Source organism: Prionailurus bengalensis, chromosome E2 (genome assembly GCF_016509475.1).
Source record: "Prionailurus bengalensis isolate Pbe53 chromosome E2, Fcat_Pben_1.1_paternal_pri, whole genome shotgun sequence".
NCBI lineage: Eukaryota > Metazoa > Chordata > Mammalia > Carnivora > Felidae > Prionailurus > Prionailurus bengalensis.
The window spans coordinates 29,452,204-29,522,673 of record NC_057352.1 but is presented as its reverse complement, the minus strand read 5'-3'; the positions used below and the strand labels follow the sequence as shown (position 1 = coordinate 29,522,673).

Sequence of the window (70,470 nt, the reverse complement as noted above, 5' to 3'; positions counted from 1 at the left end):
GCGGAGGAGAACCCACTTTGGGCGGGGGCGGGACAAAACGGCCGCCACCGATTTCATTCCGATGCCTGCCTTCCGTTCATTCTAGAAACTTAATTACTTCTCTGACCTGCAGTCGGCTGAGCTCTTGGGATCGTAAACAAGGCAAGGAGGGCCCGCCTGGGCTCTCTGAAGCCCAGTTATCTGCCAGTTTTTTGTAAAATTCGAGTTCTGCTTTCTAGATGGGCTACGGAGTTTAGGGGTTCACTCTAAGTGTGCGGGAGAAGAGGGGTCCGAGGTGCTCCCCGTCTCTGCCTGCAGCCTGCCTTTCTTAAAGACGATGCGAGCCTCCTCCTAGGGCTTTTTCTCCGGCGCTCAGGAGTCTCTGGGGTGAGCAGTTAAGCCTTTTGATACAGCTGGTAATCCCAGCTCTGGCCATTATCTGTGCATTTTCCAACTGTCCCTGGGTAATTGTCCAAGCGACTTAGACAAGTCGGACCAGCCAAAGGCACCACGAAGGTCAAACCGCAATAGAGCATGCCCTGATTTTATCCAGGAGATTGATGCGCAAATCACCTTGATTTCGATTTGGCACGGGGGTTATAAAACGCACTTGCAATCACCGATAACACGTAAGATCAGGCCCAAGCGTGGGACACTGTATTTTATACCCTCTGTGGAGTTTTCCCTAATGCAACCATAAATCAGCCCGCAAAGCAGGGCGTTTGATCCATGCTAATAGAGACAATAGCGAGAGACCCAGGGTGCGTGGGGGAGGGAGACATTTTTGGAACTTGGGATGAGCTTGAAATCCTTAGCGTGCATAAGGGCTACCCACCTGTAAACTTCAAGGGGGACAGGGAACAGAAGGGGCCTCAGGGGAAGCCACAGAGGAAATCGGGGTCACCCAGCAAGACGTGCGTGCACAAGTCCACTGTGCGTGGGTCGATTTATATCTCCGAGCACTGGAGCAGAGATTCAAAATTTTGAGGCAGGAAAAAAAAAAGGAATGAAAGAGAAGGCAAAAATCTTTCTAATGCACGCATGCGAGTGTGGAAAGGAGAATAAAGTATTCTAAGCAGAAAAAAAAAAAAAAGCAGTCCAGAGCAGAAAACCACACAGATTGTGATAACGTTCAGCAATAACTACCAAATCCTGCCTCTGGTATCTTTCCTGCCCGCCTCCATGAAAGGCTAGCATCAAATTAATTAAAAAAAAAAAAAAAAAAGGGCACAGATTCTGCTTTTTAAAAACTTACCAGCACCCGTCACTGTAGTTTATATAACCATATTATAAAGCATCCTGACTGGGAGATTTCACTGGTCTTGAGATGTTGAACTCAGTATCAGAGAAAGAAAGAAGTAACTTGTCCTCCAGACCCACCTCTCCCTTGGCATCGTGGCTAAAGTTCAGCCCCCCCCCCCCAATCTGCCTATAGGAATTGCTCTGCTCCCCAAGTCTGCCTCCCCTCCCTGATCCCCATCCCCTCCCCGCATTCACCTGTGGGCGTCCAGGCCAGCAGATACCTGGCCTCGCTCTGTGCAGGGCATGGGGGGTGACGAGGAATGGCGGGGGGGGGACGTCGCAAGGTCTACCATGTCTGAGGGGGAGCTATATAGAAAGAAAGAGAAAAATCCAGATTGGAAAAAAGACACAGAGATGTAATTACTTGCATTATTTTTTTTTCTGACATTTTTATGCTTCTTGAGCTTCAAGACATCTCCCTCCGCGTAAAGCGAGTTAAGAATACCTCTAGTGAAAACGATTCCTCTGCTTGGGGTTCCATAGTCAGGGCTTCCCCTCAAGTGAAAGAAAAAGCAGCAGACTGAATTTGCGGGGAAGATGGACTCCACTTAACACAACTAAAATTCCCTTAAATTCGAAGCAATGCTCCTTCCAATCCTGCACATATTTAAGCCTTTTGTAAAGTTTCACATTTGTATTCCTGAACTGTTTACGAGTGAACACGATTAGGGGTGGAAATTGAAGATACTAGAGAAACCCAGAGCCCTTGTACACTTGCAAATAACCCGGAGGGTGGCACTGGCCGAGCAGGAAGCCTATTTTTCAGCAGACGATCATTCCACGTTTTACCTTTTCTTTTAATTAAAGTGGAAAACACACACACACACACACACACACACACACACACACCCATACACACACAGGCGCGTGTGCACGCTGTTTCTTTTTCATCCATCCTTTCTCTAGTGATATCCTATCAAGGAAGGAAAATAAGTTACCAAACGAAAAATTTGTACTGAGGTTAGAAAGGGGAAGAATCCTACAAATTCTTTTTTTTTTTAATTTTTTTTTAACGTTTTATTTATTTTTGAGACAGAGAGAGACAGAGCATGAACGGGGGAGGGGCAGAGAGAGAGGGAGACACAGAATCGGAAACAGGCTCCAGGCTCTGAGCCATCAGCCCAGAGCCTGACGCGGGGCTCGAACTCACGGACCGCGAGATCGTGACCTGGCTGAAGTCGGACGCTTAACCGACTGCACCACCCAGGCGCCCCAATCCTACAAATTCTTAAAACCCCGAGGCTTGAAGGTAATTTCTGTGTCTGATACCTGGCTTCATCGTCCCCAAATGAAACTCTCCTGGTTTTGTACAGATTAAAACAATGCAAAACAAAACAAAAAGATAAGAATGAAAAAGGAAGCTCCCTGCTGCACTTTGCCCAAGGTCACCATGTCAACCCTAAATAACCAAAGAAAGAAAGAAAGAAAAGGGAAGAAGGGAGGAAGAAAGTTAGAGAAAGAAAGAAGGAGAAAAGGAGAAGAGAAGAGAAAAAAGAAAAGGAAAGGAAAGAAAAGAAGAAGAGAAAGAAGAGAAGAGAGAAGATAGGAAGGAAGGGGTCATATTCTCCTTCCAGGAGGCAGAGGCTGTGCTCAGTGATTACAGAAAAATCCAAACCCCTTTCGTGCACAGGGACTCTCCTTTCTCCCTGCCACTCTCCTGCACAAGGGGGAACCGTTTAGGGACATCTGCCCACCTGTGGGCAGGCTGGACCACCCCAAACCCACAGCCTTCTTACCGAGGGGTCCCTCCCCGACCCAGCCAAGTGGGCGCACAAAAAATTCTTCCTTCTGCTTCCAGACAGCAGGGATCTCTCCGGATGGTGCCGCCCAGAGAATACAGGCCGAATCCTGACAAGCACAGGGGGAGAAGGCCCACTGGCCCCGTGCTCCTGCCCTCGGCCCCCTGGGAACCCGGGCAGCCACGTGATCCCCCCCGCTGAGGGCCGGGAGGCTGACCTGCTTGTAAAACGTGTCAGCTACGGCTGGAGAAGGTGACAAGGGAAGGCAGGGGTGTACACCCTTCGAGGTGGTGGGTGGTGGGTATGAGGCAGGTTTAGGGCCAGCGGATGTGTGAGAAAGACCCTGGAGACCCCCTAATGCAGGACGGGATGTATTGTGCGACCCCCATCTTCTCATCAACGTCTCCTCGGGGGTGTTGGGGGGCCCGCTCTAACCTACTCTGGTCCACTTACCGTGAGCCGTGAGGCCTTGGGAGTTAACGTGTCCGGGCCTCAGTTTCCTTGCTAGGAAAGGGGGTGTTGACCCTGTACTTAACAGTGCAATGCTGATGACCCGCCTGGACATCCTGGGGGCTCGGCCACCTGCGGGCTCTGTGCCAGGGAGGCGCGGACGGCACCTCCGCCCGCAAACAAGGGTACAAATAGGTCCTTTTGGCACCACTGAGATTAGGCCGGCTGGCTGAGACCCTGCCTGTAGGACACAGCTCAGCGCCTGGCACGCAACAAAGCCCAAGAGAGACAAGATTGTTCGCATGCGTTTGCCTCCAAAAGTATTGTCCTTAAGAAAAGGCGGGCGGGGACTCAGCCTACTGGAGGGAGGGCCACAAAGACGTTCCTCCTGTGAGGGTCCCGCTACTGCAGTCAGGAGGCACATCAACCCCCAAGGGCCTTAGTCAATGTCAGTTGCGTGCTTGTAAAGGTCACCAGATCAAAGGGGTGGGGGGTGGGGGGTGGGGGCCAGGGCGGGCGAAGGAGCAAGAAAACACACACAGACTCTCTGGGGATGAGGCCTCACAAAAGCAGGTATGGGGGGGGGGAGGCGGTCAGAGAAAAGGCAACTCTTGAGGAGGGCTCATTAGCCGAGCGACTCACCAATGGCCAGGGGGCCCTTGAGGCTTGCCTTCAACGGCCGGCGACAGAGTCACACACAGATTCCAGAAGTTCTACAGCGGAAACTGCATCAAGAGGAGGGCCCGGGAAGGAGCATTCAGTTCAGAGACGGTGACGACCCTGGTGATGACGCAAGTGGCATTTCTAACCCCATACGTTACAACCCAGACCGTCTTACCGTCCCAGCCGAGCTGAATAGAGGAGGCACCGTAAGGGGGCCTTAGAAACTTCCATCCTCCCGATGAAGAGTCAATACGGTCTCTTTAGGGATATTGTACTGAGGCTCTTGGATTTTTATTAGTAATTCAGAGGACTGGTGTGGGCGGGCGAGGACCTGGGGGAATTAAAGAAATGCACGCGGTGACTCGCGTGGATAGACACACGGATGTCAGTGCTGCACAGAATAAGCGAGAAGCTCCCACTCCCGCTGCTTCCGTGCTGCCCACGGAGGCAGGCCTGCCCGCCGGGACCGGAGGGCCCGGACGTTCCAGATGCTTCCAGCTCTCCGTGCGAGCAGATGCTTGCTCCCATGCACGCTTCCTCTGCATCCATCAGGATGCGCGTGTGTCCTTCTCTCTGGCACCTTCCCGCCCCTCCTCTGTCTCTCTCTGGCCCCAGGATGCCCCACCTCCCACGGACACCATTCCTGATAATTATAGTTTATTGATTCTCCTGGTGTTTGTCGCCCCTGGCGTCGTGTTCTTCATCCGGCCGGGCCCCTTCTCGTCCATCACAGCCTGCATTTCTCGGGAGGCAAAGTGCTCAAGGTTCCAGTCCGGAGAGAGATTGCTGCTGCATCGACCAAGGCCGGGAACCTCTCAGAGGTGGGCCTGACCACCTCCCCAGCCCTCCACTCCCCTGCCCAGGCCCTGGGGGCTGAGTCGAGGGGGGCCGTCGACATAAGAATCATAGCAGTAAACACGTATTGACACTTACCGCGTGCCAGGCGGGTCGCCACTGCTGTGCACGGGCACAGTCTCCCCCTCCTCCCAAATCCCTCCTGTTCATCACCACGCATGACGCCGGCCCAGAGAGGTTCAGGGCTTGTCCCGAGTCACACAGCTGCTAAGCGGCACAGCTGGGATCTGTACCCCGAGCCTGTGCCCACAGATCCCCAGCTGCCCCCCACCCCCCCAGCAAAGCAGCAGGACCAATAATGTGGGTGAAGCAGATGGTGTGAGGTGAAGGGAAAACATCCCAAGATGCCAGTAAATAAAAAACAATGCCCCCTGAGGCTAGCGTGACTGGCAGATTCCCGCCCGTTGCCACCCAGAAAGAGAAGGTCCCCAGCCAGCTTGAGCCAGTGCCCCAGCTGCCGTCAGAGACAACCTGGCTCCCGAGCTGTTTACTTCTCGGCCATAAACAGGAAGGCCATAAAAGGGGCCCCTTTTGGTCAACCACTCAGGGGCTCCTCTCCCTCCTCCTCTTCCTTTTCCTCCTCCCCAGTACATGTCCCCAGGCAGAGGGAGTGTTTCCTTTCGACTGCTGCTACCTCCCAAGCGCCTTGAAGTGCCTTGAAGTGCCCCCCGTGGGCTGGAAATTCCCTCTGTGAAAGTCACTCCTGAGTGGAGAACGGGGGAGACGCAGTGCAAGCCCAGAGTGCCCAGGGACAGGCGGTTCAGTGACAGATCGGCGGTGGCGTCCCCCCGGTCTCCACCGGTCCCCCCTGATCTTCTAAACTAACGGATGCCTAGGAATGACCCATTTCCTGGAAAGAGAAAACTGCAATTCTTAAAGAAACCTGAAAGAAAGAGGCAAGGATATCCAGAGGTGAGGAGAGAAGCCACAAACGAGAAATCAGACAGCGGGTCTCAAAAGAATGTTCTCCATGACATACTTTGCTAAGAGGTTCTGGAAAAAAAAAAAAAAAGATTCCATGACAAGGCAGAGGGTGCATGTTGCCCTCGGAGATGCCCAGCGCTCGTGGGATATTAAAGGTCTGAGAAGTCCTGCAGCGAAGGGGTTTAGACTTTGCTACTCAATTTTCCAACTGTCTTTGATCACAAGATTCTATTTCCATAGATGGCCCATTTATTCTTTTTTTTAAAAATTTTTTAAGTAACCTCTATGCCCAATGTGGGGCTCGAATTCGCGATCCCGCGATCAAGTTCCCATGCTCTGCTGACTGAGCCAGCCAGGTGCCCCCAGCCCATTTATTCTCATGGCATTTCGTGTTCCCCTCTATGCTTTGGGAACCTCTGGGTTAACGCAGGAGGTCAGATGCTCTCGGACACGTGCGAGTCTCATCTGACCATGACTTTCCTTGTCAGAGCCTTAGTCTTAGGAATTATGGGTACAGGACCTTCTTATTCTCCACTGTCCCCCTCCCCAGGAGTAAGCTGAGCCCCATAGAAAAAGCTGAAGAAGAGACAAGTCGGATGTCAATCCCTTGGCCTCATCAGGGAGCGGCCAGTTTGGGGTCCGAGCCGATCTCCAGTTTCTGGAAAGACTTGCTCCGTGATAGCCCCTTGTCTCTCTGGCTGGGTGACAACCCACCACATCCTGCTTCACCCCCGATGTTCACAGTGACAGTCAAGCTTCCAGATACTCATCATATGGAACAATTAGTGTTTCCTCAAGGACTATTAGCATGTGAGGATGGCAGGCTCATAGAAAAATTTGAGTAACTCTGACGTTTTCTGTGTGGTTGGATCCCTGAAAACGTATGTTAGTCTCTCTACACCAGGAACACCCTTAACCCTCATCATCTTGCTACACGAGACCTCTCTTCTCCAGGCTGCATCTGAATGCAGTCATTCATGGCAGGTGCTATGTGGCCTTGAAGCACTCCGGGACTGCTGTGTCTGTTATAGCCCTATCATGTGGCACATACCTGTTACCAGCGTGAATTCCCAGTTGTCTTTCTTTGTTTGTTTCTTTCAAAAAAAATTTTTTTTGATGTTTATTTTTGAGAGAGAGACAGAGCATGAACAGGGGAGGAGCAGAGAGATAGGGAGACACAGGATCCGAAGTGGGCTCCAGGCTCCGAGCCGTCAGCCCAGAGCCTGACGTGGGGCTCGAACTCACAAACCGCGAGATCGTGACCTGAGCCGAAGTTGGATGCTTAACCGACTGAGCCACCCAGGCGCCCCTGTTTGTTTGTTTCCTAATGAGAGGTTGGATGTCATAAGATCTCAAACTGGTGAACCAAATCAAGGTCACTGATGCCTTGACCTCACATTGTTAAAAACAAAAACAAAAACAAAAACAAAACAGACTTCAACAAGTTGCCTGTCTATAATAATTAGGATTTCACATGGAAACTCTGGGTTGACAGCCTTTCTTTTAAAAGATCTGGCAACGGGGCACCTGGGTGGCTCAGAGGGTTGAGTGTCTGACTCTTGGTTTTGGCTCAGGACATGATCTTACGGTTCATGAGATCAAGCTCCGTACCGGGCTCTGTGCTGATAGTGTGGAGCCTGCTTGGGAGTCTCTCTCTGCTCCTGAGTAGCTACTCTCTGCTGAGTAGCAGCCTCTAGATGAGACCAATATCTTCAGTTAATAAAGCCCCCACCCTTCCCTGGTGTCACTGGGAGACCAGGACACTTCATCCCAAGTCAACCACTAACCAGCTGTGTGATCATGAGCAAGTTACTAAACCTCTCTGTTCCTCAATTTGTCATCTAGAAAACGGGAACAATGATAGTACCCTATCTATAGCAGTTAGGTGATGTCAGGTTTGCTGTGGTTAAAAAAAAAACTAATCTCCAAAATCTTGGTCAATTAATACAACAAAAACTCATTTCTCACTGAACGCTCTGTGTTCACTGCGGGTTGACGCGGGGCAGGGTAGACACGGGGAGATGCTCCAGTCATTGTAATGATTCGGAGTCCCCCGGGCAGAGGCAATTCTTTCCTGTCACAGGCTTCCACCATCAGTGCAGGACCGTGAACAGGAGGAGAGGGGAGAGGAGTCGGGAATCACACACCGAGGGTAAAAACTTCCTCTTGGAAGTGACACAAAGGAAGCTCATTCACATTCGGTTGACCAGTGTGAGTCAGGCGGCCTTGCTGACTTCACAGGGGGCAGGAATAGGCAAAGCTAACATGTGCCAAGGAGAAAGAGGGAAACCAAGGCAGATTTACTATAACGCTTCAGAACCCCTCTCTTCCTTGGGCTCCTTCCAAGACCCTCTACCTAATTTTATATTCGTAACTTTTTTTTCCCCCCTTCCAAAGGACCTGCAAGATTGTATAAGCTTCAGAGCCTACAAAACCTCGACCTCCCTCTGGGCAGAAACATGTTTAGGAACCCGGATGGCTTCTCCAGGGTCTCGTGCGCTCACTGTTAGAAGTGAGTTAACCGGCAGACTTTGAAGACAGTGTCCAGCCCTGGGTCTGCACTGTATCAGGGTTGGACTTTATTATTATTAGGACAATAGTAAACACATAGTTCTGACTCATGCTGGACACACGCACACTAAATGTGCTTGGTAAGGAGCTCTACTCCATCAGGAAGTGATCAGTAACCAACATGGAGAGTTGCCATGATATTACAGCTAAGTAGAGAATGTGTGTGTGTGTGTGTGTGTGTGTGTGTGCGTGTTGGAAATAGAAACTCAGGGTCCACTGGCGCCCATGAGGGGTGGTCCCAGATGACTTGTGTGCTCCATGATGCTAAGCCAGGGACCCCTTAGAGGGGTGCGGCTGCCTAGGTAGGAACTAGAGACACAGAAGGCAAACTAATTATGCGGGCAGTCCCACCTCTGCAAACCGCCCATCTGGGAGGTCAGCCGGCAAACTTTGTTCCTCTTGGTATTCTAGGCCTGTGTGTCTTTGCTCTCAGTCACCCAAATAAAGCTTCCCAGCAGTCCGCTTCCGGCGGCCTCCACACCCTGCCCCCACACATTGTCACTGGCTCACAGCTGTGAGCCCTTTTTCCTAACAAGCTTTTCTGGTCAGACACAAGCGATGAAGAAAGGGCCTCTCTCACCAAGCCTCGGAATTCTTTGCCCGGTGTGTCCTTCTATGATTTTTTTTTGCACCCTCCTTTCCAAGCTCCTTCTTGCAAGGCAATGCTCGCGTTTGTCCCATTTGAAAGCAAGAGAGAGTAAAGGAAACTTCCCCACCCTAAGTCACAGGAAAAGCCCCATCCAAGCTGCCTTGTCTCCAATTACTGGCTGAGTGTCCTGGGCAGGCCCCTCGGTCTCCCCGAGTCTGCTTCCTCACCTGCCCTGCCCATACCTGATTAAAGTGCTTGCTACGGGTAAAACACTTCATAAACGTCACAGGGTAAGGACAAAGGTACCACAATTATTTCTGCTTGGATTTCTCTGCACCAACAGTCACGGGTTTTTTTTTTTTTAACATTTTATTTTGTTTTATTTTCTGTTATTTTTAAAGTTCATTTATTTTGAGAGAGGAAGTGCAAGCAGGGGAGAAGCAGAAAGCGCGCGAGAGAAATCCAAGCAGGTTCTGTGCTGTTAGCACGGAGCTCTATGTGGGGCTTGATCTCACAAAGTGTGAGATCACGACCTGAGCCCAAATCAAGAGTCAGACACTTAATCGACTGAGCCACCTGGGCGCCCCCACAATTATGGATTTCTTATTGCTGTACAACGAATTAGCACAAATCTAGTGGCTTGAAAGAACAGGCACTTAAAAAAAAATTTTTTTAATGTTTATTTATTGTTTAGACAGAGAGAGACAGAGCATGAACGGGGGAGGGGCAGAGAGAGAGAGAGACACAGAATCCGAAGCAGGCTCCAGGCTCCGAGCTGTCAGCACAGAGCCCGACGCGGGGCTCGAACCCGCAAACTGTGAGATCCATGACCTAGGCTGAAGTCAGACGCTTAACCGACTGAGCCACCCAGGCGCCCCCAAGAGCAGGCATTTTTTATCTCATGGCTCTGTGGGTCGGAAATCGGGCGGGCTCACCTGTGTTCCCTATGCAGGATCTCACAAGGCCCAAAGCAAGGCGTCAGCCAACCTGGACTCTTCTCTGCAGGCTCTGGAGGGATCTGCCTCCGAAGTCCTGCGGGTCGTTGGCACAATTCCGTGGCTGGTAATTGTGGGTGTGGGATCGAGTCCCACTTTGCACGCTGCCAGCCAGTGTTGTTCTCTGCTTCCCTGCACTGTTCACATTCCCTCCCGCGTGGTCCCCTTCACCCTCAAAGCTGGCAAGGGGACTTCAGATCCTTCTGACTCTTTCAATCAAGGGCTCAACTGATGGAGTGAGACCCACCCAGAGAACGTCCCCATTGCGAGGTCAAAGGCACTTGGGACTTTAATTCCACCTGCAGAATCTCTTCCCAAGAGTACCTGCATTCGGGTTTGCTTGAATAATCTGAAGAAGAGAACGTGGAAAAGGGGCAAGGGGTATTTTTCGAACTCTGCTGGCCCCAGGGTGCTTCTTAAACTGCATTTCACGATGGCGAAATGATGACAGACATTCCACCAAGAAAGGAATTCATAGTCCAATCAGCGTGGAAAACACGAAGTTAAACAGTGAAATCAGTGCCATTGGTGTTGTTTTAAGTTTATTTAGTTGGCGTCCACACCCCTTCCTCCAAGAGTGAGGTCCACGGAACTGGGTACCTCAATCACCCTCACTGCCTCGGAGGCGTTGCCCCTGAACTCAGTTTGCCCTGGGTTCAATGTGGAAAGTGAGAGTGAGATCCACACTTACAAAGACCAGAGGGAAGAGACATTGAGGGTAGCAATCCACTGAAACCAGGCATCTATCTGTCCATTGCCCTTCCCAGCTGGGCTTCTCCCGAAGCAGAGAGGAATGCTTCTTCTTGGAAGGTGGATGTCCCTGGCAGGCAGCCCCGCCCCCTGCTGCCCCTTGTCCCCTCCCCTGGCACTCCCTTCACGACTGTCCCAGGGCCGTTAGACCAGGGACGGTTTAAGCCAGACCTATGGCCACTCTATCTCTTAACCCTGTGCCTCTGGGAGCAAATTTTATATTACATCCCCTGACATCAACTCCAAAATAATTTTGGTTTTCAACCCCATTCATTGGTAGCTATATGCCTGAATTCAAATTATGGTCCTTATTTTCCCTCTAAGGATCCCCTGGCCATCTTTTGGGTGGACAGCAAGTATGTTCCGGGCACTCTAATAAATCACAACTTCAGGTGGAAGGTTGTTCTTGCTGGAGGCAAGTGATTAAGCATCTTAATAGTGCAGCAAACTTATCAACAGACTCACCAAAAAAAAAAAAAAAAAAAAAAAAGGAAGCGATTCTATTCTCCCAGCTTGTGTTTCAGGGTATTTTACTACCTGCTTGCTGTCAAATGTCTGTCAAAGATTTTTGAAGCCCAAATTTGACTTTGAACAACCTCAAACGGTTTCTGTAATGCACCCTGCATCACGCCCTATAAACGGCCAAGGAGTCTGCCTGCACGATCTAACTATCCAGTTCAATATCACCATGGCGCCTAAAAGGTTTTTAACATAGATATTAAATATATCCATATCATCGCTTCGGCGAGAGCGTGAGCTGTGCATTTTCCTCTGGGATCTTCCGGGCTATTTGCTGCTGACATACACTATTAAAAATAAACCTACCCCGAGGAACTAGTCATTTTACACGGTATTAGGACTAATGTTATCATTTAAGTAGCTGTGGAGATTTGCCAACTACAGAGGCCCCAGATAACGATGGAAACATGATCGTGTGAGATAATCTTCTGTGCGGAAATGACTTTCATCGTCTGTAATATGTCGTTTAGACGCTTATTTAAGACTTATACTATTGAACAAATATTGATGCCTTCAACAGAATAAGAAACATCAATGCCATGGTTAGATAAAGCATCAGTTTCACTTCTGGGGCCTGGGACCAGACTGGGTATGAAATGTCCTGGAATCTGTGTAGTGAGGAGGGGAAGGAGGGTGGAGGGGAGTGGAGGGGAGGGGAGGGAGGGAGGAGATTCACTTCAGTCCAGCCACCTTCCTTTTAGACACATGCCAGGCACTGACGTGTGCAAGTTTAAGGAGCCTGCACAGTGATATTATAAAGAAGGCAGTATTTTTATCCCCATTGTACAGATGAAGGCAAAGCGATGGTCAGCAGGTTTTCCTAAACCGAAGTTCAAGCACAGTCACCGCTAGGATGCGGCAGAACCGCGATCTGAATGTGGTTCTGACCCCAAAGTCCACACGCACCATACCAGCACTGTCCCCGCCACCGGCCGAGGGGCCAAGACTCTGACAGCATTCTCGCCGCCCCCCATGGGGCAGAGAAGTCAGCTCATGGTGTAGTTCAGCAGCCAATCAATATTTTTTGAGCGTCTACGACGAACTAGGCACTGTGTTAGGCACAGAGCGTACAGAAGTGAAAAAGGCCTGAGCCCTGTCCCCCAACCCAAAAGTCAGATGTCGCAGTTTGGTAGAAGCAGTTGGATGCCCATGTTGAATGCCTGCACGGCTTGGAAAAAGTCAGTGCCCGTGCTCTGTGCCTGCACGGCTTTCTGGCGCTTTTGATGGACTGGATGGACCTCTTCAACGCCTATCAGACTCAGAGCTTCACAAGCGAGGCTCTCCCCATCACAACAGGCTCGGGGCTCCCAGAACACATTCATCCTCCACACGTACAACTAGTTTCTGTCGTTTTCTGTTATGCGAAACCACGTCACCCATCCACTGTCTATGTGACCCTCCCAGGAAAGTAGGTGATATTCGCCCATTTTACAGATGGAGACACTGAGGCTGGGGAGAGGTAAAGTGACTTATCCCTGAGCACGCAGACGGAGGGACACAGTGGAGAGTACACTGCCTTCATCCCGCCACGAACCCACGGTAGAGGATCACATTAGCTGAGGCTTACGGCTTCCCAGGCCCTTTGAGGCAGGTGGTATTATTTTGCCCATTTTAGGGCGACGAACCCAAGGCCCAGAGAGGTAAGTCACCGGACCTCCAGGCCCTCCTAACGAGGTGAGCCTTTTTGAAACAGGCAGCTCGGGTTCAGCAATGATTGGCCAGGTCCCCTTTGGTCCGGTCGCCACCGCTCTGGGGACAGGAGCCTTCTTAAAGGCCAAACAGGGAAGAGAGCTAGCTCTCTTCTTGTCCCTCTCTTCCTCACTTTCTCTGGGATGCGGGGATCCCTGCGGCCTCATAGGAGCTGGAGCGATCTATTTTTATGTGGACAGGACACAGAATTTGCAGGAGGGGTCCAGGCCGGGGGAGACAGAGGGATGATAGGAGACACCTGAGCTGGTTCTGGGGCGGCCACGGGCCTGATGGTGTCGCCGCTGGTTAACCTGCACCGCCGGCCTGACGGGATTTGGCAAAGTCAAGCCCTGTCTCACTGCTAGTCATTTCTACCTGCTGCATTTGCATATACATATGATATCCGTTATCCTAATTATATCTATTTTCCCAGGTATGGAGAGACATACCCCAGAGTTGGGGTGCCCATTAGCAGATCACACGGGCCTCTGCAGCTGTGTTTTGATCAGCGGAAAAGGTTCCCTGGCATCGGAGAACTGAAATCACCTTTTAGGGTGTGACAAGTGCAGCCAAGCGTCTCGCAAGTGAAAAATCAGAGGTTTCTCCGAGGAAGGAGTGAGAACGACCACAAAGAATTAAAAGGAGAATACCCTTTAATGGTTTCCACTGTGAAAGCTCAGTCACGCTTAAGGCCTGCCATCCATCAGGCGGCGTGGCACTGGAGTGCCTCAGAAGCCCCCATACTCGCTTCTGGAAGGAGGGGGCGGCCGCGGGAGCCCCCAGGGGAAGCCCAACCCGCCATTTTTCCAGGCTGGGCTCCAGCAGGGAGGCGGCGAAGGTGAAGGGGCCAAGCATGGTTGCCAGAGTATTATGGACCCTGATGTATTCCCATCTGCCTCCAATGACTTGCAAAGGCTCTGCAAATCCTTATGTAAATCAGCAAAGCCGTCTTTTAGACCCTGAGGCTCAGGGACTCTTCACAAGACCACTGGTAGTATTTTCACGTCTGCGGGCTCCCGCCATGGACTTGTGTGCCCACGCTCCGGAGGCTTCCTTGGGGGTCTTGTGTCTCTGTGTCGCCCATGCGGCTTATGGGTCAATACCTCAGGTGGGAAGCTTGTGAGTCCTTCGTAATACGCGGCATGTTCCTAAGCTCTCTCCTATCTCACTCTTGACGACTCTTATAAGCAGGTTTGTGACCCCAACTGCCTTGGGCCTAAAGGCACTCAGAGACCTGCCCAAGGTCAAATGGCCAGGCCGGACTGAACTCTGTGTGTAACCCTTGTGCCCTAACTTCGAGTCTGGTGCTACTCCCTCTATATTTTCCTGGTTCAGATATTGCATTCGAAGAATGGTGGAGGACAGGGGAAGCCAGGAATCGGGACAGGGGATTCTCCATATCATCCCCAAAGGACCACACCGCAGAGGGGGAGCGGGGCTTTGTGGATTGAAGATGCTCCCCGGGTGATCATGAGGTGTTCCACCAGGTCCGTCGGATTGAAAGGTATTAATCCATTCCTTCCTTCGACAAATATTTACTGAAGACCTACTATATGCCAGGCATCGTTCCACACAGCTTACCTTCAACGGGAGGCAGACAGGTATCAGCTGTGTTAAGGGCTCTACCAAAAAGGAAACAGACTGGCCAGGGCAGTCTCCCTGAGGAAGAGCACCTAAGTCACGGATCCTTCTAGAGCACGAACAAGTCCTGTGAGAGCCGCAGGGAGAGGCTCCCGGCAGGAGTGCAACATGGCAGAGGTTCAGGAGCTTCTAGAAAGGGCTGAGTTTGAGAAGCAGAAAGGAGGCGGGCTGGCTAGAGCAAGGTTGTCAGGGGCAGATAGTACGAGATGAACTCGGAAAGGGAAGCAGGTGGGAGCCCACACAGAGCCTCAGACGGTTTTTTAGGTAGCCTTTAGACTACCCCCAAACTTGTAGCTTAAAAATAAGGTGTTTTTTTCCCAGGGCGCCTGGGTGGCTCAGTCGGTTAAGCGTCTGACTCTCGGTTTCAGCTCAGGTCATGATTTCCTAGTTCATCAGTTCAAGCCCCACGTCGGGCTCTGCGCAGACAGCCTGGAGCCTGCTTGGGATTCTCTCTCTCCCTCTCTTTCTCTGCCCTTCCCCCACTCATTCCCCCCTCTCAAAATAAATAAACTTTTAAAAAATAAAGTTTTTTTTCATTAATAGATTAGAATAGCATAGTATATTATATGACAATGCAGTGGTTCTCAAGCTTTAGAATGTATCAGAATCACATGGAAGTCTTGGTAACGCTCCAAGAACCCCCCATAGAGCCTATGTGGGGTGTGGCCTGGGAGTCCTCCTCTCCAACAAGATCCCGGGCAACACCTGCTGCTGGTTCGGGCCCACTCTCTGAGCATCACGATGCTAAGACTGTTCCACCTCTATTCTGGGCAAGTTCTGGCTTTTGAAACCCTTGTTTCAGTGATGTGCGTGTCCACGTGTCCCAGATCCTGCTATAAAATGTGTTCTTTTAAGAGCGGGTCATACTTTCAGAAGCGGAAAGCCCCTAGATGAGAAATTGAGGACCTTTCTTTAGAAATCCTCATCCTTCGAGGGTCCCGTGAACCCTGCTGGGAAACCGTGGCTTCCCTGAAAGTAAACAAACCAGCAAAATACCTGAATGAAAACCAAAAATAAATGAAAGAAAATCTATGTGGAATAGGAAATAGGGTTCATACATAGCCTCACCTTGGCCTTGATTTGTCCTACCAAACCTTCTAAAATATTTGGATATAAAGCCCAGGTTCATGCTTGTCCCTTATAGCCCTGGCTCCTGACTTCAGTTCCCCGGGGGCGGGGGTTTTGAGGGGGGGGCACTCTGGCTGCTGGGATCATGTTTTGCTGTCCTGGGGCCATCCCCACAGTGTCGCCATTCTGCAGAAGGCCCACCAGGGTTCAGTCCTTCAGAAGCAAACCCGCTCACCTGGTTCACCCTGCGGCTCAGGTGGTTTTCCACACCCACCTTGACTGGTTCCTCTGTCATCCAGCCCTCCTTCTCCTATAAGCTTCACTGGTTCCAGGTCCCCACGGGAAACTGGGGCTCAGTCCCAACTTCTTGCTCCTGGCCAGTTCTGACACCAGTTATAAAAGCATGTCTCATCCCCATTCAGGAGCAGGCCAGCCTCGGGGGGGGGGGAACTTGAGGGCCTCTCTCTGAAAGCCCAGCGGAAAGGCAGCCGCCTCTGCCATCTTCGCTGTCTGGGTCGGTCCAGCCTGCCGTGACAAAGTGCCACAGACTGGTACCCATCGTGAAGATGAGTAGGACTGGCTGGTTGGAAATACCCAGAGCACCCGGAAGGCGCGGCATATACCGGCAGATGTTGGATCTTAGGGACAACTCGGGTTTGATCGCTGTGATTCACATAGCGTTCTGGGGAGTACGCTGGGTTGTCAGAGCCCAGGCCGGGGACAGAAACAACGAGAAGCCTGCAGAGCCGTTCAGGAGGAGCTGACCTCCCACCTCACCTCCTCTCAGTGGCCATTTTTTCCCATCTATTGGCCCCTTGTGGCACAGCTTGGTGCGGGCCACATCTGTGATGGCCTCCCCAGTCCCAGGCTCCCCTCTCACAGGCAGCCGGCTTGCACCTCTCTCTGGCAATTCTGATTCCGCCTTGAATGGGGGGGCGGGGGTGGGTATTCATCCCATCACTTACCTGCCACGGCGGCACAGAGCCAAGTCCGGGACGTGGCAGAGATTCTGCAGAAGCCCCCCGCGCAGGAAACTGCCATGACGCCTGGTGAGTGTCACAGCTGACGTCCCCAGGAGTCCCGGTGAAGGCTCCGAAGTTGTGTGCGCACCGTCTCCCTGACCCGTCTCTAGTCTCCTTGAGGGCGGGGACTGTGCTGTGTCCATTTGTCCAGCTCTGTCAACCACCATTTCCTGAGGGATCCCGCAGCTTCCAGAGAATCCTCCAGAGGAAGAGGTGAGATGAGAGAGAACTTGAGTCTCCTTGGGAAATTCCAGGCAGAGCCAAAGTCCCCAGACTCACAAAGGAAGTTCCCTTCCCCCCACCCTCCCCTCAATGCCACTAAGATAGTTGTGATGGAATCCATGGGACCCAGAACTGCCCCACTCCCCACTGGGAATCACTTTGTAAGTACTGCATGACTCCTGACCATAGGTGACTGGCCAGGGATTGGCACTGAGCCACACTGGACCACAGACAGCCCTTTCAGGGATCCTTGAAATGAAAACTGAAAAAGGGGCAACTGGGTGGCTCAGTCAGTTGCGCGTCTGACTCTTGATTTTTGTCTCAGGTTGGGGTTTTCTCCTTCTCTCTCTCTCTCTCTCTTAAAAAAACAAAAAAAGCATCTACTATCTTGGAATAAGGCAGAGAGCGTTCCAGGCAGCCGCATTTCTGTCCATGAGGGTATGTCAGAAGTGGAGGAAGCCGGTCTAGTGGACAGGAAGGACAGTGAGAAGCAGAACGAGAGGGGAGGGGCGCCTGGGTGGCGCAGTCGGTTGAGCGTCCGACTTCAGCCAGGTCACGATCTCGCGGTCCCTGAGTTCGAGCCCCGCGTCGGGCTCTGGGCTGATGGCTCGGAGCCTGGAGCCTGTTTCCGATTCTGTGTCTCCCTCTCTCTCTGCCCCTCCCCCGTTCATGCTCTGTCTCTCTCTGTCCCAAAAATAAATAAAAACGTTGAAAAAAAAATTAAAAAAAAAAAAAAAGAACGAGAGGGGAATGTGTGGGGGGGCCTCGTGAGCCCCTCGTGTCATTGGTTCCTGAAGTCTGCCTGCACCTTTGCCGAGGTACTCCAGCCCCTACTCAGTCCCTCTCCTCCTTACACAGGGTCCACCTGGACCTTTGTCACTTGCAACCCACAGCACCCCGACGAACGGCGCAATCCCGCCCTGAGAAGTCTCTCCACCGGGGAGATGTCATGCCTTCGGCGAAGTTTCTTCTCTGCCCTACCTTCCCCCTTCCTCCAAACCACCCTTCCTCATGGATGGCACCAGTGACTGCACTGGGAGGCAAGCTGTGTTTTAAAACGACGTTGACAAATAAAACAAGCCTGTAAAGGCAGCGAGAGGTGGCTAGGAGAGCTCCAGGGCGGGGTGTCTGTGAGAGAATGTGCGAGCCATAGACTAGTCGGATTCTAAAGTCCGGGCTGGAAAGAACAATGAACAAATAATGTATCTTCGTTCTTTTTATACCGCTGCTGTGTAGCGAAAGCATTTATTAACTAGAGAAGGAGATAAACCTGATCACAGGTATCAGTATGGGAAATCTAGTCACCAGCCTGGGTCCTCGTTATAAATAATGGATATTTAAATGCATTGCTATTCCCTTTAGTGGACCATGGGCAACTCCCTAATATCTGTATCCCTCCTCCGTCATCTGGGAAAGGCCATGCGGTTTGGGGTTTGCTGCCACCTCCAGGGACAGGTCTGAGGTTAATCACACCTAGCATGTGTTTTAGTAGTGCTCATGTGACCCAGTTCTGGCCAGTGAGACTCCAGGAGAGGTTTGCCAGAGGCTTCTGAGAAAGTTCTTTCACGTACTTGAGAGAGAGAGAGAGAGAGGAGAGGACAGCCTACTCTCACTTTTCCCAGTGGGACATGAACGAGGGAGCAAGGAGCCTTGAGGCCCGTGACTGTCACCCTGTAGCCACAAGGGGACCCAGCCTTACAATGAGACTGGCACGGGTCCCTGATGTCATGACTGAGGCTCTGGATTAACCCACTCTGAGAAGGGGAGCTACTAAATTTCCTTACTCTCAGGTCACTTGGAGTAGACCATCGTGTGACGGTCAGCCCTGAGCTCATCCTCATCGATGGAAGGAAGTCCCTAACGGGAGGCAGACCGCTCAGTGGTTAGCAGCTTAGTGTCTGGAGGAGGAGAATTCTGAGGGCCAATCCCAGCTCTGCCATTGGATGCCCGTGGAAACTGGGCAATTTGCCCAACCCTTTGAGCCTCAGTTTATTCATCTGTACAACGGGGCCATCAATGTTCCTGTGGTGGTTATTTGCCACATTGGGCTATGGAGAATCCAGCCCTCCCCGCCACCAACCGACATTCAAAACTCCTTTTGGGGACTCCCCAGTGGGCATTATTGGTGCTTGAAAGGCAAGATCTTTTGTTCCTCCCCTGGCCCGGCCAAATGGCAAGTCTTTTTTTTTTTTTTTTTTTTTATTTAGTAAACTCTACTAGAACCCAATATGGACCTTGAACTCACAACCCCAGGATCAAGAGTCATATGCTCTATTGACTGAGCCAGCCAGGCCCCCCAAATGGCAGGTCTTGATGTAAGCCCAGCATATCCTGATCGAGTGGACTCGGAGGAGATTGGTCAGCAGAGCCGGCACACGGAACAGCCTTCCCCTGCTGCCTGGTCCTCTGGGATCCACCGCGCCCCTGCCCCTTGCTGCAGCCTTGTGTTTCAGCCCTCCAACCACTCTGGAAGCCCCAGTGTCCTTCCCATAAACTCCGTCCTTCTGGAATAGCAGGTTGGCTTCGGTTGATTGCAGCCAAGAACGCTGCCATATAAAAGGGCCTTCTTTGTAAGGCTGCTGCAAAGCCTATAACTGAGATTGTACTTGTAAAGCGTTTCAGTGAATGCCTGGCTCAGCACATGTAGCCATTGAGATTATTACGGACTCAGATGGCCCCATGAAGGGATGATCTGAGTTAAACACAAGGTTTTAATTGACCAAAAAAGGGTACACAGAATCCTAGTTGCCGAATTGGCAACCTTCCCTCCACACGCAGGCTCTGGCTGCTTGGGGTCTCCCGCCTGCCATATTCACCATGAATTGGCAACACTCGGTGAACACAACAGAATGAAGGCACAGACCATCCAAAGGCCAAAATACCACGCAAACAAGAATGCTGAGTGACGACTTCGGCGACCAGTGTCCTTTACCCAGAGTTTGCTAGCCGTAAGTGAAAACCACGTTACAGCCTCGGGGCCCCACGGCCAACAGACCGCCTGAGGAAGCCAGGGCAGCGAAGGACAGGGCTCTAGGGCAGGGGTCAAGACCAGATCTGGAGTTCAAACAATCATCCCACCGCGGGCGCGTTCTGCGACCGCTCTGCCTGGCCTCCTGGCCGCCAAGCACGCTTTAAAGTAGAAGAGGCTGCTTCTTACCTGACATGGGGTAGTAGGAGTCAGGTGAGGGCATGTGACTTTACTTTGTAATCTGGTATCTCCCAGGCATCAAGTGATCCCTTGCCACCAACAGCAACGTCATCAACGGCATCGTCGTCTCCCGCCTGACATTCATAGAGCCATCGCTAAACCCCAGGGACGGGCTACACGTTTTATACACATTAGTCCAATAGATCCTTCCAACAACCTACGAGGCCAGGTACTATTATGGTCATTAATAGACTGAGACTTGCAGAAACTGAGGCGCTTGACCTGGCCCTTAGCCACGCAGCTGTACAGCCCGATCGCCAGGAAGGCCCCTCTCCCCATCACCCCACTCACCCCTCCTGACTCATTTCAGGCAGCCTTATCCTCCACAGACCTTTCTCTCTCTGCAGGCTGAACAGCCACAGACAGAACTTTTGCTAAAGTGCCTTCACGTTTTTACTTGGAAGATGGGTTTTATGCCCCGGTTGCGGCCGATGGCAGATCCTGTCTCTTCTACATTATTAACTCTCATGTACATGCCGTAAACATGTCCCCTCGGGGCTGATGGCAATATATTGATCCAGACTGTTTAATCCCACACGCCAAGTCAGAGGAGCGGGTACGCGCTCTCCCCCGTGAGTGTGGCCTGTGGGCTCCAGGCGTGTAAATCTCCCCGCACACCCCACGGCTGGGGGGACCCAGAAAATAAAGGATTATTTATGAATGGGACCCTCAGGTGTTCCGCCCCAGATGAATGGCTTTCGGGCCCAGCGAATCAAGGGTGGAAAAAGGAATCACGGCCACACCACTTTGATGAGGAAAACAAATCAGGAGACGCATGCATCTTTCTGAAAGGTCACTGTGTCTGCAGACCTGGCTTGAATCTGTGGGGGCACAGCATGGCGATCGGAGGGAGGAAGCCGTAAGGACCATCATGTATACTGTCACCATGGGGGGGGGGCAGCCGCAGCCCCCAGTACCACACTGGGGGGGCTGTACTGCAGCCCCTGAGTTTTTCCCTTCTCTCCCCTTCCTCCAGGGAGGTGGGACACAGCCGATCAATAAGCTGCACGGATGGAAGCGCCTGCAGCACGGTCGTTTCTCAAGTCAGACCCAGATGGCACCTATCACTCGCCGTAAAAGGCTGCCAGAGACAGAATCAAGGCTCATCCCGTCGTGGGGCCCGCCCGTCTCTCCCTCTGTGATAAACGTCTTCTGCCTCCCGCGCGAGCTTGCAGCAAAGAAACCATTTCCAGGATGCAACACGCCGCCTGCCTGGCACCTGCCCGCCACCTGCCCGCTGACGTTTCCTTGTGCTGTGAAACAGCTTTCCCCGGGGGTCCCTGGCGCTGGCCGGGCCATCCCCAAGGGTTTCCCCCCACCGCCCCATTTTATTCCTTCGCGTTGGCAGGAGAGCAGAGCCCCCAGAGCCTGCTGCCAGAGGGGTTCGGGGCAGCTTCCCGCTGGAGGGACCCACGTGCTGCCGAGAGGCATTCCAAATTCAATTACTCCAGGGAGGCCACACCTCATTAGGCGTGCCTCGGCTTTTGGAGAGGAAAAGGTGTTTTTCTGCCAAACGAGTTGTCTAGCGTGCGTTCTTCTTCTTCTGTCTTGGGGGAGGGGGGGAGGGGGGGCGGGGGGGTGGGAGCCAAGTCTGGCTGTTGCAGCCAAGGTGGCTCTAAGCACTTTGCTTCCTCCTGCTGATCCAAGCCAGAGAGAGACGGGCAGTGGCCAAAGCGCTCAGGGCCTAGGTCTGAAATAGACGGCACAGGCACACACCCAGCGGGGCTCTTGGCTCCCTTCCTCCCTCCACGTGTTGGACGGGAAAACCAAAATCCCACCTCCCCCCCACCCCCGACCCACAACACCCTCACTGTACCCGCAGAGGGGTAAGGTGCGGGGATGGCCGGCAGCTCGCTCCCACCGGCCTTGGTTTGAACCCACGGCCCCAAGAGGCTATTGGCCTCGAAAGTCAGAAAAATAACACACGGACCGGGCACCTGGGCGGCTCAGTTGGTTACGCGTCCGACTTCCGGTCAGGTCGTGATCTCGCGGTTCCCGGGTTCGAGCCCCGCCTCGGGGGTCTGTGAGCCCGCTGCCCCTCCCCCGCTCATGCTCCGTCTCTCGCTCTCTCAAAAATAAATAAACATTAAAAAAGAAAGAAAAATAACGTGAGATTTTTTTTTTTTTCTTCTCCCACTCTGCAGTCAGCCGAGAAGCCTACGCAAAAGCATTCTCTGGAGGAGGCGCCCTCTGCACCAGGGTTTCTTCAACCTCAGCGCTATGACGTCTTCGGCCCGGTGACTATAGTGGGGACCGTCCCAGGCGTTGTTCGGCAGCATCTGCGTCTCCACTCCACTATGTGCCAGGAACACACCCCAGCCACGACGACCCAAAATGTTCCCACCGGCTGCCAAATGTCCCCGAGGGTGGAGATTGCCCCCAGGAGAAACCCCTGCCTCCAGCAAAGGGGCAGAGGTGGGAATAAAGCCCGGGTGTCCGGGATCTGGGGTAAACATTCCAGAGCCCACACAGCTGATACCCACGTCATTGCCAAGAGAACGGACTCAGGAGATGTGAAAGGGTCTCATAAAACAATCAGCAGCAGCCACCTTTGCTGGAATGGCAACAGGACGTGTCAAGGGCGGACCAGCCGCTCAACACACACCATGTCTAACAAGTATTAGAGGTTATTAATGCTGGTGCCACGCGCTGGTGACTCAGAGTCACGGGCAGCCAGAGCCACATTTTCACCAAATATGGCAAACGCAAGCTACCGTGGCCAGGCCACCCTCGATGCTGCAGGAGCACACGGGAATGAGCTTCTGGCTCTTTCACAGGTGCGGTGCCGGAGCAGGGACATTTCTGGACGCTGGACGAGCTGGACCTCTGAGCCACGCTCCTGTTGGAAGATCTCGTCTCGGTCACCCCATCCCTACCACGCTTGGTGTTAACATTTGCCGGCCGCTCACTGAACACCCTCACTACGCAGGGCGGTCCGGGGCCCCGGAGGCACCTGTATCGCCTGGGAGCTTGTTAGAACATCTGGAACCCCAGGCCCCACTGCCGACCTCCCACTGCATTCCAACAAGATCCCCAGGTTGTTTTTCTTTTCTTTTTATTTTTAACTTCTAAAAATGTTTTTATTTATTTTGGAGAGAGAGAGAGAGAGAGAGCACGAGGAGGGGAGGGGCGGAGAGAGAGGGAGACGCAGAATCCGAAGCAGCCTCCAGGCTCCCGGCTGCCAGCACAGAGCCCGACGCGGGGCTCGAGCTCCCGAACCGGGAGATCATGACCTGAGCCGAAGACGGACGCTTCCCCGACTGCCCACCCAGGTGTCCCCCTCCCACCGCGGGTTATTTCTGAGAGCACCGAAGGCTGAGACACTACTCTCTCTCGTAACGGTACGGGGCTGCTAACATCCGTCAGCATTTTAGAGCGTGCACAGATGCCCTTCACCAGCCTGTCTCTCCCCAGATCCACTCATTCAACAAATATCTACCAAGCACCTGCCATGTGTCCCGCCCTTGGGGAGCCAACAGTCGGGCACCCTCGCCAACACCCCCAGACAGGTGACTATACAGAGGAAGTCACTTGATTTACATAGACAATGACGCTCCACCAGCTCACCTACGAGCCTGGGGGTAAGATCCTGCTGCCAGTAACCAGAGCGGAAGGGTTTCAACTCCAACACCCTTTTCCTCAACTCTATAGCTCTTTCTTCTACACCCGTACTGCTCTTGAACTACAGCCATCAGGGCAAAAAGAAGAAACAGAAGTTTCTGCCTGTCTTAACTACTCAGTCGTACCGAGGGCAGGGTTGGGGGCTGGGGTGGGGGGGCACTTGGCTCGATTGCCAGCTTGCGTCATGAGCTCATCTAGAGGGGCGCCTGGGTGGCTCAGGCGTCTGAGCGTCTGACTTTGGCTCAGGTCATGATCTCACGGTTCGTGGGATCGAACCCCACATCGGGCTCTGCACTGACCGTGTGGATCCTGCTTGGGATTCTCTCTCCCTCTCCCTCTCCCTCTCCTTCTCTCTCTCTCTCTCTCTCAAAATAAATAAATAAACTTTTAAAAAAAGGAACTCATCTAGAATCAGAGACAGTTTAATTCATGGGGGTAGATTTACTTAAAGCTCTCCAGCAGCTGCACAGTTCTAAATCAAAGGCATTTAAAGACCATGCATAAAAAAAAAAAAAAATACAAAGCAACCACAGCTCTGTTATCTTAAATCAAAACAGAGGTCCAGATTGTGCCCACGCCACGGACTCCAAACTCCTGTCCCAAGTCCCCTCCTCACCTGGGCTTCCTAAAACTCGAGGACGTTTTTTTGTTATCACTTTGTTTCATTTGGTTTCGTTTACTTTTGTCCTCTCATAAAGATGTCATGAGACCTGGCGTGAGGCACCCAGTGGCTCCAAACCCCTGTGATGCCAGGGCAATTACTCAAGTGCCTCGGTTTTCTCATCTGTAAAATGGGAAACATGGGAACTGTTTCACAGAGTTCCTGGGGGGATTCAGGAAGCTAATTAACATGAGTACGGCGCTCAGCCCCAAGCCTGAGTCCTGGCAAGGATGCGGCTGTGGCGGTTATCTTGTCCCTCCCTTTTTTCCCCGAGAACATTCCAGCAGGTGGCTGAGGGCCGATGGATGGTGCTGAGGAGTCTTTCTGAGGGATCCTCCAACATGCTGGGTTGAGCTGGACGGGGTATGACAAAGGCAGAGCCCCATTCAGATGCAGAGGATGGAACTCAACTGAAGGGCTGTTGCTGGGGCGTCTGGGTGGCTCAGTCGGTGGGGCGTCCGACTTGGGCTCGGGTCATGATCTCGTGGTTCACGAGTTCGAGCCCCACGCTGGGCTCTGTGCTGACAGCTCGGAGCCTGGAGCCGGCTTCGGATTCTGTGCCCCACCTCTGCTTGCGTTCTGTCTCTCTCTCTCTCAAAAATAAATAAACACGAGAAGGGCTGTTGCTGCCCTAGATGCCTGAAGTAAAGCTTGCGGCCATCCCCAGCATGTGTTCTGGGGACCTTCTATGATGTTCAGGAAAATAAAAAGATTGCGGCGAACGTCTCAGGTGCAGGATGGGGCCGTACAAGTCATAAAGACACCTGACATTCTTCTGGTTCTCAAAGCTCAGGGAACTCCCCACTACATGAGCCTTAGATCCCCCTGAGACAGAAGCGGAACATGCCAGGCATCTATTCCCCTAGGCTCCCTTGCAGCTATGCAGCAGCCCCCAAATGCCCTGCCGAAGACTTTGACTCCGGACCCAAGGCCTGTAGGGAATCCAGTCTGCTGAAGACGTCACAGGAGTGGGAACTACAGCCAACGCCCAGAAGCTTCTATGGCACCCAGCTTCTGCAGGGTCAGCATTGGGACAGCTTCCATTGGTGAGAGTGAGATCTCCTCAGGAGCTCTTCTGGAGACCAGATCTAGACAGGCTGAGCCTGATTCTCTTCCCCTCTTAAGGAATCTATGAGCACCCCCCGAGCCCCTTAAAAAGTGATTTGACTGTTGAAATTAAAGGGTCTTTTGCTGAAGCTAAGAACACAGAGGGAAGCACCCGCCAGCTTAATTTCTGGTCCTCGATTTAGCTTGTAGAGGGTCGCAAGGACACGCTGATCGAGAAAGCCCCACCGCCGACCCACCTGCCCTGTCTGCGTGAGCGCGTCCCAAAATGGGAACTCTGGGACACCCACGTCAAAGTCAACTACAGTGTAACTAGGGTGTTGATGAAAAGGCAGAGCCCTGGTCCTCACTGTGTACATACTGAATTAGAATCTTTGCAGCCGCAGTCCAGAACGATTTTGAGGTGGTACAACTTCGAGCTTACATTTTGTGTGACTCTGTTTTCTGTTGCGTGTTTCTTCTTCATCATGTTTTTCTCGTAACATGGTTACGAGGTTGGAAAGAGAAACCTCGTTCTTCACCCGAGATGGTCCTTCCTGACAACTGCGTCGCGGCGTCTCGAGCTAATCCTCCCGTCAGCAAACTACAAGTCAGCGTGAATAGTGTCCGTCCAGCTTCAGATTCTGACCTGGCATTCAAAGGGCTTTTTGTTTCTGGGTAGAATCACAGAAAAAAAGTCACGACGACTCCAAAACACCAGGAAAACTTTATGCTTTTTCCAGGGTCAAGGTAGGTGGCTGAGTGCCAACCCCGGTCCCAGAACTACCCAAGCAAATACTTGTTCCCAGATCAAACGTGACCAAGCCCCGAAGACCTTAGAGGGGTCGAGTGTTTACATACGACAGTGGCGACTTCCATTTAAATGTCTTTTTAGGGGCGCCTGGGTGGCGCAGTCGGTTAAGCGTCCGACTTCAGCCAGGTCACGATCTCGCGGTCCGGGAGTTCGAGCCCCGCGTCGGGCTCTGGGCTGATGGCTCAGAGTCTGGAGCCCGTTTCCGATTCTGTGTCTCCCTCTCTCTCTGCCCCTGCCCCGTTCATGCTCTGTCTCGCTCTGTCCCAAAAATAAATAAACGTTGGGAAAAAAAATAAATAAATGTCTTTTTAAATTCCTTATCTCTACCATGCATTTCCAACATGTTCCAAAATGAGAAACCTCGTTTTTCATCGTTGTGGAGATACGACTGAAGCCAACCGAGCCGCGCGTGTGTGAGGTGTACAATCTGATCCGTTTTGAAATGTGTGTGTAACTGTGTGACCGCGAGGACAATCAAGAACACGAACATATCTATTACCCCCCCAAGTTTCCCTGGACTCCTCGACAGTCTCTCCTTCCCTCCCCCTCTGTCCCCAGGCAACCATTCAACCGCTAATTTGCTTTCTGTCCCCATAGATTGGTTTGCATTGTCTAGAATTTTATAGAAGTGGAATGATGCCCTGTGTACTCGTTCGGTTCTGGCTTCTTCTCCTTCCTCCTTTTTTTTTTTTTTTAAGTTTATTTATTTTGAGAAAGAGAGGGTGAGCAGGGGGCAGAGAGAGAGGGAGAGAGAGAATCCCAAGCAGGCTCTGCACCGTCAGTGCAGAGCCCGACGCGGGGCTCGAACTCACGCTGCCTCGAGATCACGACCTGGGCCGAAAACCAAAAGTTGGACGCTTAACTGACTGAGCCAGCCAGGCGCTCCTATTCATTTATTTTTTAATATTTATTTTTTTTTTTGAGAGAGAGAAAGAGAGAGAGAGGGGCAGGGAGGTGGACAGAGGGTCCAAATGTCTCTGCGCTGACAGCAGCGAGCCCAATGCGAGCCTCGAACCCACCAACCGGGAGATCATGACCTGAGCCAAAGTGGGTCGCTTAACCAACTGAGCCACCCAGGCGCCCCTGGTTTATTTATTTATCTTCAGAGAGAGAGGGCATGAGCAGGGTAGGGGCAGGGAGCCAGGGGAGAGAGAGAATCCTCTCTCTCCGGGCTGCAGTGCCTGACTCAGTGCTGAAACTCACGATCCGTGAGATCGTGACCTGAACCGAAATCAAGAGTCGGACGCCTAACTGACTGAGCCACCCAGGCGCCCCCAACCTTCTCTTGTCTTTCCACAAGTCTACCCTTCATGCCTAAAGTACTAACCGGCATAGGTAGGTGCCCAATAACGTTGGTTCACTGAATGAGTGAATCGGTGAATTGATGGGAAGGTTGAGTTGTGCTTTTGCAACGTTTTAAGGCCTTTCTCGTTTCGAAAAATCTCAGAACTCCTTGATACAGCAGTGACTTTTGGGAGGCCACCCACCAATGCTGGGAGCTACTCATAGATCAACTCAGAGGCCTGGAGGAGAACGGAAGGAGCAGCCGAGACATGGAGACCCATTTAATGCACCGGCGAGAAACCCAGCCTGGGCTATCCCCACCGCACTGGCTGGCTCTAACTCTCCTACAAATCATCCGAAATGCTAAATCATGTTGAAACCCCTCTGACGGTGACCACCGGGAACTATGAAGGACACTCACGCATAATTTACATACTGCCAAGCTCCTGAGAGCCTCTAAATAAAGCCCCTGAGGGCCCCCGGGCACTATTTTTGAGGAGAAGGACATCCAGTGACAGATTAAATCGAGTCTGTTCCTTCAACACCAGAGGAAAAAAGAAACCTCGCCGTCCCCGCGCTGACATCTGTGAATGTCTTAAGCTGCCTTTGCTGTCAGACGCTTCCCGAAGAAGCCGCGATTCCCCGGAAAACGTACACGTGGGTTACGGTCTCCCATTTTACAGAAGACGCCGCCACCACTCACGGGTATTTTCTGCTCAGACTTTCATTCTTGCGCTACATCTTAACCGTACAAAGTGTTTTCGTCGCGAGGCAGAGGGGAGGGGAGTTCACAAGAGCGCTTTGCGTTCCGACAGTAGATGTGAAATTACCTTTGATCACAACAGGGTTCTCATACTGATAACGAGGTGGGGGCCGCAGCCGTAGAGGGTCGGCATCCAGACCCAAAAGACACACACCTGGCGGGGAAGGACGACAGGGACAGGCCGATAGGAGGATTTCCCGCCCCGACCATTAGCTTTGGCTACAGAATGCTCTGTCATTACAACCATGCTCAATTTTTATAATCCGACAAAAAACGGAAAGCCAGAAAAGCCAGCAACACGAGGCCTGAGTCAACACTGCGCGCGGTTTATACCTTGCAAGGGGCCCAAAGAAAAACACCTGTTTTATTGTTTTGTTTTGTTTTGTGCCCGATTCAGAGGAGTCCGCACAATCAAAACACAAATGTGGGAGCCAAATAAAACAACGCAGTGGATACAGGCAGCGACCTAAGCGACAGGCCGCATGCACGTCACTAGTGCTCAGGAACCTTCCAGAAGCAGGCGGATGATCTGTCCCTGGCCCACATGAACAGTTCAGCTTGGGCTCATGCACAACCTGCTCTAGTTTCAACTTTCGGTATTAGTTGCGAAATGGGAGACATGCCCTGAAACCCAGCACTGTTTTTACCCTTGCTCCTATGCCGTTCCATTCCCCTCCCCAACACTGAGCCAGGCAATAACACCCTCCCCGGAAACAAACACTGTGACTAACTGCCCTTAAGCAAGGGAGGGATTAACAATGTTTCTGTGGTCTCCCCCATGCCTGGCATGTTACCCTGCAGAGTAAATGAATAAAGGAATAGATGGGTGGATGGGTGAACGGGGAATGATCTTTTAACCATCCCGTAGCATCCGATCCTAACAACGTGTAGGGGAATAACAATAATAGTTAACGCTTGTATTTATGCTAATTATATGCCAGCCACTATTCTAAATTCCTCATACATATTAACTCTTTTAACCCTCAAGAGCTCTATGAAATAAGGACTATTATTATCTCCATTAAACAGATGAAGAAACTGCTGGAGGTATTTGGAGGTCGCGCGGCTCAAAGCAGGCAGAGCTGACTCCTTGCTGGATGCTTTGAATGAGGCACCATGCTTCCTCTCCATCAGCTACATTTGATGAAGCAGGAGACAGGAGGGTCGTGATCCTCCCTGGACCAAGCGTATGTACCCACTGTGTCCTCAGGACACGGTTAAATGACAGCCAGGATGTGAACCCCACCAGCCTGACTCCGATGCCCAGGTAGGCCGCGTGAATAAAGCCGGCCAGGGGCAGTTACTGGAGATCAAGCAGTTAAGACACTGTCGAGGAGCCTGGGATAAAAGGCCAGTTTTCTTAGCGCTGTTCTCCCAAACTGGAGGTGCTGTGGGGTCCAGGAAAGAAAGAGAAAATAAAAACAAATCTGGAAAGTGGAGGCTGCCCCCCGACTCTCCCGAAACCATTTTGTTTGGGTTGGAGGAGAGGCTCGCTGGCGTCTTCCCGTCTTCAGTCCCCGGGGCGAAAGGCCACAGCAAGACCTAAGCAAAGGTTACATCCATTCCGGCCTGAGCACAGTTCTGAGCAGGGCTTCTCAGGGACTGGAGTTTAGTACAAAACAGGTCAGAGAGTCTGGGGTGGGGAGGGGACGCTCAGGATGAAAGAGTGGAGGCCAGGCCAGAAAGAGAAAGAAATGACAGTGCGATCATTAAGAAACTTCACTGAGCTGGAAAAGGGGAGAGAAGAAGAGGTGGGTGGGCTATCCATCGCCCCCCCCCCCTTTTTACTCATCACACATAGGGGGCCAGAAAGGATGCAGGTGTTAGCAGCGCGATGGAATTGAAGTTGCTTGTGGGCACGGGGTGCGGAGGGGGGGGAGTCAAAACGCTGACAAGCAGCGCCCTCCAAGCAGAAGCACGTCTCTCCCTCACGGAGTAGAGAGAAAGCCAGAGAAATATCTCCCCATGAAAGTCAGAGCGCAGCTGAGATCGGTAGGGTTTGTAAATTCCCAATAATGTGAGAGACAGGCCTGGCTCACAAGGCTGCTGGGCAGACAAGAGCCAGGACCCCAGGACAGTCCTGAAACCAGAGTTGGCCATCCAGATTTCTACCAAACAGAAACCAAAAGGTGCCTTGCCCCCCCACCCCCCATAAACGCTGACCATCCCCAGGCACATGAGCTTTTTTGTAAAATCAAATGCACATCTCTTTGGAAATTGTTGATCTATTCTTGAAAGGGGCACATTGTGCTACAGGAAGTGGCAGCCGATAATTTTTTTTTTAAGTTTGTTATGGGAGATTGGCTACATTAGTTTATCTAGGAGTTCCCACTGGGACTTCTTTTGAGAGGATCTCCTGTATGAAGGAAAAAGAGTTTCCTGGCAGACCCCCATCACACCCCCGAAAAGCACAGAGTCAAGGGCTCCACAGATCTCACACCTATTCCCAGCAGATGACACAAGATCTCACCATTTTTCACTGGATCCAAAGGTCCTACGACCTCTAGGTTCCAGGAATTAGCTACACTCTATTCATTGCAGGAGGATGATTTTTTTTTTTCACTTTGAGAAAACCTCAATGGGATTTTAACCGAAGGGAAGCAAAGGTTTTCTTTTTATAAATTCGATTAGTCTTTCCCACTTTCTGTACCTCGAGACATTTCCTTTGGGAAGAATTTTATACCCAGAGACCCCCTTAGCGAGGCACTGTTGCATGCGGGGCGCGGTGAATTTCAGCGCAAGACGCTGCATGTGGACGGAAAGCAAAAACCGCGGGCACTTGCAGTCGCCAGCAAAGTCAGTTCGTGAATGCTGCCGTGGGGATGGCCCTGCCAGAGAAGGAAGATGAAGTTTGCCGCGGGCAGGCTGTGTGGGACGGGACCTCTGGCTGGGATGCGTGCGGGTGGTTACCAAGCCCGCCCTTCGCTCGCCACGGCTGACTTTCCCGCCGGAGCCGGCGCCGGGACGCCTGGTCCCCGCGCTGCACCCGGCGCCGGTCTGGAGATAGCCCTTGGCTGTGGGCGGCGGGAGTCCCCCTGAAAGTGCGCCTTTTCGCCGCCGGGACTTAGCTGCTGGGGAGCGAGCGCGCCGAGTGCGCACTGCGTCGGTCGACTCCGCCCGGACCGGGGGTACCCACCCGAGCCTGCTCCCCGAGGCCTCGGGTTCGAAGCCTCTCCCGTGGCGGAGGAGAGGTTGGGATTTGAGCAGCAGCCGTTCGGTTAAGGAAGGAGTTTCTGAAACTCTCGGGAAAGCGAAGTCCCGGGGCGTGGAAAATAATCGAGCCGACGGTGGGTTTTCCAAACTTGATCTTTGCTCTGGGACATTTTCTCTGCCCTCTCCCCCAGTGCTCTAGCCCCCACCCGGGGCAAGAGTTCTAAGGGCTAGGGTAACTAACTGCATCAGTCCTTTCTCTCTCTGCCCATCGCCCCCCAAAACTTTCAGACCAGAAAAATACAAATAACCCCTAGGAGTGGTTCCTGCGGGCGCGTTCAGGCGTCCCCATCCCAACACACACACACACACACACACACACACACACACACACACACACCACCATCACCACCACCACCACCACCACCACCACCACCACCACCACCACTCCGTCCCTCCCACCTCCTGGTAGAGGAGGGACTGGGAACCTGATCTCCGGGCTCCTGCCCCAAACGTTTCCCCATCAATAATGCTGATACCATCGATGTGCCTCCACCCCCGCCCCCCGAGCACCGCTGCCGCCTTTTCGCCGCTTTTTGCTTGACAGAAGAAAACGAAACCTCCCGTAGTGCCCTCCTACCCTTGGCCAGGGGCCCGCGGGGACTGGGGCCTGGGGCAGAGCAAGCCGGGGCACCCGTAGGGTGAGGGGAGAGGGGGGCGTCCTTCAGTTCTGGGGTGCTCAACCAGCGCCGGCGGAAAGAGAAGGAGGGTCCCGGGCGCAGGCCAGGCCTCATTCCAGGCTCCATCCCAAACCTGGGGTCAGACTGGGCCGGCATAAGATATTTTTGCGAGTGGGAGAACCAGGCCTCGGAAAGGGGAGGCTCGACACCCTCTCCCCTGCCAGAATCGGGATGACGCGGGGCGGTTCGGCCAAACCCCTTGTTTGGGAACTCAGCGGTGGCCCGTGGCCTTGGGGCACAGCCCTTCGGTCCACCAACCCACCAAGGCGTTCTAGGTCTTGGGAAAACCGAGGAGACGCATTAGTAGAAACATGGCCATAGAGCCCCCAAAACGTGAGTTCGCCCACCTCGCCGAGCGCCTCCCCCGGGTGCGGTTCTTGTTGGCCCGCAAGGTCACGACCCTGGCGCAGCAGCAGCCACACTTCGGGCCACCCCCCATTCCCTAGCGTGGATCAGCCCCTAAGTGCTAAGTCCTCTGGTGGAAAGGGCAAGTCCGAGCCCCGTCGGCCCGATTCGCCCAGCAGCTGCCCCACCTTAGGCTGGGGCGGCGCGACCCCCTATACAGCGCGCAGGTCACTAGGGTGAGCAAGGCGTGGGGACAGGCTCCAGCTGTGGCACCTCACTTGCACTCGCTGCCTTCTCTCCACCGGCTCAAAAATAAAAATCAACCCCCACTCTGTCTCCGTTTTCATTAATTTAATTATTTCTTTGCCTCGCGGCACGCGAAGCTTCACCCGCGCCCTGACATCGCAGCGCCCGCGTCAGCGAACCACGGAACTTGGGCCCCAGACAATGGCCCGTAATTGATGTATTGCCATCAACAATAAAGACCAATTCTCTCCCCGCCATCCCGACCATCCCCCCTCCTCCCATCCCCCCCCCCCCCCACCTCCCCTCTCAGCTCTCCCGGCCACAGAGGGAAAGAAAACAAACAAGAAATTAGCGGGGGACGCTGCGCACAGAGCGAGACGCCCGCCTCTACGCCGTCGAGGACGCAAAAGAACGAAAAAAGTTATTAAAGTTTGGATCCCCCCAATTAATTCGTCTCTGCTCGCCCATTTTTAATTAAACATCGCGAAGCTGCTTTGGCGTGCGCGTTTCGTTTGGTTGTTTGTTTTGGTGTTGGGGGGGAGGGAAGGCTCTCCCCCCCCCCTTAATCTTAAAACACAGAGCAAGTAACGAACACGTGTGAAGCTATTCCGGGAGCTTCCCGTGGCGCACGCGGCGCGCACGGGGAAGTAGGGTTTGCGGGATCGCCAGCTCGGCTCGGTTCCTGGCAGCACGCGGTGACCCGGAGGCCCGGACTTTCAAGAAGCCAAGAGTGTTAGAGACGGATGCGGCGGCTCCAAACGCGGGCATATTCGGAGAAACGAGTGTGCAAGTGCACATGTACGGACACATTAGTGTACCTGGGATACTGAGGGCTGGTGTGTGCGAAGACCGCCGTTTTGCAAGGGTGGGGGGTGCGGGATTTGCACGTGCTCCGGTACACTTTCCCGGGGGTCTGGGGAAAGCGAGCGGCTCGCACCCCAGGAGCACGCAGATCCATCTTTGCCGAGGGATCTCTTTAAATATTCAGTGAGAAATAATGGCATTTGAAGCACCACCTATGGAAACATTATTATCTTCATTCTTCAACATCAGCCCCACTGATAGCTTCGTTTGTCTTTTTATCAAAATCTACTGTAACCAACAGGACCTGGGGAGGAAAGGAGAGCGAGTGGAAAGGGAGTGTAGCCTGTGTGTGTGTGTGTGTGTGTGTTGTGTGTGGTGTTTCAGGGACCGAGTGAGGGCAGAAGAGAGGAAAAATAAGAGAAAAGGTGAAGAAAGGGCGAACGGGAATAAGAAAGAAGGGAGAAGTTACACCAAGGGGGTGGGGGGAAGGTCGCCAGGAGGAAAACAGAAACATTCACATTCACCGGCACACAAAAGATTTAGAATTAAAAAAAAAAAAAAAAAAAGACCAAAGACCAAAGACCAACGTAACTAAGAAGAGTCATTTGGGGGAGAGCGGTGAGGGTCCAGAGCACCCGAAACTCCACTCGAAAGATTGGTGCCCACTTCGCGCGAACCGACTGTGGTGCTCTCCGGACTCCAGGGCGCTCTCGAATTGGGGCGTCCTTATGAGCCCTCTCCTCTCCTGATAGCGAGATAGGGCAGGGATTGTGTATCTGCACCCCCCTCCTCCCCCATTACTCAAACGAAGTTTGAGTTTGTCCTTCGGGCGCAGGACTTCGGAAACCTGGGAGCGAGGAGACCCTGAGGCGCAAGGGGAAAGAGCTAGGCTGAGCCGAGGACTGAGCCTCAGGTTCGCGGGCGCCCGAGCCCAGCGGAAGGAGTGCGGGACCCGGGTCCCGATTCCGGACCCCGGGGTGCGGGTAGGGAGGCTGCATCCCAGCCTGGGGAGATGGAGCTGGTGCGAAAAGTTTTGGGTGCCGCGCTCGGCAAGTGCCGGAGAGATGGAGACGAGCTTCTGCCGGGCCAGACAGCTGCGGACACCCTCGCAACCCCCCCCCCCCACCACTACCACCACGCGCGCCGCCACCATTCCCGGCTCAGCACGGCCACCTGGTTGCCAGGAGCCTGGGGCGCGGCCCCCTCCCCAGGGCGGAGAGCCTAGGGGTCCTGGGGACAGGCTCTGCCCAAGGCCCGGCCGGCCTGGGCCGCGCCTCCCGAGGCCAGGGGCGGGTTGCAGCGTTCAGGGTAAGCGGCGGCCCCTCCCCTCCCCCCGGCTGGAGCTGAACTCGGATCCCAGGCCGGTCCCTGCTCTCCGCCCGCCCCGGGCTCGGCGGCGCCACCGCCGCCGCCGCCTCCCCGCGGAGTGACGCGCCCTGCAGCCAACCGGGGCAGCCGGGGGGGAGGTCCGGGAGGGGTCCTGGGCGGAGCCGGGCCGCCCCTTATCCCACGGGCTCGGGGCTGCTTCTCCCGAAAACTTCAGCCCTAATTGTCCTGGGAATGTCCGAGGTAGAGAAAGGGAGCGAGGGAGCAACGAGAGGCTGGAGGATCGGGGCCCTTTGAGAAGGAACGGGGTGGCGGGAGAGTTGCCCCTCCCCCCCTCCAAAAGCCCCAAACCCATCACGTTCCCAAACCTTTCCTCGGTCCTCTTCTCCGCGCCCCCGCGAGCCCGCGATCCAGGGGATGGAGAACTCGGGGCGCAGGAGCGCCGAGCCAGGCGGCGAGCGGGAGGGAGGCCGGGCCGCGGGCGGGAGGCGGACCGGCGTGGGGCTGGCTCTTCCCCACTCGCTTATTTTTTTTTTTTTTTATGGGGTGGGGGTGGGCTGTTTTCTGGTAGCTCTTAAAGAAACGAAGAAACACTCACGAAACGGGACTTCCTCCCCCCAAATCCCGCCACGGGACTCCCTCCCCCCGCGGTCCGGCGCGCCTAGCGCCGGAGTTGGGAAGTTCGCCGCGCGCCCGCAGCCTGGGTCTCCAGCCCCCGCCGCCCGGCCCCACCCCCCACCCGGGAGGCTTAATTCCGGGGAGGGCATGCTAATTCGGGTTGGCCCAGCCCGGGATGGGGGGGGGCCGAGGGGGGGGGCGCGGGCCCGGGCGCCGGGCGCGCAGAGGCGAGGAGGCAGGCCCGCGGCGGCCGGGCCGCGGAGTCCCGGGCGGTCGCGAAGAGGGTTAACCCAGTGTCGGGCGGCGCGGCGCGCAGAGCCAGCCCCGCGGCCGGCTTATTGGGCCAGCGCGCGGAGAGACAGGGGTCTGCAGCAAATCACGAACTAATTGATTAAGGCGAGCGGGTTTGAATAGCGCTGGCCCGGTGCCAATCGCCTTTCAAAGAGCCCCTCTATGATTAATCGCAATGCATTATTGATAATCATAATTATAGCAGGACACATGCGCGCTGCGCCCGGGGCCGGGGAGCCGGGGAGGGGGCGGGCGGGCCGGCGGGCGGGGGGAGCCGCCGCCGCCGCCGCCGCTCGATTTCCGTAATTTTGAGAAGATTTTTTTTTAGTAATTTTTTATTCTGCCCCAGCTGATGTTTGAGCCAGCATGTCGCGGAGGAAGCAAGCGAAGCCTCAACATTTCCAATCCGACCCCGAAGTGGCCTCGCTCCCCCGGCGAGATGGTGAGTGCTCCGGCCCGCGCCGCGGACACACACACGCACACACACGCACTCGCACTCACACTCACGCACACTCGGACCCACGCACACGCGGCTGGTTTCCGCGCCCACCGCCCCGCCGCCGCCACCGCCGCCGCCGCCGGGTCCCTGTTCGCCTTTCCCACTCAGCGTATTTCTTTCTTTCCTTCCTTCTTTCTTTTTTTTTTTTTTTTTTTAATTTCTTTTTAAATTTCCAATTTGCCTGCGCCGGGCTTCCCTCCCTGGCTCGGGGAGAGCAAACACTTCTCCCGGCAGGATCTTTCCGGAGTTGTTGGGTCTTCCCGGGTAGGGGGTGGGGGGTGGGGAGGAGCTCGGCCAGGCCGGCCTGGCTCCTCCGGCCCGGCTTTTCCGGGGAGCCGCGGCCGGGGCCCGGGGAGCCGGCTGGACGCGGGGCGGGCGGAGGTCGGCCGCGCGGGGCCCCTTGCGCTCCCCGCGCTGCGCCCGGGGCCCCCGGGCAGGCCTCCGCCGCGCCGGCCCTGCCGCCCCGCGGGAAGGAAGTTTACTTGGTGCTCCGGGCTGAACTCCCAGCGTGGGGGAGCCCCCTTGTGCCGCGCCCCCCCCAAAGCGCTCACACTCCACCTGGGCCGGCGCGGCGGAATGGGGTGACTTTAGGGGCTCAGAGCTACCAGAAGACGGGGACCTGTGTCGGGGCGCCCGTGCCCGACCTGCTGGGGTCGCGGCAGGGGTGGAGGGTGCTCTTTGCTGCTGGTTCCTTCCGAGACACAGTGCAGGCGGACGGGGGACAGTGTTGGGGGCCGGCTACCCAAGTTTATCCCGGCGTCTTTTCTCCCAGTACATGCACCCCCTGCCCAGCCCCGAAGAAATCTCTAGATTGGGTGTGCTCCCGCAGAGGATCGTGGTACCCCGTGCTTCCAGGAATCGTAAGGGTCTTTTTCCAGGGCTGGTGGGGGGGGGGGCTCTCCGGCCAGAGGAGAACACCCCCTCCCCCCCGAAACAGAGGCATTGGCTTTCTCGGGTGGAGGCGACAACTGCGGGGTCCCGAAGGGAATGAACAAGTCTAGAACAAAGTTTGTGTGAGAGCGCTGAGGCCGAGAGTAGGAGAGATCCCGGCAGGGGATTTAGGGTACGGAGGGAGGACACCTCGAGTCCCTCCTTGTCCCTGAGAGGGGTTCACTTTAGGGGCCTCCGAGTTCCCAGGCCCAGCGCCGCAGGCGAAGGAGCGGCGCCCGGTTCGGTCCCCTGCACGATGCTCGCCTCTCGGCCGCGGGAGGACGAGGGCAACCCCGGCGGGGGCTCCGCGGCTCCGGATGCCACTCGGAATGCTCAAGTCCCGGGCCGCTTTTTGGGGTATGGAGGAGGGAACTGGACCCGACAGGGCTCATAAGTGTGGCCTGGGATCGGCACCTCTGTCCACTAAACTCTGCGGCCGCCCGGGCCCCGCGGTCCCCGGGCTCCTTCCCCAGAGGCCTGCTTCTCAGCAGAGCTGGGGCTTGGGGACCCGCGCAGAGCCGAGGCAAAGTCGCCGGGACTCCCACTCCCGGCACCCCGGCTGTCGGGAAAGGAGACTGCTGGCATAGGGGTCCCTGTGAGAAATTGGGGAGAACCGCGACCCGTTAAGAAAATGGCTTTACAAATATTTGCACCCCTCAACCCCAGTACTTTCCGCAGCTTCAAGCCTTACCCGAGTCTCTGCGATTTTAGTCCGCTGAGCTGAGCCCCCGAACCCCGCTTTCCACCCGAGGCCAAACCGGGGATGCGAGGTAGATCGGGGTGAAATTTACCCAAGGCCGCAGCAACAGCTCCGAATATTTTCCCCGGTTTTCTCGGCTGGTTTCTTCTTCTCGCCCCCACACCCACCTTTCCTAAAGTTTCTGGTGAGCCCTTCCGCCCCGGAATACTGTTCAAGTTCCCAATATTTGTAGGAAAAACCAAACGGGAGGAGAAGAAAGCGTTTTTTCGGGTTTGGTTTTGTTTTGTGTTTTGTTTTGTAAATTTGTACCGATTTCACACATTTTCAAAAAGGGAGCCAAAGACTCGGGGCTTCGGGCTTGGGGAAGAAATGATGTCTGGTACATCTTTGCCTTTTCGCCTGTCGCCTTCTGAATCCGGAATTTTTAATAGTTAAGGCTTCTCATAAAGCGATGGCATAAAAGGAGTTCACTACCTCTTACCATTATTATTTATTAGACTTTTTTTTTTTTTAGTTTCTTTGAGCTTTGAGGTAAGTTAATTAAGTAACTGAATCAAGTTTCCTTTTCTTTTTTTCCTCATTCTTTCTTCCTCCCTCCATCTCTTTCCTTTTTCTTCCTTTTTTTTTTTCTCCCCTAAAGCTGATTCATTGTCCTAAGAAGCAGTAAAGTGTTAGGGGCACTGTGTCCAGAGCCGCTCTCCCCTCTTTCTCACCTCTCTCCACCCCCCACCCCTTTTTTCTTCGGTGGTAATGGTTTTAGGTTATGACTGTTTTTACATGGTTGAACAATAAGTTTGGGGGAAGCTGCCTAGAGGGTAGATTTTGTAATAGGGTTACAGGATTTAGTGTGTTGTAAGAATATTAGTACACAACTAATCCTTCTCAGCGTCTGACTTACAGGAGGGCCTTGCACACTCCCCATCTTTTTATTTGGGTGCAGTTGAGAGATAAACGGACTTCAGAGTAGATGACATCTCTGGGAGTTCCCTTTCAAAAGTCACCATCTTTCCCACAAGGAATTCAGCAGTGTCTGTTCATGTCCCCACACATAACACACACTTGAAAGAGTTGATGGGGTTGGAGTGTTGTGTTTGGTTTGTTTTGGTTTTTGGTTTTGTTTGGGGGTTTCTCTTGTCACATGTATACAGGTTCCTAAATTTTTAGAAGACAGTGCCTCACTCAAGCACGAGTGTGTGTGTGTGTGTGTGTGTGTGTGTGTGTGCGCGCGCATGTGTGTGCACGCGCATACAAAGAAAGCCATAGCCATGCCCAACAGCCACACGGATAACTCCATCAGAACAAGTTCAAGAAAACAAGATTACTTGGTCAGTCTTCCAATGTTCATGTGTTAATTCTACTTGGGTGCAGCTGTAATGCCACAGACACCCTACATTAAAGTTGGGAATTTTTCTATGTCTTATGAAACCAGGATTATGGCACATATTAACTTGTCTTTTAAATAATATTCAGCGAGCCTGGAATCATTTGTAGAAAGGTGACTGCCACTGGAAAAATTATGTACTGAGATAAATCATTCTTGAGGAAGGGGACTGTTAGAATCTAATGATTTCTATGTGGGTTCTTTACTAAGCTCTGGGTTTCAGAGGGTGTGTGTGTGTGTGTGTGTGTGTGTTTTGGGGTTTTCTTCCTTGGGTGGTGGTTCTGAGATTCAAGTAACTGCAGGGATGGCCCCATTCAGACTCCATTCATTTATTAAAGTATTGTGGCACTCCGCTTTTTCAAGGAAAAGAGAATATTGGAAGAAAGATAAAAACCTCACGAACTGGAGATAAAACACTGACTCATATAAAGTATCATAAACATTCCTCTTATTTATATTAATAATGAAATTCTATTATTTACCAAAGTAATTTACTCATTGTGAGCAGCTTAATGGCAACACATTGATTTCTGGGCCCAAAAGGTTACAGAGAACTATAATTAATTGCTTTTTTTTGAAAAAACCGACACCTGCAAGATAAGGCAGTTGGAAAGAATTCATGGGTAATCAGGCCTATTTTAAGTTTGTGGCATAATGGAAGATTCTGGGTGAGAAAATGCAGTTTTGGGGGGATTTGCTTCGGGCCGCAGATACTTTCTAAAAATGGCAAAACCACACACAACAAGCAAAGTGTAGTGGGGCACGAGAGACTGGATGCAAAAGTAAATCTGTGATAGTGAACAGCTCATGGTTTCTTGTACATCAAGTTTCTCCTATGGTTTATAGGTGCAAGTGCCAATTTGTAGGTTATTCTTTGGGGACTTTATTTCACTTCTGCGTTTGCAGGTAGCAGTTCATCTCCACCCAGAGCCCTTTAGAAGGCAGAGACCCACATCTCTCATGTGGGGATCTCAGTGCGAGTGCGAGAGATCCGCCCCGACTCGCAGTTTGCTAAGTTTGTTGAAATGGTTAAAAGCCAAGCTCATAACCGGAACAAAGTCCTCGTGCGGTCTTAATTCGGTGTTTCTGAGACCTGTCCTGGTACAGCCAGCCACGTCGTCCAAAATATTCTTCGATTACCAAAGCCGCAGTGATTTAGCAGTTTAGCAAAGATGGTAAATTATCCTAAGCCCCAGCACCCCTCCCCCGGCAGAAAAAAAGTGTGTGTGCCAGGCTTTACAAAAGCTAATGTGTCGAGCTGTTTTAACCTTTGCTAGCCTCCTCCCATGCAGAGGTGACAAGGTCCAGATCATAATATGTCCTTCAGTATCTTCCCAGTGACCCCCAAATTCAGTCTTCCTGGTCACTTAGCAGGAAGTTAGCAGTTTATTTTAGTTTCACCTTATCAGCTTGGTGTCTTTTCCTAACCTTATTCCCCTGTCACCCTCAGATGCCAGACCCCCAAAGGGGAAGATTGACAGGTAGTTCCCATAGCTCAGCTTTACCCTCAAACAACAGGGATTTAGTTTCTTGTGCCTTTGCCAATGTTTATGTAGTCAAAGTTGAGATCTCGCCTTAAGGAGTCTCTCTTTTTACGCGTCACTGGAATAGGAAAGCCACAAAGAAGTTTTTGAACAAAAACCCTTGCAACTGGAACCCCATCTAGCGTTCAGTTTGATTCATCCGAGGGGAAGACATTTTCCCCCAACACAGATTGTGTACGTTAGGTGGGCTTGTATCACTGTTTAAAAAGGCGTGTCTGGACCGTGTTGTTATTTTTTCCAGAGCCTTCGCTTGTAGTCTTCCACTCAAGGATCCACTAATCCCGGCCAGAACACGGAGGGAATTGAAGCGGGCCAGTAAATGTGTCATTTGGTTGCATATCACACAGAGGAAACTTCAGACATTACGGAGAATATACAGAGCATATGTGGCAGTGTTTAAAATCTCTGTGGCATCTTGAGCTGGACATTCAGGTGGAGGCTTGTCCCAGATCGGTGCAGAACAATAATGATGATAATAAAAAGGTGAAAGACCAATCAGTCAGAAACGGTGCTGATGGCCTCTCCAAATGGGTCTCCGGGAAAGAACAGCCTGTTAAAATTATAGGCTCCACAATCCCAATCACGAGGGGTTCCATTAAAAACGTTAATGTGATCTTCAGGTAGTGGAAAGTAAAGGGAAGGATCTTTCTGAAGAGCTCCAAAAAAGAAAGCTAAATGTGGTAGAATAGGGTTGTTTTGTTTTGTTTTGTTTTGTTTTTTTCCTGGCTTGGCTAAACCTTGCCGTGTGGGGCATAGTTTTATTTTTGTTTTCACAGTAGACAGATACACTGGAACACTTCCATTTTCTGCCTCCTGTTCTGCAATGTTTGGTTGAGATGATGAAAAACTGACAAATTTGAATTGGGGGTCAAGTACCTAAATAGTACGAGAACTGAAACATCCGGGGTTTTAGCATAAACTGAATGGAGCTACAAGTTCACCCCCTTATCCTCTAAAAAAAAAAAAAATCCCAGGAAAATGCCAGAGATCTTTGTGTGTGTGCATACTCAGAAAACTACTACTTCTTAAATTTTTCCTTTGTGACTGGGATCATAAAATTAATTTGGATGCAAAACCCATAGAGAAGGAACTGGAATGTTATTTTCACCATAGCACAGGGAACAAGGCAACTGTATTTACTATAATGGGATCACCAGTTGCAATCCTGTGTAACAGATTATTGAGAAACAAGATAGCAGCCGGTCAGAAAAATGAATTGGAACACATTTGTGTGTGTGTGTGTGTGTATGTGTGTGTCTTACAACTTAAAATACTCCCTTTGGTAGTTAAAGATTCAAACTAGTCCTCATGTTTTGTCTTTGTTGCTGTTGAGCGTCTTTGTTGGAGTTCAGTTCAGAATGCAGATACATTTAAAGTTAAGAGCTATTACAGTACAGCGACACCTGCTTTTGAAATAAATCAAAATAGATACCAGAATTTTTTTTTTTTTTTGGTGTTCATAAACATCCAGAAATTAAATTAGTTGACTCGGCAGTGGAATCACATGTCAGCTTATTAAAATGTTGTGAAAATCCAAGCTGAAACATAGGCAGCTTTTTAACACCGTCTTTCTTCGAAGCAAGCAGGCATATTTTTAAGCACCTCTATTTTCCATCCAGTTAGCACGGCCCGAAATACAAAAATGTTCAGGTTGGAAAAACTTGAAAATTCTCAAGTGAGTCTTGAAGCAGCCCAAATGTAGGATTCAAGCCCAGGAAAGTAATAATCAGCGAAATCCTGTAAAGTAAGCTTCTTTTCATTTTGTCTATATATTATGAGAATATCAGATGTTTGCAAGTTATAAAGAATTAAAATGCCCTTTAATCGTGAACACAGATGTGCTAAATATTTGAAGGCAACTACGTTGTAATGTGTACAATTGATGAAGTCAGTTTTCTGATTTCCCTTGCTAGCTATTTAGTCCTGAATCTGTCATTATTTGTCTAAGCCCAGCTGACCAAGCAAAACTGTGTTTTAAAGTGGCTTTATGTTTTGATAAATGTGAGCTGCTTGAAAAGTATTTTCCACTGAATGCAGAGCTTAATAGAACATGCTGACATAATAGTTTTAATGCATTTTGTTGAAAATGTGTGAACAAACAGAATAGCTTTTGTTCCTTCATAATTGGCTGTAAAAGTACATGGAAACATAACCATTACATATGGAAATGTGCAAAGAGAAAGAAATAACATTTCTGTTGAATATATTAGGAATTGCATTTCCTAGATTAAAATAAGCATCTGAAATGGATGCATCATTTAAAATTGGTTGTCAAAATAAGAAGCTTTAAACAGAATTTTTGTCACATTATTTTTGTCCCAAGTTAAGCGACGTAACTGCAGCGAATTTCCTTTAATATTTTGTTTACATTATTTTAAGGCAGGGAGAGACACAGAAAGTGCTTAAAACAGCACCTTGAATGTGCACAGGAACCCGGTGCCAATTAAGATGATTAAACATTAAATTAAAACTGAATCATTATTGGTATTTTCTGCCACAGCCAAGATTTGTTTGGTATTGTTAGTGCATTTTGCTGCGTACCCTTGTGGAGATTAAAAGATGGGTGTTATTAGAAAAGCTAGCTTGTTGAGTATAACTTAGCTACTCAGATAACACTCACAGTGAATAAAGTGTGCCTGCATTTGGCATACTTCACCCGGGTTCCTCATCAACTCGGGCACCACGCAAGGCCAGTAGAGTTAAAGGAATTTCCAGAAGTTAGTATTTAGGTATTAATTGTATTTTCCGGAATGCAAAACTACTGAAGCTTTTTAGGATGTTTACTACAAAGAGGCAAATGGCTGACCCTTAGGAGCTGCCTCTGACGTTTACCGAAGAAGCAACATTTTGAGTTGGTATTTATTCATATTTGCAATTAGTTTTTTTCTTTCCCCCCTTGCAAGTTTTCTTGGGAGATTCAATTTGGAAGTCATGGAAACTAACTATTATCTGATTCAGTTCTGCAGAAAAGCATGCAGGGAGGTAATCCTTGAATTAAACAGTTTTTTTTTTTTTTTTTCACAGCCTTCGGAGATGACCACACACCATTTGTACAACAGAAGTTGGTGTTCCCCATGCTGGGCAAACAATAAGGCTCCATCCTGTCTTTGAATAGGATGTTAGCTTGCCGTTGGAGATTTTTATGTTTAATTTACAAATGGATCTTAGTGAGAAGAAATCTGAGCAACCAGTGGAAACAAACATGAAATAAAGGGATTTTTATAATGAAAGGTTCAGGACAATCTGTTAAACAATTGATAACACCGAATAGCCGACTGTTTTTAAAGGCATTCAGACAAGGAGAATGGCACAGCATTTGCGAACTCGAAACCAAGAATTATTTCCTCCCTTCCCCTTAACTGCACATCCTTCTATAAGTTGATGTTGAATCAGAAATGTAAATCTTCTGCCAGTTTTTTATAGATACAGAGAGCACTCTTGATGAAATATTTAGAGGCGTAACGTTGCCATTTGGAGCACAATGGCATATATAAGTTGAACGGTGGAGTGGTAGCCAGGGTTGCATTCTTTAATTTTAAAAATAAACATGCCACGGGGTGATATATAGGTGCCAGGCAGGCCTTGTAACGGATTATGATCACTGTGTTTCTCTTCGTTGTGTGTGTGTGTGTGTGTGTGTGCGCGCGCGTGTGTGTGTGCGCGCGTGTGTGTGTGCGCGCGTGTGTGTGTGCGCGCGTGTGTGCGCATGCGTGCGCGCTGCTTTCTTGTTTGTATTCAACTGAGTCTTGAGCAGCCTGGAGGATTTGTTACTGGTGTGGCTAAAGCGTGTTTGTCACGGGTAGGCCTCGGCTCAGGTTCTAGGTAGGGGCTGGAGGTGATTTTTAAGTTGTCAGTCCTCAGCTTGGTGATCCGCATTTCTCTCCCGTCCCTTGTCAACAACTGATTGGAATCTGAATGACTACAAATTAGTTTAGTGACAGAACAAACTGTCACAGATATCTCTGAATCAGTTGAAAATGAATAAGGTTGACAGAAACTCAAGAGCCTAATAAGTCCTCAGAATGGTTGCTGGGCCCTCTCTGGATGAGTAGACAATAAGGTGTATAAAATATTGGAAATCAATAGTGGCCTATGGAATTGCATTATGCACTGATGTCTTCAGTTCGCAGTATTTTATATTTTGATGGATTATCTGAAGACCGTGGCTATCTGAGATGCCGGATGGATAGGGATTCCTCCACACCCCTAAGATTTAATTATGAACGTTCTTGGGTAGTATCGACTGCTTTTCCAGGGGCAAGAGTGTTGAGTTTGGAAGACAGAAAACAATGGATCAACCTCCCTCTGGTTGCGAAGGCGCGGGTGACCCTGTGTGGCCCGGCCCCCTTTCTAACCCTGCCCCTTTTGATGTTTGCAGGAGACGCAGAGAAAGGTCAACCAAATCGCACCACCAAGAGCAAGGACGCCCACGTGTGTGGCCGGTGCTGTGCTGAGTTCTTTGAGTTATCGGATCTTCTCCTCCACAAGAAGAACTGCACTAAAAATCAATTAGTTCTCATCGTCAATGAGAGCCCGGCCACCCCGCCCGACACCTTCACTCCCAGTCCCCCTCCCGATAACCCCGACGAACAAATGAATGACACCGTGAACAAAACGGATCAGGCCGACGGCGGCGACCTTCCGGAACACGGCGGACGCGACAGGGAAGAGTCCATGGAGGTGGAGGCCCCGGTGGCGGCTAACAGAGGTGGCGGTGGCGCCCTGGGGGGGGGCGGGAGCGGGGTCACCCCAGGCTGCAGCGGCGGCCCCTCCACAGGTACCTCAGCGATCACAACCTCTCTACCTCAACTCGGGGACCTGACGACACTGGGCAACTTCTCCGTGATCAACAGCAACGTCATCATCGAGAACCTGCAGAGCACCAAGGTGGCGGTGGCCCAGTTCTCGCAGGAGGCGAGGTGCGGCGGGGCCTCCGGAGGCAAGCCGGCCGTCCCGGCCCTCATGGAGCAGCTCCTCGCCCTGCAGCAACAGCAGATCCACCAGCTGCAACTGATCGAGCAGATCCGTCACCAAATATTGCTGTTGGCTTCTCAGAACGCAGACTTGCCAACATCTTCGAGTCCTTCTCAAGGTACTTTACGAACATCTGCCAACCCCTTGTCCACACTAAGCTCCCATTTATCTCAGCAGCTGGCGGCGGCAGCTGGATTGGCACAGAGCCTCGCCAGCCAGTCTGCCAACATCAGCGGTGTGAAACAGCTGCCCCCCCTCCAGCTACCTCAGAGCACTTCTGGCCACACCCTCCCACCCAACAGCGGCGCTTCCCCCAGCATTAACATCTTGGCGGCAGCGGTGACCACCCCGTCCTCGGAAAAAGCGGCTTCGAGCGCCGGCGCCTCCCACGCCAGCCACCCCGCAGCCTCGGCGGCGTCGTCACCAGCTTTTGCAATAAGCAGTTTGTTAAATCCTGCGTCCAGTGCACTTCTACCTCAGCCGGCCCCCGCTAACTCGGTTTTCCCCAGCCCTTTGCCCCACATCGGAACAACTGCGGAGGACTTAAACCCCTTGTCCGCCTTGGCCCAGCAAAGAAAAAGCAAGCCACCAAATGTCACCGCCTTCGAAGCGAAAAGCGCTTCGGATGAGGCGTTCTTCAAACACAAGTGCAGGTTCTGCGCGAAGGTCTTCGGGAGCGACAGTGCCTTGCAGATCCACCTGCGCTCCCACACCGGCGAGAGGCCGTTCAAGTGCAACATCTGTGGGAACAGGTTCTCCACCAAGGGGAACCTCAAAGTCCACTTCCAGCGCCACAAAGAGAAATACCCTCATATCCAGATGAACCCCTATCCCGTGCCTGAGCATCTGGACAATATCCCCACGAGCACCGGCATCCCGTACGGCATGTCCGTCCCTCCGGAGAAGCCGGTCACCAGCTGGCTAGACACCAAGCCGGTCCTGCCCACTCTGACCACTTCGGTCGGCCTGCCGTTGCCCCCGACCCTCCCGAGCCTCGCACCCTTCATCAAGACCGAAGAGCCAGCCCCGATCCCCATCAGCCATTCTGCCAGCAGCCCCCCGGGCTCAGTCAAAAGTGACTCCGGGGCCCCCGAGGCGGCCACGCGAAACCCGGGCGGGCTCGCAGAGGAGGCCGAAGGGCCCCCCGCGCTACCCTCCGGTGGCAAAAGCGAGGACGGCACCGTGGCCCCCAGCTCTGCCCCGGCAGCCAGCGGCAGCTCTCTGAGCTCCCCGGCGGTGGCGACGGCCGACGGTGGCCCCGGGAGGGCCACCGCTTTCACCAACCCCTTGTTGCCGCTCATGTCTGAGCAGTTCAAGGCCAAGTTTCCTTTCGGGGGGCTCTTGGACTCGGCCCAGGCATCAGAGACCTCCAAGCTTCAGCAGTTGGTAGAGAACATTGACAAGAAGGCCACTGACCCCAACGAGTGTATCATCTGCCACCGGGTCCTCAGCTGTCAGAGCGCCCTAAAGATGCATTACCGGACGCACACCGGGGAGAGGCCCTTTAAGTGTAAGATCTGCGGCCGGGCTTTCACCACGAAAGGGAACCTCAAAACCCACTATAGCGTCCACCGTGCTATGCCCCCGCTCAGAGTCCAGCATTCCTGCCCCATCTGCCAGAAGAAGTTCACGAACGCCGTGGTCCTGCAGCAGCACATCCGAATGCACATGGGAGGTCAGATCCCCAACACCCCAGTCCCCGACAGCTACCCCGAGTCCATGGAGTCCGACACGGGCTCCTTCGACGAGAAGAATTTCGATGACCTGGACACCTTCTCCGACGAAAACATGGAGGACTGTCCTGAGGGCAGCATCCCCGATACGCCCAAGTCCGCGGACGCGTCCCAGGACAGCTTATCTTCTTCGCCTTTGCCCCTAGAGATGTCAAGCATCGCTGCTTTGGAAAATCAGATGAAGATGATCAGCGCCGGCCTGGCGGAGCAGCTGCAGGCCAGCCTGAAGTCCATGGAGAACGGCTCCGTTGAGGGGGACGTCCTGACCAACGATTCGTCCTCGGTGGGCGGCGACATGGAGAGCCAGAGTGCAGGCAGCCCGGCCATCTCAGAGTCTACCTCTTCCATGCAGGCTCTGTCCCCGTCCAACAGCACCCAGGAGCTCCGCAAGTCCCCCGGCACGGAGGAGAAGCCCCAGAGGGCAGTCCCGAGCGAGTTCGCCAACGGCCCGTCCCCCACCCCGGTGAACGGTGGGGCTCTGGATTTGACGTCCAGCCACGCAGAGAAAATCATCAAGGAAGATTCTTTGGGGATCCTCTTCCCTTTCAGAGACCGGGGTAAATTTAAAAATACTGCTTGCGACATTTGTGGCAAAACCTTTGCTTGTCAGAGTGCCTTGGACATTCACTACAGAAGTCATACCAAAGAGAGACCATTTATTTGCACGGTTTGCAATCGCGGCTTTTCCACAAAGGGTAATTTGAAGCAGCACATGTTGACACATCAGATGCGGGACCTACCATCACAGCTCTTTGAGCCCAGCCCCAACCTCGGCCCCAATCAGAACTCGGCGGCGATCCCCGCCAGCTCGTTGTCATCTCTCATCAAGACAGAGGTCAACGGCTTCGTGCACGTCACGCCTCAGGACAGCAAGGACACCTCCACCGGTCACGTCCCCTCTGGGCCTCTGTCCTCCTCTGCCACGTCCCCAGTTCTGCTCCCGGCTCTGCCCAGGAGAACCCCCAAACAGCATTACTGTAACACGTGTGGCAAGACCTTCTCCTCGTCGAGTGCCCTGCAGATTCACGAGCGAACTCACACTGGAGAGAAACCCTTTGCTTGCACTATTTGTGGGAGAGCTTTCACGACAAAAGGCAATCTGAAGGTACCTCACTCTGTCTGTCCCTCACACCCCCCCCCCCGCCCCCACCCGCCCAGCCAGCCAGCAGCCCCGATAACCACGCAGGGAGAGGGCGTTCTCGCCGGGGCACCTGCCGCACGTGGCCCACCGCGGCCAGGCGCCCGCGCGGGTCAGGGTCGGGGCAGGTGTCTCGGGGCGGGCCGCAGCCTGCTGGACGTGAGAGCACATTGAATAATTTGGTGCCCCAGCGAAGCAGCTGCCCATCTCTTGCTGTCTCGCTAAGTGCACCAAATGAATTGCCTCACCTACCGAGTGCGACAGCCCGGCGTTGCCATGGGGTATTGATTAAAGACCTCCACGTGGCCTGCGAGCAGCCCGTATCACTTAATAATTACAGTCCTCCTCGGCGGATGCATCTGTTTTTCACAAGTATGCAGCCCAGCGTGGCTTGCTCTCCTAAAAACCATCACGTCACTGCTCGGCTAAATGGGTATTATGATAATTGATTATACATTTCCTCCCGATATGTGTTGGAAATAAAGCAAATATGCTTAGGTTCTAGAGCAACAGTTGAGTGCTCTCACTGTGTACATTTTTTGTTGACAGAGTATCTCTCTAGAGATCGCTGCCAGTAATGTGAGATGAATAATTACTTTCTGGCTCTTTCTCGCCGCGCACGGGCCCTGCGATGGGCAATCTGCGAGGGGTACTTTCTTCCCATCTGCAGAGGACGTTTATAGGGTAAAGGGTGTCAGATACAATACTTACCATTGCAATGAGAGTGGACATAACAATTCTAACCCTGAAAGGATCTATCTGCGACAGCCTGGCCTGCTGGAGGCCATTATAAACTAAATACGGGTAATAAAAAAAGAGTAAGTAAGGCCGGCATCTTTGCCCAGGAAGAGGGAAGGCGGCCCAGGGCTGGGGAGAAGCGAGCGCGTTATTAGGAGGCGGCCGGAGTGGACAGCTCCCGTTACCTTCTCCACTATCTGGCGCTTAATGAGAATAGACATGTAGGCCACTTGCTTTGTCTGGTGTTGGGATATGAGCGGAGACAGATTCAACTATTAAGCTTCTCCCTTCCTCTCTCTCTCTCTCTCTCTCTCTCTCTCTCTCTCCCTTTTTTTTTTTTCTTTGCCCCCTTCCCACCCCCGCCCCTTTGCCCTCCTCTCAGGTACACATGGGCACTCACATGTGGAATAGCACGCCTGCACGACGGGGTCGGCGGCTCTCTGTGGATGGCCCCATGACATTTCTAGGAGGCAATCCTGTCAAGTTCCCAGAAATGTTCCAGAAGGATTTGGCGGCAAGGTCAGGAAGCGGGGATCCTTCCAGCTTCTGGAATCAGTATGCAGCGGCACTCTCCAACGGGCTGGCGATGAAGGCCAATGAGATCTCCGTCATTCAGAATGGCGGCATCCCTCCAATTCCTGGAAGCCTCGGCAGCGGGAGCAGCTCACCTATTAGTGGGCTGACGGGAAATCTGGAGAAGCTCCAGAACTCAGAGCCCAGCGCTCCACTGGCCGGCCTGGAGAAGATGGCCAGCAGTGAGAACGGAACCAACTTCCGTTTCACCCGCTTCGTGGAGGACAGCAAAGAGATTGTCACAAGTTAAAGCAACCCTGGCTGGCTGGAGAAATAACAACCCCCTTCCAGAAGGAGACCCACTGTTGCCTCCTCCCCCCCCCCCACCCCTTCCCTCCTGGTTCCCCCAGATCTATGAACTACAACATGATGAAGACATTCTTTTGTACTTTGTTCAACTTCTAGAGTTATAAGAAAGCTTATTTATTAGTGATATAACCTTGCTTTGCAAACAGAATGCAAGCGTTAACTTTGGTCTTCTGTATTTTGGACTAAATACTAATTGACTAGAGCGCTGTAACATTTATGGCAATCACAAGTTGCCCTGCTAGGCGGTCTTAATCTGGCATTAACTTATTTTCTATATCCGGTTTAATATGAATCTGGTGTTAATGCAATGCCTCAGTGATGCATTAGATCTCTAATAAAGTCTGTATATAAATGTACACTTTGATCCTGCTGGGAAATTTTATCAGCAAACACATTGTCTAATCTTTCTAAACAAATTTAAGCAAAGGACTGGAAGTACAGACTGATCAATGTGGTTCTTTGAAAGGTTTGGGGTTTTTTTGTTTCATTTTATGGTTTTTTTTTTGGTTTTTTGGGTTTTTTTTTTTTTTTTTACTCTAAAATTCAACCTGCTTTTTTTTTTTTTTTTGGTAGATTTAACCATTTCCGTTTTGAACTGCGATTTGTATTGTGCTTTTTACTTGAGTCGTCCTCAATGTTGATAAGCTTCTGTACAGTAATAAGCACGCAGAATTCTTTAGAGAAAATACAAGTGTTGTTTTGGTAGTTGAAACTGAGACGTAACATTTTGCCTTGTAGGTATATTCACAATAGAAAATTTGTGCTGGAATTTCACAATGCTGCTAAGTATAGCATCTTGAACAACCTTCAGTGGAGAAAATGTAGATGCTCTTGTATATACAATAAGAAATATCACTTTCATTAAAATGTACATACGTTCCTTACAAGAGCAAATGCTTCTTCTTGATCAAGAGAGCAGGTATAGTGTTCGTTTATTTTGTATTAGGTATGGAAGGAAAAAATTGGACTGTTACATGCACTTTCTTGGAAAGTTGAAAGGAAAGGGGGGGTCCAATTTCTTTAACATTTAATACTTACTAACAACAGAGATACTGTAATTTTACTCAAGTAATCAAATACATTTTTTTTTGCAACAGATAAAACAAAATACTGTGTCTGTGTTTTTAGAGTGCATTTCTATGTAGCCAGGGCCCGAAATGTATTTTAACATTTCCCCAGGCACTAGTAAGTAGTGTATGTGAGTGTGTATCTCTCTCTCTCTCTCTCTCTCTCTCTCTCTAAATAAGGAATTGTAAAAGGCGTCACAGTAACAGGTTTGCATGGCCTGTGGATTTTTTTTCTTTTCCTTTCTTTTTTTCTTTTTTTCCTTTTTTCTTTTTCATTTGGAGGATCTCAGTATTTTCCCAGTTCTCTATGGCTTGTTTGGGCACACGGCTCACACACACCCCCCACTCCCTCCCCCCCCCCCCCGAAAAAAACCCCAGGAAAAATGAAAGGAAATAAAAAGTGGTTATGTTAACTGGGACATGTGGCCCATTTAGACTTCAGGTTTATTTCAAGTATGTTGATTTCTCTTCCTTTGATTCAGTTGCTTTTTTCAGGCAGGGAGAGCAGCGTGGCCGGAGAATTCCCGATGCAGGGGGGGGGGGGGGGGGCGGGGGGGGGCAGTTATATAATCTGACTCTGAAACTAGGCCTCAACCCAGAGAGGTCAACATGTTCTTTAATTAGGCTTTCAAACATTTAAACACACATAAGTATTTGAAAGAAAGAGTCCAATAAGATTTGAGCATTTCATCATCAAAATTCAATCTGATTCTTCCTCTCTCCCTTTTATTATAGGGGAAACATGTTTTCTTCCTGAGCACTATTTTGGGGTGAGCAAACGGACAGGGTGGAAGTTAGTGTCTACAGGGGTCTGCGATTTGTTTCTTTCAGGGAGGTGGTGAGCCGCCTGCAGCGGGTGGCCCTGCGCCCAGGTAAGGGACACGCTTCGGGTCGCCTCCCACTAGAAGTCTGCACTGGGACGCAGGCCACTCCAAGCTGTGTGGCTCAGCTTGGGGGCCCAGGCCAGGACAACGTGGGGGCGGGCGCCCCCAAAGCAGGAGAGCATGCGGGTGGGGCTGTGCTCAGAGTCCGGGTGTGCGGAGATCTGCCCGACACTTCACCGCGCGAACACTGAGGGACTGCGCCTCCGCGGTCCCGGCCACGCGCCCCAAGACAGACGCCTTTGCTCAAGAGTGGGGACGCCAGGGAAGGCCGCAGTTCTGGCCAGAAGCTCTTGTCCTACGCGGGCCAGAGGGGACGTTTCCGTGGCGGAGGGGGCGTCCTTCCCCTTCCCAAGCCTGGGCGCGGCGACGCGGGGGCGCCCCGGGCCGCGTGGCCTCAGGGTCGGGGCGCTCCTCCCGGAAGCGGCCCCTGCGCCCCGGGCCGGCGCCTGGGGACAGGCTGAGGGGATCGGAGCCGCGGGCCACCAAGAAGGGCGGGCTCGCAGTGCCCCCTGGGCGCACTGCGCTGCGGCGCCCCTGCGACCCTCCCTCCGCTCCAGGGGGTGGGGGGGCCGCGGACTGAGCCCCGACAACCGTCCCAGGCGCACGCCCGCCGGCGGCCCCCGCTCGCCGCCCCCCAGCCCGGGACTCCCACCCGCCCAGCCGCCCGGCCGCCCGCGGGGTCAAGGCCCTGAGCCACCCCGGGCTGCGCGTCCGTTTCCGCGAGGCGGGCGGTCCGGGCCGGGAGCAGGGCAGTTGTTTCTTTTTCCCTGCTCACCACCAACCTCCTCCCATCTAGGTTTTCTGGAAGAGAGTTAAGGGGAGCAAAGGCTACTTTTTGGTTAGACAGACTTCCCCAGGCATCCGAAGCCCTTAACGGAAGGTCAGAGCCCTGGGGTCCCGGTCTCTCCGCCCCCCCCCCGACCCCGCTTCCCTGCGCCTTTGTCCCTGCCTCTCCATCTATCGATCCATGGACTATCTCTCTAACCTATTGATCATTACCTGCCCACTCGCCTTGCCCTTCATTTCCAATTCATTTCCAAATCGAGGATCGTCCTCAGCCCTCCTGCCCCCTCACTCTGCCATCCCTACACTCGGCCTTTGGGCTCAGCCCAGCAGAAGAGAAACGGATTCATATTTGTAAAGCAACACAGTTTCTTTTAGGGCGGCCCACGTTAACGCGCCGCCACACCCCGCCCGCTGCCCCTTCTGACACTCGAGGTACGTGGAGGCAGTTTGGAAACCAAGGGGGACCGAATTCCCTGGGTTGCTACCGCCCAGAATGATGATAGCGAAGTTCCCAACATTTTTGAACTAAAAATATTGACTTTGGTGACATGTGTCCCCCCACTTCCTTCTAAAAAAAAAAAAAATGTGAATTGGAAAAATATTGGAAAGTACAGCGAATAAGGGAACAAACCGCCTTGTGCCCATGGCTCAAATTTGCAATCCTTAGCAACTTGTCGGGGTTTCTTCTTCTTCTTTTTTTTTTTTTTGACTATGCTTTTCTTTTTCTCCCTTGTGTCTCTCTGTGTCACTGTCATTCTCTTCCCTTCTTCTCTTGCCCTTTCTCTTCCTGTGTCGGTCTTTCCTTATATCCCTTTGTGTTTCTTCTTTCTCCCCCCCCCCCCCCCCCGCATGTGCACTGCGCTCCCCTATACACAACACAGACACGCACGCGCGTGGGCTTCCTTCTTTGTGGCAAATATTCTTGCAAGAGCAGTTTAGTGATTGACAAGGACCTGGGGAGGAATAAGGAAGAGAGAGACCAATCACAGACCCAAGCTGCCCAAGACACCCCCTGGAGCCCAGGGGCTCTGTGGGAGTGGGGTGGAGTCAGGGAAGAAACAGGTTCCCGCAGATCAGTTAAGAGACACCTGAAGCTAACCCTCAGTTTTTGATTTTTCTATCTCAGTCCTCATGGGCCAGGTTTAGTCGAGCGACTTTCATAAATTGGGGGAAAGGGGGACAGGGGACAGTTGTCGGTTTTTTGGTTTTTTTTTTGAATTAGAAAAAGGGTTCATACAGAAAATCTGAAATGATTTGCAGTTGACATAAACTTCTCGCCGTAGATTATTTGCTTATTGTTTTTGGCGTGTTGTGAATGTCAAGAATGAGAGAGCCTAAAAGGGAGAAAAAAAGGTGGGAGAAAAGAAAAAGGTCCCACTCTGTTAAAATCTAGCAGCCCTGCTAGAAAAATAAAGCATCGGCACCTTAACTAAGAGTCACACACTCAACCCCGAGTGAAACAAATGTCAGAGGGGTAACAAAGTGGGAAAAAATGCAAAGTGAATTTCAAAGGGTTGCCCAGTAAAGCGCAATCTGAGATTCACAGAAAGTGGAGACGACGGATAAGACAGGAATTAGGTCATCTCGTCCAGACCCCAGGAAATATGTTTAGATCAAAGCCTGCTCCGTTAGAATAAACAAAACAGGGCCCATTGGGCCCTACCAATATTTTCATGTCCGTGCTAAGAGCTGCTAATCTAACTGGCTGTATTTGATGACAGGGGGGGTAAAAATCACAACTGTAAAAATGACTAAGTAAAAAAAAAAGTCCTCTCAACTATAATAGGAAGATAAAGATTTAGATTTGAGCTAAAAAGTAACAAGATCCAGGCCCCAGATCAACACAAACTTCCTGGAATGTTCGCACTAACTAAATTATCTAATCTCAAACCTATTGTTTGTCCTCTCACCGCCCCCCCACCCCCACCCCACAACCCATGCAATTGAGTATACCAGATGATTTACATAAAAAATTGTTAAATTTTAACTGTGGTCTAAAAGCATGGGCAGGAGGCCGACTTTTGGGTTCACTTACTTTACATTCCTTAAGGACCTACCCCCCGCTAACCCCACTGTCGCCTGCCCCCACCCCAGGCAGTTGTTGGGGGTCCCATGCTGGCCTTTATTGTTATGGATGGTTCTTTAAGGCCAGTCTTCTGAGTGTGGGCTCTTTCCACTGAGGGCTGATAGACAGAGCTTCTGTCATAGAAGCCAGGCTTGGGGCCACACCATTCAGCAGCCCCTCATATTTTAGCAGCTAAGCCCAAGTACTGTGTAAGGCTTTCTTTCACAGCGGAGTTGATCGCCTTAAACCAACTGCCAGGGAACATTTGATAGATAGAAACATCCAGAAACGGGACAGGAAATCCCAGAGAAGGAAAATTCACCCAGGCTAAATCCTGGGTTGTAGTTCCTTGCTGAGCCTGGTTTCCTCTTAACTGTTTAAACATATGATTTGGCTCTACTTGTGTTTCTACATCCATCTGAGCTCTCAAGTGTAACAAAGACTCAGGGACCGCCTGTCCGCCCCCTCTAAAGCCAGGACGACGGGGGTGGGGCGTGTGACAGGCCCTTATAAACACCACCAGCAACAGGCCGTCTTATGTGTGGGGCCTGTGGCCACTCACCTTGCAGAGGGCAAATGCAGGATCGGCTTGTTACTTACCGTCCGTGGAGGACTTTGAAAGACCGTGTTAGAGGCCCCACAAATGAATCCTTCCTTGTAAGACCCAGGGTAGGACCCCATCCAGCTTGCCAAGTGCAGCTGAATCCCGATGCAGCACAGGTGATTAGGGCCCGGATGCGGAGAGGTCAGAGGTCCCATCATCTTGGTGTAACCACAGCCGCATCCAGTATGAGGCCTGGACAGTCACTTACAAACGTGGGTACACATGTACACGTGGCAGGGCCCCACTCCTGCTTGTAAGGGCCAGCAGCCTGTCTCACTGCTTCCGTATTCAGGATGTGGGGGTGCTTCTACGTGGCCACTGTCACCAGATGACAAAACCGAGTCCCAGAGAGCAGAGAAGGGAACACCTGGACCCCAGGAGACCTGGAGCTGTCACTTGCTTGATAACCAGCTCCAGGGTGCAGGTCTGACTTGCCCTGCTCCGTGGACCACTTTCCCCACCTGCGCCACGATTTCCATCAATATTTCCAGTAGCTTCCGTCGGACTCTTTACCATGTTCCCCATTTCGCATTATCAGAGTTCTGCTTCTCCTCTTACTTAGCTGATGATTTCATTTAAGTTACTCCCTTTTAAAAACTTAAGCACGTTTGTTTTCGAAGGAATAGGAAACACCAAATTTGACTCTGTTCAAGAGTCTTCCCAGTCCCGTGCAGGAGAAATCTTACCATTCGTATCCACTCAGTGCTGTGCCCCAAATCCGAATAGCACCAACACATCCAGCTACTCTGTCCTTTCCTAATTTTCCAGCTGTCTCTTGTTTTAGACAAGTGTGAGGTCTGTGGGTCTTAGCGGCTTTTTTTCCCTGGTCGCCAACCCAACCCTCTGCTTGTCAGCACACCTTGGCACTGGCCCAGTGTTTCTCAGGCTGTGGGCTGGGACCCGCGGGTGCATTATAAAATCAGTCTAGTAGGTCATTATTTTTAAAACGTAGTTATTTTTAAAATGTAATAGGATAGGGACGCCTGGGTGGCTCAGTCGGTTAGGCGTCCGACTCTTGATTTCGGCTCAGGTCGTGATCTCGCTGTTCCTGAGTTCGAGCCGTGCATCGGGTTCTGCACTGGCAGCACAGAGCCTGCTTGGGATTCTCTCTTACTCTCTGCCCCTCCCCTGCTCGCTCTCTCTTTCTCTCTCAAAACAAATAAACATTTCAAACATGTAATAGACGAGAAACTGTCAGGACACATCACACTGGAGAGTAAGGGTACGTAAGTAGTGTCCTGCTCATTTCAGACGTGTGTGCGTGTGCACGTGCGTGGGTGTGCTAGGACACGTTGACAAACGCACTCAGCATGGATTGCCATCAGAAAAGTTGGAAAGTCACTTACAAAGGCCCTGGGAAATGCGGTTCTCCCCTCTCTTTCTCAGCTGAAATCACGGCACCAGGGGCCTTAGAGGAGACCGGCAGTCAGGGGTGGGGTGAGGAACAGCGGCGTAGCCTAGATGTTCTCTGCAATTGCTCATCCCTTGGGCAGAGTTTTCTAGCTGCCACTCCCGCAAGAAAAGAGAGGCTAGCGGCCAGGCTCACGGGCCGGCCTGTGCGTGTTCCCCTCCTGGGCCGCTCCCCATGGAAGATGTTAAAAGCATTTTTGCTGTAAAGGGGATTTCTCCCTAAAGGCGCACAGGAGGGCAAAAGAGAAAAACCAAGGCTGAGTACTGAAGCTTAATTGGTGTGTGGGAAGATCCCTCCCCCTCCTTCCCCCATTAAGATCTCTCCCCCCACCAGTGGCCATTGGGTCCTGGCTCTCAGGTACCTAAAGTCACTTCCCTTCAGTATCGTGCCATTTCTGAGCATCCTTAGTCACTGGGCTCACTGTGCGGCTTACCATGGCCTAACAGTATGTGGTCCTGAGCAATCGTCCCTAGAAGAGTCCTTTCCAGAAACACCGCTCAGGTAGGGAGGTTGTCTGTGGACTTCAGCAGAGATCTCACACTTTTTTTACAATTTTTTTTTAACATGTATTTATTATTGAGAGACAGAGAGAGACAGAGCATGAGCAGGGGAGGAGTAGAGAGAGAGGGAGACACAGAATCCGAAGCAGGTTCCAGGCTCCGAGCTGTCAGCACAGAGCCCGACGCAGGGCTCAAACTCATGGACCGCGAGATCATGACCTGAGCTGAAGTCGGGCGCTCAATTGACTGAGCCACCCAGGCGCCCCAACAAAGATCTCATTCTAACAGACACCTACATGTGCCTGTGAGCGCGCACACATTGACCGGAGTCTCCAGAGCTAGGAGGGCCCGGGAAGGCGCTTCTTTGTATAGAAGTGAGTCTGAGAGCTGGGGCCTGAGTTATTGATATTTATCCTTCCCAATCTCAGTCCAGTGCTTCTAATGTAAATTCTAATAAAAAGAGTTGCTACGGTAGCTCACGGTTATGGGCACCAGTTTTGGGCTTGGCCACTTGGCTGGCTTTGGCCAGTCACAGGAGGCAGATGTGATGGCGTGAGTTCCAAACCCGAGGCCTCAAGATGGCCGCCTACTGGTGCCCTTGTGCCTCTGCATCAGAGCCAGAAGAACGTTCCCACCGATCTCGGGGAAAAGAGTAGAGTAGAGGCGACATGGAGCAGAGCCACCGCCCCCCACCACCCGCCAGGTCCAACCTAGATCAGCCAAGCGCCCGCCTGCCTCCGTGCCTCAGTGAGCCCAGCTGAGCAGAGCCTACCCACACATCTGTGAGCATAGGTGGGTGTTGCTTAACCCGCCGACCTTACAGGGGGTTTCTTACTAACCATCGCTGGGGCCGTCGTTAGCCATTTTTCTGAGATGTATTTAGTAATTATGAAATGTTAGCTATCGTTTTAGGTGGCTTACTTGAATTAACTCATTTAATCCCTGTAAGGACCGCATGGGGTGGGTCCGATCGCTGTGCCCATTTTATGGATAAGGAAACTGAGGTACAGAGAGACGAACTGAAATGTCTAAGGGCACACACCTGGTAAAGGGAATTTAAACCCAGACAGCCCCGCTCCAGAATACGCATGCTTAGCTTTTAACCACCATGCCACCTTTTCACCCTGTCTCAAATCCTTCCACCTGCCGGGCCCAGAATTATAAAATAAATAAATCAGAGTCTCTGCCGCCCTTTTCTTCTTCTACTCTGTTCGCAGGTCTCCGGAGAGGCAGCCTCCTGCAGGATTCACAGGCAAGTGCTCTGCTCCCCAAACACCTGCTTTTGCTGGGAGAACCCTCTTGACCAGGGTCTTTCATCGTCAGCATGCAGTGTAGACAGAAATAGCAGGCATCCACACTAATTGTAAATCCACACGCTAATTCCGGTACCCCCCCCCTCCGTGAGCACTGGATGCTTTAAGCGTGTAATAATCATTCTCTCCCCTATAAAGACCTTGTTAATACTTACAGATCAAAATATTGTTGTATCTTTTCCATAGAGGAAATGATCCATCCACCTAGCGGGGTGGATGGATCCTCTTTCCCTCCCTCTTTCCCTCTCTCGTGGGAAAACAAATCAGCTGGCCTTCCGTTTCCTTTGCAGACACCACAAATCACGCAAACTTTCATGGGGCGGCGGCAGAATTTCATCCGATTTAGCACAGGGAAGAAACAGTTTGCAGGCAGGAGTGGCTGGTGTGTGCTTGTCTCCCTGTGCAGAGAAGGGATGACGTTCACGCTGTCTTACGTGCACACAGCTGGATTTGAAAATCGCCGGAAGATCAAGGGAATGTTGAGGGAAGCGGTTAAAATTTTAGGAGGAGGGTCAGTCAGGTTTTCCTGATGGGAACGTGCTATGGGTGTAGAGAGAAGGGCGGGAAGGTTGGGGTTGCTAATCTTCCCGAACCCCCCTGGGTGTCGACCCCCTGACTGGCTGGTGTATTCGTTTCCCGGGGCAGCTGTAACGAATAAAACAACAGAGACTTATTTGGTCACAGTTTCGGAGGCGGGAAGTGGGGCAAGGTGAGCCACGTCCCCTCTGAAGGCCCTTGGGGAGAACCTGTTCCATGCCTTTCTGTTAGCTTCCGGTATTGCCGGCCACTTTTGGTGTTCCTTCGCTTGGAGACGCGTCACTCCGATCTCTGCTTCCAACGGTACACGAGCCACATGATGCTCTCCTGTGTGTCCTCACATCGTCTTCCCTCTGTGCGCCTTCTCTTGTAAAGACACTGGTCATATGGAGTTAGGGGCTGCCCTAAGGACCTCGTCTGATCCTGATTACATCTGCGAAGACTATTTCCACATAAGGCCTCACGGGCAGATACCCAGGGCTAGCCGGGAGGCATCGCAGTAGCCCGGGTGAGGCACAAAGAGAAGCTGAGAGGAAAAACAAGGTGGAAGGAGCTTTGAGTGTTTTTGAGCAGATTTCACAGCCTGGAAAAACCACAGTTCTCGGAGCTAAAAAGTCACCCAGAGGCCCTGGGTCACCAAGTGGAGACTCACAGGCTGACTTCGGCCTGCATATGTGTTTGATTTGGCTCGCGAGGCATATTTAACAAATTTGAAAGCATTGCCAGCATTTGAAAGTCAGGAGATCTCATATAAAAGTTCAAATTTCCAGATTTTTTTTTTTTTTTTGAATGTCAAATGATCTAGTGTTCTCGCCTTCCCACATTTCAACAATTGGCTGGCACAAAGGTGTGACTGTCCCGTTTGGATGGAGCAAACCTGTTCTGGGCTTTTCTTCGGTTCTCACTCACACAGCTACCAGCCCGCTGGCCTCTGCACATACTTGACTTTTCTGCCTCGATGTGGTCCAATCAGCTCATTTTGTAAGTGAAGAAAGGAAGGCCCAGAGACAGAAGTGCCTGGGCTGGTGGCGAATGCCACGCAGGTCAATCCCGGGGGGAAAGGTGGAAAGGCAGAAGGACAGACCCCTTCCAAGTAAAGAGACGGAGATATCGAAGAGGGTAAACCACAGCAGAAAGGCATTTCGGGAGCAGGGATCCATCAGGAAGCAAATGTTTGGGTTCAGACAGGCCCCTGGATTTCCTGCAGACATTCTTGCTGGAAATGCTAGGTGGAGAAGGGGAAAGAAAGAACACGATGACTTTAAAAGGGGCTGCGGAGGCCAAAATAGATGTCCCCGGTCACCCTTTGCACGCCAGAGGCTTTGTGCTTTGCAAAGCGCATCCGCATGTATCGTTTCCTTCAACCCTGCAGGACGGAGCAGATGGCAACAGCATTCCCTTTAAACAGATGGGGAAGCCGGGGTCTAGAGAGCTTACAGAGACCTTTTCCAGGGTTGTATCCAAAGTGGCCGAGAACTACTTCAATCCAGCTTTTCTCCCCGCTAGCCCAGTGCTCTTTCTAATGAACCGGCTCTTTCCGGGAGGTGTCGTTGCCCTCTGGCAAAGAGGCTCTCCCACCTTTGAGTTTGGAAGGTTCAATTCAGACCCAGCCACAGCACAGGCTAAAACAGGTTAGTTTTCCCCAGATCTACATGGAGTTATACACAGAGAGCAATCTCTAATGAACCACTTACCCTTAGCCTCCCTTCCTCTCCTCCCTCCCACCTTCTCTCGTTCCCTCCTTCGTCAGATGGTCATTAAAGCTTATTAAACTACGAAGCACCTCTAAGTGCCAGGCAGTTTGGCGAGCCCCAGGATTGCCCTCTGGTGCTCACAGAGCAGTGTGGAAGCCCACGAGTGCAGTGAGGTGCTCTGGGAGCCGGCACGCAGGACAGCAGAGTCTGGCCGCAGTGGGAGGGGAGCTCGGAGAGGCCTTCCCAGGCGCCGGGAATGTGCCTGCTGCTGGGTTCATTCATTTACTCATTCATTCTGTCAGTCGGTCGGTCAGTCGGACAACAGTCAGCGAACGCCTGCTCTGTGCTGGGCACTTGTTCTGGGTTCTGGGACACATCAGTGGCCAAAAGCAGAATGCATCTCTGCCTTCAGGTTGCTTGCACTCAGCCACTTTTCTAAAAGCTGTTGGACTACCCAAGTGGTATATTACCACGCAAATAGAGATATTTGCACCCCGCGTTACTAGGGCACAGAGAAAAGCAACAACCAGTGAGAGAAGGAGACCAAACTGCCATTGGCTATGCCCTGAGTGACTGCATTTCCTGGGGCCTCTGCTTCCGGAAGCCCAGAGGACAGGAGAGCCCTCCCGCTAAAGAAGTCCTACGGGTTTTGGGGCGCCTGGGTGGCTCAGTCGGTTGAGCGCCTGACTTCAGCTCAGGTCACGATCTCGCGGTCTGCGAGTTCGAGCCCCGCGTCGGGCTCTGTGCTGACGGTTCAGAGCCCGGAGCCTGTTTCGGATTCTGTGTCTCCCTCTCTCTCTGCCCCTCCCCACTCTCACTCGGTGTCTCTCTCTCAAAAATAAATAAACATTAAAAAAAAAATTTAAGACGAAACAAAGACCAAACGAAATCCAAAACTGTATTCATTAGGAAAGTGTGCAAGACAGAGGAATTTTATGGGGTAAAAGAAGAACACGTAGATGTTCGCACGAAGTAAATGATACACGTAAGGTATTACGAAGCATCCCGGGGAAGAGAAAGAGGGAACAGGAGAAAAGATTTATGATTGTCAAAAATTAATGACATCAGTTCTATTGATACGATAGTGTTTGTATTTCTTTGCCACACATATTTTTTAAAATATTTGTACAATACTAGTATATCATAATAAATATTTATGCTTGGTTGCTTTAAGAAAGAAACTTTCCGGGGCGCCTGGGTGGCGCAGTCGGTTAAGCGTCCGACTTCAGCTCAGGTCACGATCTCGCGGTCCGTGAGTTCGAGCCCCGCATCGGGCTCTGGGCTAATGGCTCAGAGCCTGGAGCCTGCTTCTGACTCTGTGTCTCCCTCTCTCTCTGCCCCTCCCCCGTTCATGCTCTGTCTCTCTCTGTCTCAAAAATAAATAAACGTTAAAAAAAAATTTTTTTTTAAAAAAAGAAAGAACCTTTCCTCCCTTAAAAAAAAAATCCAAACGGTAGGGACGCCTGGTTGGCTCAGTCAGTAGACCATGCGACTCAACCTCGGGGTTGTGAGTTCGAGCCCCACATCGGGTGTAGAGATTATTACTCAAAAATGAAATCTTAAAAAAATAATAAAATCTCTGAAATCAATAAATCTAAATGGTAGAATAATTTTCAGTGTGTCAATTGCTCAGTTAAGTGAACCTTTATAAAGCCAGCAAGTTCAGATTTCAGGGTTTCCTTCGTTCAGACACTACAGTTCACTCCAAAGAAGATTAACACAGGCATAGCCTATGACAAACTTTTACTCTGCTTTTTTCCCCGGGGCTTCCTAATCCCAGAGAAAAATGATGGTATGATCAGGTATTTTCTCTGTAGAAGGTTTATTACGATATATATGGCACTGGCTTAAATCAGTGTTCCTCAAACTGTCCCACGTATTCAGAGGGCTTGTTATGGTGTTGAACTGCAGATTCAGATTCAGTACATCTGAGGAAGGGCCTGAGAATCTGCATTTCTGAAAAGCTCTTCGGTGATGCTGATGTCGCTGGTTCATGGCCCACACTTTGGTACAAGGCTCTGAATTAGTTCCTCACGACCTCTGTCAGAATCGGTCCCACAATTGTTGAATAAAGTGAATACTTGAGAACCACAGTTCTCAAAATGTCCAGTGCATCTAAATCACCGTGAAAACTTGCTTTGGGGACGCCTGGGTGGCTCAGTTGGTTGAGTGTCTGACTTCGGCTCCGGTCACAATCTCACAGTTCATGAGTTCAAGCCCCACACTGGGCTCTGTGCTGTCAGAGCAGAGCCTGCTTCGGATCTTCCGTCGGCCTCTTTCTGCCCCTCCCCTGCATGTGCACACATGCTCTCTCTCGCTCGCTCTGTCTCTCTCTCTCTCAAAAATAAACACTAAAAAAACTTCTTTTGAGTTGCGGATTCCAGGACTCCAGCCCCAAAGATTCTGATTCATTGCCTCCACCCCTCAGTGCACCTACACCTGAGCCTGGCTGTATAATCCAATACCAAGGCTGTGCAATCAGGGTCCTGCCAACTTTCCAACCCAGGCTCCACCCACTCTCCTCCTTGCTTGCGAAGCTCCAGGCTCAGTGGCCTTTCCTCTTTTCCTGGAATGTTCCATGCTTGTTCTGTGTGTTTGGACATAAAAATAAAAACTGCCCCTAGATCTTCCCATCTTCCCCATGACTCTCGTCTCTTGTCCTGCACTTCTCAGCTCAAATGTCACCTCCTCCGTGACGGCGTCCCTGATTGCCCTAAAGTAGGGCGGTCTAAAGTAGCCTGAAGGCGTGCTCTGCCCCATGTTCTTTTGCTTAAACACATCAACGGGTTGTAATGCCCTCACAGCTCCTATTACTATCGGGAAGGATCTTGTCCACGTATCTGTGTTTCGGTTTAGTGTCCGTCTGCCATGAAGCCAGGGACCTGCACCTACCTTGTTTCCCCCTGGATTCCCAGCACCTAGCCCAGTACCCGGGTACTGAATGAATGAATGAGTGGATAGATGAACCAGGTTGAGATACCCAGGCTGAGAAGCAAGGTATAAAGCAAAAATAACAATGCCACGAATTCTGGTCTTAGAGGTTTAGGACGACAGAGTCAAGCGGATGTGAGGGTTTAATGAGCAGAAGATCAGATAAGCAGAAAAGGAGTCACTACGCTCGCTTCAGGGTGTGGAAGAAAATGAAATTAAGAATACAGGATGGCAGTGTGTTTGCAGCTTTTTGTTCCCGGGCCTTTATAACACCAGATCCTTTGTCCTTCTTCTGGGTCTGCTTTAAAATGATAAAAATAGATGCTCATGGCAGGCAACTTGGGAAAACAGAAAACTTTAAGGAAAAAATATATATATACCCACAAACAACAATGGTTTTCACTTTTGTGCTTTTCCTTTTAGAATATTTTCGGTATTTTCAAATACATACATCTGACGGTATGTGGATACGGCCACAGACTCTTATATTATTTATCATTATAGCCTAACATGCTTCACGCTTAGGAAGTGTCTTCAAAAAGATATTGTTAATGGTTGTTTAATATTCCATTAAATGGATGGAAACCCCTAATTCAGACTCTTTGTTTCTTTATTTTGTTGTCCAGAGAAGCGCAATAACTTTGTGCCATCTGTCTCTTAAGTGGGCCAGAAATGTCTGATAAATGGCTTTTTCTTTGATGGGAGTAATAATTCTCAAGTGGGGACGATTTTGCCCCCGGGGGGCAATCCACCAGGTCGGGAGGCAGTTTTTGTTTGTCACAGCTAGGGGAACGGAGGATGGCTAATAACATCGAGTGGGTAGAGGCCAGGGTGACTGCTGAACATTCTACAGCACCCAGGACGGTCCCCTACAACAAAGAATTGTCCAGCCAGAATGTCAATAGTGGTGAGGTTGGGACACTTGCTATCCGGAGCCGTGTCAGGGTTAATATTCAACCACCACTTAAAATTGGAATTAGCATTCTACCACTAAAGCACAGGACTTTGCCCTGGAACTCTGCTTTAGAATAATTAAAACTGCACTTACTAGAATCTGGAATAACTGAGCATTTACTTTCACAGTTTTTATTTTATTAGAAATGCTTAAATGACCACAAAGGACCGGGAGACGAGAGCTTCTATTTTAAAAATTCAGTTCCAAGGATGAACTTGTCGCTCCTGGTGTTGGTCGTCCTCTGGACCCATGCTCCCGTGTAGACACTGAGGCCCCGGGAGTGAACAATCCCGGGCTCAGGAGAAAACATTGTCTAATGCAGAGACGTGATACAGCTGATACAGAAATAGAGTTTCCAAATTCCAAAGGGGCGGTTGAGGAGCACTTAGTTAAATGCAGATACTGGGATCCTCTCCTCTGCTCCTTCCCTCGAATCGTGGTTTTTACTTCTTGACAGCTTTTGTAATATGTGAACTCATCGAGGACTTCCACATTTAATAAGCACAACCACCGAAACCGCCCCCACTTCCCTTGTGTTGAGAAATGTGTGCATCCTTTCATCCCGGTTGCGATCTTTGGGACTTTACCCGCCCTTCGCAGAGACAATCGGTGTAGAGGCAATGTGTTATGATGGATCCCCACGGATGATCCAGATACCACCGGTTCGCTGCAGAACAAAGGGAACGTTTGCCGCTCCTTTTCTCCTGCCCGCATTGTCTCTGGGGTGGGTTGTGAATGGAAGAGAGGTCTGACCTGGAAGTGTTTGGAACTGTGTTTCGGATATTCGAAAGATGACACAGCAAGCCTTCCCACGCAGGTGCTCGGGGAGACATCTACCACAGCCGAGTCAGGAATCGCTTTCTGAGCCGTAGCCATGGAAATGCGATCTTTAGTTAACAGGGACTCAGAATCTGGAGTGGGCGAGCCGGGACCAAGGTCAGTGATTCGCGCCTTGAGATCGATGAGTGCCCCTGACCTGGATCATTTCTGTGTGGCCATTTGTTGGCAGCTTTGCCTTCTGCAGTATTTCCTGTGGCTCACCCAGAGAGCCTCAGACCTGCGGCGGGGGGTGAGCGGAGCTTCACGTGAGGTCAAACCGCGTTCCGAGAGGACATCCTCGCTTCTGCTCATCGCCTCCGCGCAGGGTTGGCTGAATCCAAGAATCAGCTCCAGGCTCTGAATCGGCGGCATTAGCTCACCGAACAGACTGTATCATTTTAGGAGGCCTGGGAGAAAAGGCAGGGGTGGGGGAGGGACCGGGCCTCGAAACCGGAAGACATCACGGGCTGGAAGAGATAATGTTGGCTTTAAAATAAGTACAGGAATAAAAGAGATGGGTGGACAGTCAGTTCTTGGGTCTCTCCCTCTTCCAGGTGACGTACAGCTTTTCATTTTTCTGCTCTCGGTCGGCAACCTTTGGTTTCCGCATACTCCTTTTCTTTGTAATTTGCCATTAAAGTATCGCTTCAGCTGTTGAAAATATTGTACCAGCCGATGCTTCAAGACTCACAAGGCTGAAGGGAGGCACCCCTCCGCTGGCGAGATATGCCTCTGCAGACAGAAATGACACTCAGACACGCAGGTGGCCACACAGAATGCACATTCGCACACGCACGCGGTGAAGACGGCTGTACACGCAGGCCACGTGGCAAGTGGGATTTTTGTTCATCGTCAGCTGAATCCAGGGTTCAGATCGTTTGGCCTGAATTGTTTGGGTCTGGGGGCGGGGACGGGGGTGAGGGGGGACAGGTGGTGAGACGGGCGGTGAAAAGGAACGAACTTCACCTTCCACTGCACAATCCCTCCCAACGTTCTCCAGCGCCAGTAAAAGCCGCAAGGTCAGGTGTTGATTTATCATTTCCATCAGTTTCATCTTTGAGTGAACACACGCTCGCACGTCCATCAGTTTCATCTTTGAGTGAACAAACACTCGCACGGCCTGCCAGATACCACGGCAATGCCCCTGAGTCCTGAGTAGGGTATCGGCGCTGCCCTGGAGAATGAGAATCCTGGTGGGGGAGAAGACGCTTTCACACAGAGTTCCAGCTTAAGTTACCATGCCCTGGTTCCGACGGACTTTTCTTTCTTTTTTGAATTACTTCATTAATTTTTTAGTAGGGCCCTTTGCCCAAGGTGGGGCTGGAACTCCCGACCCCTAGATCACGAGCCAGCCAGGCACCCCTGACTTTTCAGGGGTGAGCGCATTAGCATTGGCAGCTAAGATTTCTTGCAAGCAATTCCCATCAATGCAGCTGGGCCTCCCGGTGGGCCAGGCGGTCAGGTTGTGGGGGACCCTGTGGCCGGTGGGACCTGTGAGTTGGATTCCTTGTTAAAACAAAGGGAGCTTCCTCATCAGTGGAGTTGCTAATACTGCAATGCTAGCGTTTTTAGCCCTAATTTTGCCTGACGCCACAGGAAACTGAGGCCCACAAAGGGCAAGTGATGTAACCCACAGCTCATTATGCGAAAGGGGTGGGAGTGGAGTACAGGGTTGCATGTTTTCTCCCCATGTTTCTATGTTCTTCCTTCAACGGCACGCTTTATTCGTGCCCAGGAAATCAAGTAAAACCAGGATCTTCACTGTGTCAGGTGTGTGTGCCTGTACATGTGTTCTGATCCAGGCAGGGAAAATGGAAGACAATTCTGTGACGAAAAATGATGTGGGTTACGCGTCTGACTTCCGCTCAGGTCCTGATCTCGCCAGGTTCGTGAGTTCGAGCCCCGCGTCGGGCTCTGTGCTGGCAGCTCGGAGCCTGGAGCCTGGAGCCTGCTTCGGATTCTGTGTCTCCCTCTCTCTCTCTCTCTCTCTCTCTGCCCTTCCCCTGCCCGTGCTCTGTCTCTCTCTGTCTCTCAAAAATAAATAAATGTTTAAAAAAAAATTTTTTAAGAAGAAAAATGATGTAGCACAGGGCAAAGTGCGTGTTCCCTGACAGCTCTAGGGACATGGGTGGCCGTCCTCATCACCGTCATCCTCCGTGTTTCTCTCATCATTTTCTGTGCCAGCCTCTACTTTGAACACTGGTCGATTTAGTTCTCAGAAAGATTCTTCACTTTACAAATGCATCTTCCATAGTTTTCATTTACATTTTTTACCTGCCCTCCAAAACATTTACACAAATTGGGTACATTATTATGCAGGGGAAGATCTGTTTACTCTCAACTTGAAAACATATTTGCATCACATAAGAAACGTTAAGTAGATTTTTCACTTGTGCTGTCTACCAGACAGGGATAATAAAAGATGTCCATGGAGTCCGGAAATATAGATATTATTAGTTGTTTTTAAGACTGAAGATGTTCTTGACCACATTATTTATATTTGCCTATGTTCCCAGACTTTATGGACATCCTGTAGATCATAAGCATAGTAAACAAGAATAAATCGCTTGCCATTTTGGAGGAATTCCTAATGTTTTGCGTGCTTGGCTTAAAAAAAAACCATACATTTTTATGATGAAATCTATGTGTTTATAAACAAGACCCAAAAAAATTATAGAGAAAGAAATCATTGTGTCTTCCTTACTCAATAGTGGTTTCATAAACCATGACCAAATTATGGCAACTCCCAACTTGAAGGATGATTGGGTTATTCTGTTTAAGTGAGTTCAATATGTTCAGGACTGGGCATTTTTTTTGTTGTTATTGTTGTTTTCCCTAAATTTCATCCTTCTCTGAAGTTCTAAAATTCAATCATCAGGGTTAATTTCTCTTTGGCATTCTGAGCTCTACAATATGGAAAATTTTGCTATGCAGGATTTTTCTTTTAGTCTCATTCCCCAGGCACATGCTGGCAGTGAAAACAATTTCATTTTAAAAAACATTTTTTTAACCTAAAAACTACAGAACAGATTACTTTTGAGTTTGGTTCATCAAATGGTCAGATTATCTGTAGCTATGAGGCTGAACAGAAAACATGACACCCCTTCTTGGTTTTCTGTGCCCAAATTACACTGGTTTTCAGGTTCTGCAGTGACAAAAATCATAGCCCGGGTGACCATCTGCCTGGTCGATAAGTGGCCAGCGTTGGCCTGAGTCAGCTAATTGTGCATAATTGGGATTATGTGGTAGAGATGACACTCCCCTCTCCAAACAAAGAAAATCACATTTGTGCCGTTTCATGTGACCACTGATCTTTTCTGGCCAGCAAAAGCAGAAACTTGGGTGGTTGGAAAGTCCGCGTCTGCAAATGGCCAAGATGGTAGGAATGATCAATTCTGGGACTCGCGCGAAAGTGCGAGACAATAGCGGTGGGGGGAGGGAGGAAAGGGAGCCCCGGGGACAGGGGAATGAGAACAAGATCAGGAAGAGATCTAGCGCTGGAAAAACTACAGCCACTCGCTTTCGGATTCTGAAATGTAGGCGCGTTCAGGGTCGAAGACCTGTATTCAGACTGCAGAGTCTGAAATGGTTCTCCAAACAAGTTCAGAAGCCAAGTGTGTTGTGGGGTCCCTGGTGGGGGCGAGGCGAGGGAGTTCGTGCGTGCGGAGGTGTTGGAGGTGTTGGGGCCTGTGTGAGGAGGGGGCTGGGTGTGCCTGGGGCGGGTGCGGAGTGCAGAAATGATGCCACCGATTGCAAGCTGGATGATTGATCGATGCAAGCCCTTCCGAGGAGTCGGGTGCCTCGGAGGCCAGGCGGGAGCTGGGACAGCCAACCCTCAGTATGAGGGGGACTGGTTGGTGTGTTGGAAGAGGTCAGAAGGAGGGCTTGGGCTCCAGGGGCCCTGGAGCAAAGGCCCAGAGGTGTAGGGGCAGCATCATTGTGGGGACAATGGCTGTCGGGGGTTATAGGGTGGAGGGCCAGAATGAGGTCCTGTTTCCCAGCCATGATACCAAGAGAGGGGCATGGGGTCTCCTGGTCCCCATCCCCCTTCTCCTAGAGAGAGTATCAAAGGCCCTGTGGTTCAAAGAGGGCAGCAGCCTGTCTTAATCCTGGTAAGACAAAAAAAGCCTTGGGGCAGCCTTAGTCCAGAATGTCTTAGTCTCGGCACCATGGTCATTCGGGGTTGGGCAGTCCTGTGCCGTGGCCCCATGCTGTGCACCACGGGCTACTTAGCAGCCCCCTTGGCCTCTACCTACTAGATGCCAGAGGCACCCAATCCTCCCCTCTCTGCCCAGGTGGTGCCAACCAAACGTGCTTCCAAGACTGTATCAAATGTCCCCCCGGGGTGATGGGTGAGGGCAAAAGCACCCCAGGTCGAGCACCGCTGTTCTGGGCCCTTCTGCCCGGCTCTGCTGGTACCTGCTGAGGCCGAGAGTCTTTCCCCAAACCCAGATGCTCTGAGGAGGTGTGGCTTCATGCACCCGGCCGCCCG

General features: G+C 51.6%; 1 protein-coding gene and 1 long non-coding RNA gene across 2 annotated transcripts; one reads left to right on the top strand and one right to left on the bottom strand.

Moving 5' to 3' along the window:
* Positions 1–15,179: 15,179 nt before the first annotated feature.
* Positions 15,180–35,657, bottom strand: LOC122494195. Its single transcript, XR_006300118.1, has 3 exons — positions 35,353–35,657; positions 16,700–16,955; positions 15,180–15,635 (listed from the first exon to the last, which is right to left on the bottom strand). It is a non-coding gene; the product is annotated as an uncharacterized LOC122494195 (long non-coding RNA).
* A 489-nt stretch (positions 35,658–36,146) lies between these two features.
* On the top strand, positions 36,147–51,510 carry SALL1 (spalt like transcription factor 1). The gene is made up of 3 exons (XM_043599192.1): positions 36,147–36,335; positions 45,326–48,759; positions 49,913–51,510. The coding sequence occupies exons 1-3, from the start codon at positions 36,260–36,262 to the stop codon at positions 50,351–50,353; spliced, it is 3,951 nt and encodes a 1,316-aa protein (XP_043455127.1). The 5' UTR covers positions 36,147–36,259; the 3' UTR covers positions 50,354–51,510.
* Positions 51,511–70,470: the final 18,960 nt, after the last annotated feature.

What these genes read in the sequence shown, in the direction of transcription:
- SALL1 (XM_043599192.1), top strand. Translation starts at nt 36,260, where the DNA reads ATGTCGCGGAGGAAGCAAGCGAAGCCTCAACATTTCCAATCCGACCCC. An exon ending in CTCGCTCCCCCGGCGAGATG is followed by an intron (nt 36,336 to 45,325) that starts GTGAGTGCTCCG and finishes TGATGTTTGCAG; the next exon opens with GAGACGCAGAGAAAGGTCAA. An exon ending in CGACAAAAGGCAATCTGAAG is followed by an intron (nt 48,760 to 49,912) that starts GTACCTCACTCT and finishes CCCTCCTCTCAG; the next exon opens with GTACACATGGGCACTCACAT.